This window comes from Mus pahari, chromosome 17 (assembly GCF_900095145.1).
Source record: "Mus pahari chromosome 17, PAHARI_EIJ_v1.1, whole genome shotgun sequence".
Taxonomy (NCBI): domain Eukaryota; kingdom Metazoa; phylum Chordata; class Mammalia; order Rodentia; family Muridae; genus Mus; species Mus pahari.
Window position 1 is genome coordinate 24,197,298 of NC_034606.1, and position 70,222 is coordinate 24,267,519.

Below are 70,222 nucleotides of genomic sequence, written 5' to 3' on the forward strand. Positions count from 1 at the left end.
TTCAAAGTTTACAGCGGTATGTTTTGACCTGGCTAAGCCCAGGGAGATGATTACTACAGTAAACCAGCTAATACATCCAGAGTCTCACATGACCATTCACTGAGTGTGGTTAGAGCTCCTGAAGTCGACTCCTAGCAAGCTTTCCAGAGGATGAGACGGTAGTATTTACTCCCGTTCTCGAGCTGGACATCAATTAGGTCCCTAGGATTCTTCATATTACATAACTATGACTTTGTAACCTTTGTCCTACATCTCTTATCTCTCTGCTCTCTTGAACTTAATAACGAGAGTTCTATTCTTTGTTTCTGCTGTGTAGCCAATGGTTTGATTTTTTTTTTTTTAAAGATTCTATAAGCTAGAGAACATGAGATATGAGCTTGGATATTTAGAACCCATGTGAAAACTGGGCGTGGCAGTGGGTGCCTATAGCTCCAGCACTGGGGGTGAGGTAGAGACAGGTAGATCCCTGCAGCTCACGGCCCTCCAGTGGAGATAAGTTGGAGAGCTCCAGGATAGGCAGAAGAACACGGTTTTAAACAAAACAAAACAAACAAACAAACAAATAACACGGTTTTAAATAAATAAATAAATAAATAAATAAGGCAGAGATCAACTGAGGAAGACATTCAACCATGATGGTCTCTCATCTACAGCACACACACACACAAACACACACGCGCGCACGCGCACGCGCACACACGCGCACACAGACACAGACACACACACACACACACACACAAGTGAGATCATGTTGTGCTTCTCTTCCACGTCAGGCTTATTTCACGTAGAGAAATCTTCACTTCCATGTTCACAGTATCTAAGGCAGGGAAGCAACCTCAGTACTTGCCAATGTCTTAATGGAAAGAAATTTACACTCGCACACATACATCTATAAACATCTATTGTTGATATTTGGCCTTGCTGTCTATTGTAATGCGAAGTGCAGGCCCCAAGACTTGGAGCCTGCATGTAGACCTGTGATCCTGCCCCTAAGTTATCTCTGATTAGTAAATAAAGATGCTCACAGCCAATTGATGGGCAGAAGAGACATGGGTGGGGTTTAGGTTTCCTGGGCTTGCGGTCAGAAAAGAAAGAGGAGGAAGAGGAGGAGGAGGAGGAGGAGGAGGAGGAGGAGGAGGAGGAGGAGGAAAGAGAAGAGCCGCCATGGGTTAGGTCAGCCATAAAAACATGGCCCTGAGGGCTGGGCGGTTGGAGTTAAGAGCAGCCCAGATGAAACATAGTAAGTAATAAGTAACAACTCGGAGTTATCATAGGACAGTAGATTCTAGCAGCATAGAGGGGTAGGGATCTGCCCAGCTCTTGTGCTGTTTAAGGCTCGTTGTAAATATAAACGGTGTGTGTGCCTTTTATCTGGGAACTAAATGGTCGAAGGTAGAAACCCTAGGATGGATTAAATATTTCTACATCTATAGTCCAGTGCCATTCAAACTCAAAAAACAAGCAAGGGTGCCTTGCTGTTTACAGCACCACTATGACCCTCTGGGCCCTTTTCTATACAGTTTTATTTATTGCTGACTTGCCTCCATTGCAGAAGGTTATGGTGGCAAGATCCACTGAAAATGAACTGGGCAGCAGAGAGACCGTTAAAAGAAATCACTTTGATTGAAGAGATGGGTGAAAACCTTCTTGTAAAAATTCAAGTGCTCAGTATAAGCCAGCCAGCCAGCAGCATCCCAGATGCCTACGTTTAAGTATTCCACACACATGCTGAGCGTTTCACTTGAGGCCGTTTTGTCTACACCACTTATCCAGAGCGAGGCTGCCCTGTGACTCTTCCTGAGAAGCCCAGGAAGGGTTGGGATGTAGCCGGGCCATTGGGGTTGGTAAAAGTATGGCATTGCTCTGAAGGCTGGGGTTCGTGCTTTAAAGTTGCCAACGCCCATCTCTGCATGTCAGGCCCCTTAACAGCTGTCATTCCTTGACTGTCCACTGAACTATAAGGATCGTCTACCTCCCTCCTACCCTCCTCCGTGCTGGGCGCTAGATGATGTCACATGTGTCAGTGATGGAGATGTCTCCATCATCCACTCACTGATAATGGTGGAACCAGCCCTTCTGCCATGGGCCATGGTGGTGCTGTGGTAGAGGCAGCCCGTGCACACCAGGAAACTCATCTGGACAAAGAACGTTAGTATCTCAGTATCAAATTTTGACCAATAAGTGGTTGAGGGCAGGAAAGACCCAATAGACGCCTTCCTCCTTATGGTAACCGTTTTTTTTTTTTTGTTTTTTGTTTTAATATTTATTTATTTATTATATGTGAGTACACTGTAGCTGTCTTCAGACACTCCAGAAGAGGGCGTCAGATCTTGTTACGGATGGTTATGAGCCACCATGTGGTTGCTGGGATTTGAACTCCGGACCTTTGGAAGAACAGTCAGGTGCTCTTACCCACTGAGCCATCTCACCAGCCCCATGGTAACCGTTTTTGAGGTATAGTGGCTTCACAGTCCTCTGAGAGATGTCACCCAAGACCAAGGAGCTGATCTTTCCTGAGAAGCTATTGCCTTCTCAGTAACATAACATTTGCTCTCTATCCTTCTCTGTCTCACATTCCTCCTCTTTGTTCTTGCTGTCCTGGGAGTGTACACGCCTTCCTCCCACCCTCCCTTCCCACCAAGGTCGCATGTAAATTTATCCATCTGTTTTTTAGAAGACTAAGGCTATGGGACTGTTTTTATTAAGTGGTTGGATTTTTACCCCTGGGTGCAATTTACCTAACCTAACGAGGACGTGTTATGAAGTGGGCAGAATAGGCGGGGGTGGGGGATAGGCAAGAAGAGGAGACCTTATAGTAGGATCTAGAAGTTGGGCTTTAGTCCGACGAAACAGTGTTGATAACAGATGAAACAACGGAGGGTTAGAGAGATGGCTCAGTGGTTAAGGATGCTTGCTTGTGGCTTCTGCAGAGGACCCAGCTTGGATTCCAGCCCGGATGATGACTAATAATCACTCATACCCTCACTTCCAGGAGAGCCGATGCCCTCTTCTGATCTCTAGGGGCACATGTGATGCGCATACTTACATGAAGGCAAAACACTTGAGCATGTAGAAATAAGTTTTTTAAAAAAATGTAAAGGTTGAAACAATATAAGCAAAAATATTGAACTGCAGTAGTATGCTGTGATCAGGGACTACAGCTGTCTTTTGAAAACCTAGCAGAAGAGGGTGTCTTGAAGTCTGATTACTGTCACATGGGGGCTGACAGAGGCTGCTCTATCCTCTCCCCGAAACCCGGCAGAAGGGGTAAGCAAAAGGACAGTTGAAGATGCTGGAGTTTGTGCAGGGGCGGTGGCTCAGTTACCTGCTTACCTTGAAGTCATAGCAACCCTTCCTCCTTATGGTAACCACAGCTCAGGCTTTACAAAGTTGGACACGCACACGCGGTATGTGCTTGAAAGCTTAACACGAGAGAGGTAAGCAAGAGTGTCTGGGGGCTCACTGGCAAGCCAGCCGAGCCTCCTTGGTGGGTTCCGAGTCTCAGTGAGAGACTGTCTCCAAAGCTAAGGTGGAGGGCTACAGCGGTGGTTCAACTATTAATCACACGCAGTGCTCTTGCAGAGAACTTGGCATTGCCATCACCTTAGATACATTTGTTTAAATGTCACACCAACCTTTTGAGATAGATACCTGCGCCATTCCCATTTTGCATAGGAGGAATCGGAGGCCTCATGTTGAATGTCGCCTGCCCCAGCATGTTTCCTGTCAACATGAGAATAGGAATTGAAGCCATAACTCTCCAAGCTGCACGGCCAGGTGGACATGGCTTCCTAGGAGAAGACTGACCTCACAGCTTCAGGACTGATTTTTGGATCAGGGTCAAAGTTTGGGGTGCTCAGTTTCGTGCCAGTCATTGCTTTATTCTTTACAGCAGGACTCTTCCTTGGCACGATTGAGGGCCAGAAAATTTGTTTGGAGAGCTGTCCTGCAAGTTGTAGGTCGGCATCTACTAAAGACCAATATCACCTTGTTCATTATTTGTTTCAGATACTGTCTCACGTAGCTCAGGCTGAACCTGAATTTGCCGTAGTCAGGTAGGAGCATGAACGCGTGGCCCTGCTAACTCTGTCTCCCAGGCGCTGAGGTTTGAGATGAGAGCCGTCAAGACAGACTTATGTTCTCTGTTTCAACTCTAGGACATCTTCAGACACTGTGGAATATGCCCTAGGAACAAATCTGCCACCCGTGAAGAAATACAGATCTAGAGAACACCGTGGTCTCTGAGGATCCCACTGACAATTGTCACCATGATGAAGTGTCATGACCAACCAGCTCAGGGATGTTTCCTTGGGTATATTCCCACAGGATCATGTCATTATTTGCTCATAGTAGGTGTGTCTAGTTTCTCCTATCAGTAATAAATAGACCGTGCCAGCTTGTACCAGCTACTAGGTTTTCAGGCAATATGCAGTAAATCTTTAACTTGGTGGCTTACTAATAAACTGAACAACCAGCTTCTTATTGCTCTAGAATCCAGGGGCCACACCAGAAGCAAGATTATTTGGCAATTACAACCTGTGAAGAAACTTAAAGTGTCATCAATTGCTGTAAATAGTTAAGGCAGTGTGTTTCTTCCCTGACTTGGTATGTGGACATATCAAGGCTCTGTTGCTGTTAGTTCCATGTAAACCTAGGACAGATTATAAAATAGGTTCTCACTCATAGGTTTTTAAAGGAAAACAACCTCTCTCTCTCTCTCTCTCTCTCTCTCTCTCTCTCTCTCTCTCTCTCTGTGTGTGTGTGTGTGTGTATGTGCATACAGTTGAATTGCTAAAGGAATCGGACAATCTTAGTATGCTTATTCTTATTCCTGAATTTGAGGTTTGGAGGCAGAAGGATCAGTTGTTCGAAGCTGGCCTCGATAATGGGAGGCTCTGTCAAAAACAAGTCACCAGGGCCTGGCAAACACAGAAGTGGATGCTCACAGCCATCCATTGGATGGAACACAGGGCCCCCAATGGAGGAGCTAGAGAAAGGACCCAAGGAGCTGAAGGGGTCTGCAGCCCCATAGGAGAAACAACAATGTGAACCAACCAGTACCCTCAGAGCTTTTTTGTCTCTAGCTGCATATGTAGCAGAGGATGGCCTAGTCCGTCATCAATGGGAGGAGAGGCCCTTGGTCCTGTGAAGGTTCTATGCCCCAGTATAAGGGACTGCCAGGAAGCAGGAGTGGGTGGGTTGGTGAGTGGGGGCGGGGGGAAGGGATAGGGATAGGGAGTTTTCAGAGGGGAACTAGGAAAGGGGATAACATTTGAAATGTAAATAAAGAAAATATCTAATAAAAAATAAAATAAAATAAAATCACAAATTAACTCTCAGTTGGGCTTCTGTTCTAAAAGTACTGAATTGAGTCAGCATTCGCTTCTCTCTCTGTCTGTCTGTTTTTGTTCAAACCCATAATTCTTCTGGTGCAGCCTCTTAAGTTGTGTGGTTACAGGCATGCACTGCCACATGTGGCTATTTTTCAGTTTGTTTGTTTGTTTGTTTGTTTTTCATGTGCTATTGCCTTTCGTGGTATCCGGTATAATTCCCTGGCAGCAAAATCCCCTTTCATCCGTGGTTCCGATCTATCCCGGCATTAACGTTCAGCAGCAAAAGCAACTTCTCCCAGGAGTCCTCAATGAGATTGATTACCCTGCTCTAGCATCTAGTATCCACTCCTACATTATACTCTACAGCCTATTAAGTCACGTACCTAGAATCCCCATCCTACTTGCTCCATGCCCTACCTAAATGTTTAACACAGCACTTGGCACATTCAAACTATTTGGTCCACATTTGCTGAATTGTCTGTGTCTATTCATTAAGTTGATAGTTCTTAGCTGAATTTCATTTCTAGACTCAGGAGTCAGTATATGCCAGCAAAGGAGACTCTGTTTTTAATATTCTTTCTATTGCCAGTCTGTGAGGCTTGGGGGTTAGCATACAAGTCTGATCTAGAGCCTTTTGTTATCTTTCCCCGATTTATAGAATGAGATATTTCCCTTTATTCATAAATATAATAAATGTGCGTCATTTACATTGGAAGTTAACCATGTGTCTCACGTTAATCTCACCAATGAGGTCTTTGAAATGGCCTTGATCCTTAGCCTCCTCACAGGGTGGGTCGGACTTATGTGCCTGAAGGAGCCACATACACGCTTTAGATTTAGAAATTCAAAGTCTTGTCACATAGAAGTCACACTTGGGGTCCTCTGAGTCATTACTCCTTCTGAGTGTCCATGGAAACCTTCCTTGTTCAACCTTGACATGCCCGGATGTCCCTGAGGTCTTGTCCTGTCATACTGATGTCTCAGAACACAGATAGTGAAGGGCTGGCTGTCACTTCAATTCAGTCTCACCTCTTATCTCCTGTGCAGGAAACGGCTTAGTTCAGATTAAACCAGCCCATCATTTGGGTTTAATCATCGCTTGATGATGATGGTCGCTCATGACTATTTTCATACACAAGAAAATAAATCTGCTATTGCATCTTCTGGGGCTGACATAATTTTCCTTGTGCCCTTATCCCACAGAATAATAGGGGTGAGTGCACATGAGTGTGTGTGCATGCATGAGTGTGTGCATGCTCATGTGCTAGTGTGTGTGTGTGTGTGTGTGTGCATCTGTGTGTGTGTGTGTGTGTGTGTGTGTGTGTGTGTGTGTGTGTGTAAGTGTGTGACTTAATTCCGCTAACCGAGAGACTGGACTTGGCCTCTCTGTGTTCACACGCTGCCATCTCTCTGGGACAGTGACTTCTGCTGGGAAGTTTTGGGATGTTGTGAAGGCTTCGTGGTCTTCCCTGCTTCCTCTCAAGATCCGGCACGGGAGCTCAGAGAATTCTGAAAGCCCCCTTGTTAGCCAAGCTCAGCTTTCAACATGAGTAGTTGGCTGAAACTCAAAAACTCTATTTCATGTTCCAATGTTGAACCTTGGATTTCTTTATAATAACTTGTATTTTCTCAAGGAAATATAGGTATCTCTGGAGTTTTAAATTAATTCTAACTGATATTTTTGCCTCCCTGAACACATTTTTACTAGGTGTATGATTCAAAAGACTTGCCATATTTTAAAAAAATGAAGTAAAAGAAAAGAATAAAAAATTAGTGTATACTATGGTTTTATAGTTTCTTAAAAGACGCAGTCATTTGTTAAACCTCCAGGAAAGACAATTTTACATTTCTGTGAACTGAGGAGCAAATACTTCCACAGCCACTGACGTTTTCCCAGAATCAGCGGTAGCCGTAGCCAATAACGTCCCCTATCTGTCACTCAGATCTCATTTGGAGAGGTTATAGGAGCAGCCTGCTCTCCCACACCTTGATCCCTGATCACAGTGTGCACTAGCGGACAATCTGGTATTTCTTGTCCAGTGGTGCAGAGTTCCTTGTTGCTAACCATGTAAACAGGGAATGACGTAATGTAGAAGGAAACAACAAAATCCATTCCAGCCAAGTCCTAGGCTGTGACCGAGCATCCTAATAAGGTAGAAGGACCAAAGCAGACCAGTTCGCAAGTAAAACCCAATCTCAGGTGGTCTCCATGTCAGGTGGTCTCAGAAGTGTATGCTTTTTTGACTTATGAGTCTCCTGATTGCTGTCAAAGGGTGGGAAAAAGTATTTCCTTGGTCTTCAGAGCGTGTTGAAGCTATTATTCATTTCTTATTCTAGGAGACCCAGATTGGGCTGATTGTCCTGCACATGCGAATAAAATGTTATATTTGCCCAAGCATAATATTTTCAGTTGCTATATATTATGTAATAGATTTGATTATTGTATCTGATCAACAGAATCATTGGCTTAGAGAATTAGAATTAGATATTATTGATCCTTGTCCAATCTCACTTTAGAAATTCACGTAACGGATGCTTATTGAGTACCGGAGGCTTAAAGATTTTTGTAAGTAGTTGTCAGCCCTTCCTACACATCAGAATTCCTGGAGACACTTTATAAACCGGCAGCACCTGTTCTCCCACTGAAAACAGGGATTCTGACATATTCCCTCTGATGTGAAGTCTGATCGATCTGGTGTGAGATCTGAATTCTAGTATTTAAAAACAAAGCAAGACAAAACAAACTTCTCGAGTGCTTCCGGTGTTACCGGGACGATGTCTCCATTTAAGAATAGTATTGACACTTTAAAATTCTGTGTCTCCTTCCCTCAACATTCTCTACATATTTAAATTAGCTAGTTGGCTGGAGGAATGGGGACAAATTAGAGGAACTTTCCAGAGACCTCTTGGTCATGGTTTTCAACATTTTGTCTCTTCTGTCTCCATTTTTCCAAGCCTACTGGTATGGTGGCTTACACCCACAACCTCAGCACTTGACAGACTGAGGCAGGAGGATTGCTACAAGTTCAAAGCCAGCCCTGGAACACAGAACCAAAAGAAGGCTAAAACAAACAAGCAAAAACTTCTAAATATTGATTCATCTTCAGACAGACTTTGCCTTTCATCATAGATACTGTGAAATATATGTTCAATTAATAATAGCTTGAGCTTTACAGCTGGCTGTCCTTGTCCTGTGGTCCTGTGGACCAGGAGCTACTTAAAGATGTGAATGGGGTCCTTGAGACCAAACTGACTTTAGCTGGATCACTGCCCAGTGAACCCAAGTGACACGCTTTTGAAAGCACAATCAACAGTATTTGGTGTTATTGACCACTGAAGATGATTTCGGATAGGAGTGTCAAAGACTGACAGGCCCATGAGAATGATAAGAGGCAATAGGCAGAAGACACAAGATTGTTTTTAGATGTAGAAATGTTGTGTGATATCAGCCCCTGGTGGCCACCGTCAGTACTACAATTGTCCCGCTTTTGGGTGGAGGCCTTTTGGGTCTTCCTTTCTACATCTGAAAAGGTGACTGTTTGGAACACAAAGTGACTTCAGATGATAGACATAGATTATTCTATATTCACACATAGATATGGAGTACTGGAGTTTTTAGAAGGCCGTATGGCAGAGCGCCTGTCTGCTTCTCTGTAAAATAAAGCTGTAGCTCTTCACTTGCTTGCCATTTGCAAAGGAAACAGCCCAGAAACTGCTTTGCTTTATCTTTTTGAGACAGGGTCTCCTCGTTAGCTCCGCCTTGCCTTGAACCCATTATGTTGCTCAAGCTGGCCTAGAGTATTCAGCAATCCTCTGACTCAACCCGAGTGCTGGAATTACAATGTGAATCACAGTGTGCCCACTATTCACAGAAACTCCATGATGCAAAAGGAGCGCCCTGTATCACTCTTTCCACCCTCTCCAATGTCTATTTGGTTTCTTTAGAATTTCACTCAGGGGGCTGGAGAGATGGCTCAGCGGTAAAGAACACTGGCTGTTCTTCCAGAGGTCCCGAGTTCAATTCCCAGCAACCACATGGTGGCTCACAACCATCTGTAATGGGATCTCAAGTCCTCTTCTGGTGTGTCTGAAGATAGTAACAATGTAGTCACATGAAATAAATAAATAGTTTAAAAAAAACTCCATTCAGTGCCAGTATGCAAAATTTTCCAGGTAGAGGACTAGAGATGAGCATTTTATACCCCAAATCCCTAAGGGAGTAAGCGGTAAGACAAGTAAAAGGAGTTATAACTGGGTTACTATTTCTGAAGAGGGTACCCAGGGGAGGGTGGCAGGCTGGGGTGATCTGCCTAGATGATATGTTCTGCGCTTTTGATAAAGACACTGGCTGAAGCATTTCTCCACTTCAGCATAGGGTGCTGATGATTTCCACCATGAGCAACCACCATAGCAGAAGGTAGGAGGAAGTGGGCCGGGGGCTCTGGCCCATGTAGCCTAGAATGGTAGCCTTGCCCAGCTCCATGGGCTGGTGTGGGAGATGCGGAGAGCTTTCCAAAGTTTCAAGAGAGTCCTCTGGCTTTTCATGAGAATTCTGCTCTGTGTTTCCATTCACCCAGTGTTTGTTGAGTGCCTGAGCTAATGTAAGCTTGACCAGCAAGCAGATTAGAGTCCCTGACTTTGGGAAGCTTCTGCTCTAACAAATAGGATGATTTAAAACAATAAAATCACTTACTGACCACATTAGATGGCAATACGTCCCTGTCCCCGTCTACAGAGAAAAATTATGCAGTGTGTTGGGTGGCAGAGGGCTGGAGATGTGCTATAATTCTGAACAAGATGTCAGACAAGGCTCAGCTGTGACATAGCTTCATTCGGTCAATGCATGTACTATTAAACACTTATGCAGGAAGCCTAACTGAAGAGAGACTTTGGAATGAAACAAGTCCTTCCCTCTAGGGTGAGACAGATGACACAGAGACACCAAATGGCTGGCCAGTGATTCCCCGCAACGAAGAACACAAACTAAGGCAATTTGTAAGGGACACAGAGTCTCCTGCTCCAGGTATGGGAAGGCGGCAGAGAAATTAGCCAGGACAAAAGCTTAGCAGTGTGATCAACCGAATCCTATTGTGTGAGGTGATGAACTAGTCCTTGGACCAGAGCCGACCCTGTCTGAATTAAACCCATGGCCAAGGACAGACCCAGAAAAAAAGCGTGAAACTCAAGATGCAGTTTCCTTCTCTTTGTTTTAGAAACTATTTTCTGACCCCATTTAATGTCTGAGCATTTCAATCTCTGAGCATTTTTTTTTCTTTCAAATTACTCTCTGAAGAGGATAACTTGTTTGTTCCTAACATACTAATGCTAAGAAAGGATTATTTCCCCAAAGGGTATTTGCCTTTGGAGCTGGAAGAATGTAATTATATAAATTTATACATCACTTGTTTGGGTATGGGAATATTTTGTTGGGGGAGTATAGTAATCTCTTATTGCTCTTGTGACAAATCACCATGTTAAAAGCTCGATATTAAGAATTTATTATCTTACAGTCAAGGAAATCAGAAATTCAAATGTCTTGGCAGGAGTGTTTCTTGAGGTTTAGGGAGGGATCCATTTCCCTTTTCAGCTCCTAGGAGCTTTCCACAGCCTTGGCTGTGATCCCAAACCACTGACGTCAGTCTCCACCGTCATCCTTGTTTCCCTGGTTAAGGACCATATGATTACCCTATGCCATTTAGATAGCCCTAGATAATGTCCCTATCTCAAGGGCATCTTAATCACACTGCCCTGAAGGAAGCACTTCTAGGTTCTGGCCACGGGAATCATTGTGAGCCGGAATTCTTCTCGTCCTAGGGCATGCTAATCTGGGCTCTGTGAGTGGGGCTATCCAACAGCTCCTTAGTTAAAAGTTGCTGCTTCTCATTATCTCCGTTGAAATTTTGGGGATGAATCGTTTGATAGTTTTTCTGAGAGTGTCACTTGCCTGTAATCCTAATACTGGGGCGATAAAGTTGGAAGGATCAGAAGTTCAGCAATGAACTTCTCACCTACATAGTGAGTTCAAGGCCAGCCTGAGCTACATGACATCATCATTACATTTTAAGAACAAGCTCAGGTTGCTCAAGCCAGCTGGGTATTTTCTCTAATCTGATCCAGTATGGTTGGCAGAGAAGGCGGCACATGGCATTTGCATGTCTGAAGCTATTGCTTACTCAGAAGGTGTCTTTGGAAGTTTGCCCGTGAGGTGGGGCCCTGCAACATCACTGTAGTTTTTTGATCTCTCTAGAATGTGATAGGCAGAGACCAGAGTCAGGAATGTAAAAGAGTGGGATTTATTGTTTTCAGAAATGTCTCAATGAGGTCACCGGTGCTGCCCAGGGAATCCACGTGGTAGTTCTTTCCTCCTTTCTGATGCCCAGGGAACTATATTGTTCCTGGAGTTTCCACACAGCAGGCCCTGCACCTTGTGGGTCAGTTGATGAATGAATGACCAGAATCGCTTTGCTTCCTAGCCACCTTGAGGGAAACGGAGGCAGTTCAGGCCTTCCACAAGCATCTTGTATTCTTATAAATCGATCTGATACACTCTGAAGGAATTGCTATCTGTCTTCTTCCTGTCCACATAGCTTTGATCTAATGTTATCTCCTTTAAAAACCTGCTCTTGGGGGCTGCATACTGAGGGCCTTTATAATTCACCATGGTGGGATTTTTTTTTTCTTTCAAATGTCTGTACTTTACTGATTTGACAGGCATCCATTCACCATTACTAGCTTCTGCTGAGTTCAAATTAGACTTATTATTTGAAATACAGAAAGGATGAATAGGTTCATGCCCGGTTAATTGCTTTCAGCAGTTGAAATAAAGATCTGTAGGGATTTCAAACTGAAGATGTTTTTTTCTTGTTACTTACATTATACTAGATAAAAAAGATTTTTGAAGAATACTGTTTGTTTTATGTACAGAATTATAAAAGATGTAGGGGGGAGGTTTATTTCACTAACTCTAAGTGAACTTCCCTAAATTTGTAGGAGACAGAATATTTCTATGAAGGTTGTTCCTGAGGAATTCAAAGGATGGTTCTAATAAACAGCCTTGGGCTGGGCCTGGTCTCAGCAGCCAAGGGCAGTTGCTGCTTTTCTTTAGCAAAAAATCTGAAATCCAACTTCTGGGCACCTGATATCTGCTGCCCTCTTCTGGCCTCTGGAGGCACAAGGCACACTTGTGGTGCACACACATACATGCAGGCAAAACACTCATACATAAAATAATAAATAGTAAAAATCAGTGGGCTCTGTCATTCTGATGATCTCCTAACCCTGCCAACCTCACTTTCTTCTTCTGACAGGCCTAGTAGCTATGGCAACGTTTCACTAAATGTCGAAACGATAAGAATCTATTGCAAGGCAAGGGAATGATAGATACACAGTAGACAGATCATACTTTCGAATACTGTCACATTACTGGAGTTCAGAACATTTTAGCTATGTTGAGGAGGGTCTCAGCAGGATACGAAGCTACTGCAATCAGATAACCAGACCAACACACCTATGTAAGAGCAGTGTGTACCATAATAGTTTCAAATAATTAGATATAACGGTATATTCCTCAGATTTGCCAGTTGTTGAGGTATGTATTAAGCGTTTTAAATGTTTTCAGTTCGTATCAGTAGTGTATAACAAAACATGACTTAAAAAACATTGCTTTAAAATGAAATAATAGACAAAGAAACACTGAAGTCTTGCAGTTAAAAGAGCTTGCTTAGGAAATAAAATATACTCTGGAAGAAACGGTTCCCACAGACTTCAGGAGAGCTGTAGGGATAGTTCCGCGTTGAAAAAGGCGATCGAAGCGAGTTAAAAAATTTCTGCACCTCAAATCCCTACATTTTAAGAATTTGGATCTTGGAAGGAGTCCAACGTTCTACATCCCCAGGATACAGCCAATGCTTGGAAGGGATGACGCTGCTGCTAGCGACTCTAGGCCAATGGGTGGGGGCCCAGGCATACTCGGTGTTCTCTTGCTCGGCAGGGTGGCGAGAGTGGTTCTTCCATTAGCAGCGCTTCTGCTCAGACAACCGCCAGAGCCACCGGAGCCACACATTTCGGGAAACTGAGTCACACAAGCCCAGCGCTGCAGACCGGGGAGCCTCTGTCACCCCAGGGCGCAGGCGCGGCTGGCCGGGCTCCCGAGGGTCTCTGAGTCCCGCCTTCCTCGCGCCGCTCCACCACGTGCGGGGGGTGGGGTGTGGGCGGAGCTCCACGCTCGGCCCTAGGCCAGTGAGCGGAAGTGACGTCGGCACAGAGCCATTTCCGGCAGGCCGAAACTAGGAAGAAACTTGAGAGCCGCGGAGGCGCGGGTNGTAGTTGGCGCTCCGGTCCGTGCCCCGTGGCCCGCGCCGCGCGGACCTGTGGAGGCCTGGCCATGGGGCGGCGCCGTGCTCGTGCGGCCTAGGCGTGCGGGCTCCGCTGTCGGACCGGGCGCTCGCGGGCGGCAGGCGGCGTGGCAGCCGCGGTCGCCGCGGGCCTGGGCTCCGNCATCATGAACATCGACGTTGAGTTCCACATCCGGCACAATTATCCTTGGAGCAAGTTGCCAACCAACGTGAAGCAGGTATGGCTCCGCCCCGCTTCTCTGTCGCCTGACCTGCGGGCCGTCGCGGGGGATCGGGGTTGGGAGGGAAACTGGGCGTGCGCTGTCTCCCAAGAAGGCTGGAAGGGTGTCCCCCGGACTCGCCTGCTGGTACCTCGGCCCGCAGACTCTGTAAGCCAGGCGCCTGCAATCTAAAAGAAAGTCCCCAGGCCCCCCAAACTTGGGAGTGGCGGGAGAAGGGAGTGCAAAGCGACAGATCACACGTACCTCCTCTGGAGCGTATCTGGGGGTTAGGTTGCCTGCCTGGAGTTGCATGTGTAACTGAACGCGTTTAAAGTTGGCCCTGGAAGACCACTAAAAGTTACTAAGATGAGGAACGAAGGCCCTCCAGCCTCGGGAAGAGTACGTCTCCGGAGCTGTGAACAATCACCAGAGTTCGGAGCCGTGTTCCGATCCACTTGGAAATGTTGGCTGGATGCGTGAGGGTGATAGCTGCTGAGGCTGGCAGGGGCCTCCGTGTGTGGTCTGTGTTGTCGGACTTGGTCCTTTACACAGCCCGGGTTTATAAAGGATGTGTCAACGGGAGCATGACCTGATGGGGTTTGTTTTTTGGTTTTTAATCGAATGCTTACGATGAATGGTAGTTTTACTCAGTAGCGGTTTCTGAGCACTAGTTGTTGTGCCTGGGTTTGGATGCAGGTACTTTACAGCTCTTTAAGATCCTGTCTCCACGGAGAGTCTGTTTTGTCGGAGACAGTAAATGGACTGGTGAAAAATAAAGAACGGATAGCCTTGATGTGTGTGCTACACGTATGTGTACCACATGCAAGGCAGGGGTTCGCTGCCCACTGTTTCTAAGTTCCTCTGATTTCAGTTTTTTTCTTGGTGATGGTCAGCAGGTATACTTTTGGAATGTATGGAATGGTGCTGGTAATGGTTTTATGATTCTTGTGATTTACTTTTAGTCCTAAGTTCTAGGGAACGAGTTAAGGGTCTGGTGGGCATCACGTGACAAAATACTTGTAAGACACCAGAACCCAGCATTATAGCAAGGTGTGTTTCTGGGACAAAGGTCTATAGGTTGTCAAAGATGTCAAGTTTCAGTTTCTGAAACTTGAAAAAAGTACGAGTCTAAATCTTTGGGAATAAGTTCCTTTTAAATTTGAATGAGTTTGGCAGATAGTTTTGTTCTTTAGATACATATGTTCTGAGACGTATTTGAAGACAAGTAAATAGTTCTTTATTTCCTTTTTTAAATAACTTATACCCATTATTGATTCTTTTGATTGATTCTATTAGGATTGACAAAAGTCTTCCCAAACTTAATTATTATTATTAAATACAATCATAGGACAGTGCTAAAACTTAAGTTCAAATATAAACTGATTAGTTTTTGCGTGTGAAACCACGGAAAGGGCCGGGTCTGAGTCAGGCTAAGTGTGGCCTTTGTTTCTGCAGATCTTTTGCAGCCTTCCCCTAGTGTCCTGAAGCTAAGTTCTACTTTAGATGACATCACCCTTCTGTCTGCTTCCTTATCTTAAGCACAGGACCTTCTCATTCTCTCCACACTACTCTGCCCTCAGCCGTGTTGTCCCTGCGCTGTCACCCCTCACACATCACAACCATCACCCCACTACGCTGCCTTTTCTGCTTAGATTCTGAGTTAGGTTTTGCGCCCTACGCATCTGTGTACATTGTTGATTTTAGTAGCTGTTTGTCAGAGGTAACGAGGCATTGGTTTGAGATGACTCCTAAAATGCTATAAAAAATCACAGCTGTATTAGGAATGGGGATTTCTTTATGGTAAGGGAAGGATGTTTTCAGGATTTTTCTGTAATTTCCTAATATTAAGCAGTCATTGTTTGACATGTGTAGGAATAATATGTCTTTTGGTATTGTAAATACTAAGTATGTCTATATAACTTCCAGTAAGTTTTTGTGGGCTTAATTCGGAACTGACTCATTTCCCCATTCTGAAAAGCTGGAGGAAGGAGACTTGGATTAAAAAAAAAAAAAATCTTATGAGCTACTAGCTCCCCCTCCCACCCACCCCAGTGTGGATGAGCTGAGGAAAAGACTTGTTTTGTTCTATGGGTTGCACCAGCCTCTAGAAGGCACATTAAAAAGCTGTAGATGGGGGCTGAGCATGTATAGGGCCTTCCATACCTAGCATGGGAAGAAAAAAAATGTAGGTAAGACCATTGTTTTTAGGAATTTTCTATAGTTTACTATCAGGCATTCATTGTTTAACACATGTATTTAAAGTGAAATTCTATGGTGGATCAATTATTAAGATGTGGTTATTTTTATTTGCCTATTTATATATTTATTTTGTAGACAAGTACCTGTGAGGATGTCTACACTGGGGCTCGTAGGTGCCTTGGGGCTCGTAGGAAGTTTGCTTTCAGGGTTATCAGCTGCACAGGGAGTGCTCTGCAAGTTAGTGCTCTTTCCCATCTTGCCTGTTCTAGTTCCTCTTCTGTGAAGCCCAGCTCCGTCTAGCAGGCCTTCCCTGTGCAGCCCACAGCGTCCTGGTGAAGTGGCTGGCTTCCCTGTTATCTGGGTCTGTAGTGGTAATAGTGGTTTAAAATGATGGGATTTGTAGAAGGGTAGAGAGTCAAGCAGTTGCTCAATAGATACTTTATTTTATATATTTCATGAGGAAAAAATTAAACATTCACTGTGGTTTTAGGGATTTGTGAGTCCTAACATATCCACTGATGGGGCCACTCACATGCTCCACACCTGGTCCTGGAGCACACATTATAGAGCTCACATTCTTCAGTGAGGCATACCAATAAATAATGTGAACTTAAAGGACTTACTTTGAACCAGAAGAACAAAGCCTCAAGTTTGGAACGTGTTGTGATTGTAGCGGGATGACATGATTGTGTACAATGCATGTGTGTTTCCTGAAAAGGAGACTCTGACATGATAGCACAGCTGTGGGAGCCTTGACAGATGTGTTGACATTCCGAAGCCCTCAGTGACCTTGGGTACTGACAGGAGCCTTGCTGCTGTACAGAGGATGTTGGGGTGGTGTCTCCACAGTGCACGCTGCTCTAGAACTTGGGACGTTACAGGTGGAGATAGCTTGTGCACATCCATCCTGGTTGAGCATGGCCGTCCCTGCAGCCTGTCCAGCTACAGGACAGGTTCTTTAGTTAGGTGTTTCATTTATCTGATTGCAAAACATAGGTATGTGGCTTTAGCTTTTAAAAACCTATAAGAGATATAACCAACTGCATCTTCTAATTATTTTGTCATTAAAAATGGTGTCCCAGAAAGGAAAAAAACATAAAACAAACAAAAAACCACTGTACATAGTAATTAGAAGCAAGACAACGTTTTGATACTATACTAACTTTGTGGTCACACATGAATGTCATGTTGACTATGATCAAGCATATTTATTCTGTTTTTATAGTCCCAACTTTGAACTTAAAATACTATGTTTACAGCGAGAAAGAAATTTGTTTATTATGTACGTCTGTATATCTGTCTGTAGGACCATTGACTGAAAATATTGCCAAAAAAGGGTTTATTCTGAATGTACACAGACTTATTTCTAGCTTTATTCCATAGATAATATAGTCTAACAGTGTGTTAGTAGCTATTAGAAGTAATCTTCAAGACAATTTAAAAATATGCAGGAAAATACAGGGTGTGTGCAGATTATACTTAGCACATGTGATGCTGTTTTCTGTAAGGGACTGGAGCATGACTGGGTTTTGGTGTCCTGGGGGTCCTGGCACCAGTGCTCCGTGGAGCCCATGTAGGGCTCTATGGGAGAATGGCAGCACTGTCCATATGTTTCCAAAGCAGCAGTGAGGGATGGCATTACAGAAGCAGTCCTAGCACATCTGAAATGTCTGCTCTGTAGGAATGTTAATCTCTGCTAATCACAGCTCAGTCCAGAATGTCTGGGTTGTCGGTCTGTCCTTCCTTAGTTGTATTCTTAAATTTATATAAGGGTGGGTGTGAGAAGCCACCTACCATCCACCCACTCATACACCCAACTCATCTCATCCACTCAACCATCCACCCACCCATCTATACATCCATCTATCCACTTCACTTAAATATGGGATATTCTGGAAGGAAATTTTTATTACCAATCTTGTTAACAAGTAAAGTTACATTCTTATATTGGTTTTTTATTTTGTGTAAATATTTTGTGTAAATATTTATATGTGTAAAAATTTAAGTAAATCATTGTGGAAAGTCAAACTGCAGAGAAACATGTGGGATCTTGTTTTAATATCATAGTAATAAAGTTAACATAATAAAACTTAAGAATATGTTACTTATTCAGTTCTGGGCATTAGAGATGCCAGGGTAAATAGGGGTCTTTTTTATTTTTTAATTTTATGGTAAAAAAAAAAAGTACCATCTGGAAACTGTAATGGCCCTGTGCACTTTCTTTTAGAGTCTTGGAAACTCACAGCGAGAATATGAAAAGCAGGTTGTTTTGTACAGTATTCGCAATCAGTTGCGCTACAGAAATAACCTAGGTAAGTGGAGACGTTTTTCTACGGAGATGGATATGACTCTTGTCTTTTCACTTTTGTAAATCTCCATTCGTTTTCAGTATGTTCTGCATAGATCTGAAGTTTCTCTATGTACGGACTTTAAGAACCTTCAGATTACTTCATTCCACCTAATAACAGTTCATATTGTGGATTTTTCTTTATAAGTGTGATGAAAATTCCTTTTTAGAATGCTTTTTATAGGTCCATTTTTCCTATAAAAAGCTTAACCTTATCTGCGTGAGATGTGCCAGAGAAGAAAAAGGACACGAGTTCTTGATCATTTTCAGACTTAACGTTTTATTTTGTCACCATGACTTTCCTGAATTCTGTAACTTCAATGAAAATTCTAGAAGACCTGGAATAAATCTTAAGTATAGTTAGTTCTGGTAGTATTTTTTTTCTCCCTCTGTTTAAAGTACTTATTTCTTTCTCAAACTAATTAGGTTATTTTCTGTCATGATATGTGTTACTTTTAAGCATTAACACTCTGGAGAGTTTCTATACAGGCATTTTCCATTGAATTCAGAAAGCTTTTTAAATTTAAAAAACACAATATGGTAAGTAGCAGGGAGATAGTTCAGTTTGGTAAAGTGCTTACCATGTGGGCACCTGAGTACAGTATTCAGTGCCTACATTAAAAAGGTAAATGTGGTAGCCGGCGTCTAGTTTTTACCCTGGGGTGGCAGAGAAAGCAGATCCTGGTGGCTCCCTGACTAGTGTGCTCAGCCTAAGTGAAGCCTAGATCTCAGTAAGAAGTCCTGTCTGTCTGTGGAGGGTCTGTGAGGTGGATGAGCTCTGTGAGTGAGGAGTCCTGTCTGTCGGTGGAGGGTCTGCGAGGTGGATGAGCTCTGTGAGTGAGGAGTCCTGTCTGTTGGTGGAGGGTCTGCGAGGTGGATGAGCTCTGTGAGTGAGGAGTCCTGTCTGTTGGTGGAGGGTCTGCGAGGTGGATGAGCTCTGTGAGTGAGGACAGTTGTTGCTGGGCCTCACTACCTGAGTTCAATCCCTAGCAGCTACACGGTAAAGAGAGAAAACTAGTCTCTCAGGTTATTCTTTACTGCATATGCGTACACACATTTAACATGACCGCGGTGATTATGCTGAGGGGTGATGGAGGAGGAGGAAGCCGCCTGGCGGACGGACAGACAAATGAAGAAACCTGGTGGAATAGGCCTGTGATTTCAGCTGCTTGGGAGGCTGACTTGGGAGAATTGCAAGTTCAAAGCTGCCTAGCCTATAGAGTGAACTCACAGCTAGTTCTGTTATAGCTTAGTGGTGGACACATGCCCTGGCTTCAATCCATAGCACATAAAACAAAAGCAAAAACAAAATCAGAAAATGTTTTTAATAGCTTTCCTTGAAAATTAGTCTGGTCTGGCTATATTATGAAGTGATGTGATCAAGGGTGTAAGAGTTACATCTTATATATGTTGATTTTATACTGTCTCTTGTTTTAGTAAGAATTGTTTTCTCTATATGTCTTAATTACGTCTCACTTATACTATGAAGACTCACTTTTTTTGTGTGAGATAAAATTGTTGCTTTGTTCCAACAGTTGATTGTTCTTACCTAGTTTGTATACTGTTTCAAAAGTTAAAAGGTATGTATTTCATGCTATGTTTATAGTGAAGCTGTGAGAAACCTGAGAAAACGGGATGTTTTCCTATTCTTGCAGTTAAGCATGTCAAGAAAGATGAACGNAAATACTATGAGGAACTGCTGAAGTACAGTCGCGATCATCTCATGCTGTACCCTTACCACTTATCCGACATCATGGTGAAGGGCCTGAGGATAACCCCATTCTCATACTATGCTGGGATCATGGAGGTTAGTTCTAGTGTGAGGGAACCATTAACAGTGGGGTGGGACTCCAAGCCAGGAACACCTTTCGGCAAACCACCAGCCTACCCGCTTGGAGCTATCATTGATGTTGTCTATCCAGTTAATGTGTAAACGGAATGCTGGTCACAAGGTAGCTGAAGCACACTTGTGTGTGAGCTTGCCATTATTGATGCTTTTGTGTTGTAAAGGCAGCTGCTGTATTCTTTGTCCTTGAAGGTACCGTTTACCCTTTGTGCAGTTATGATACTGATCAGTTATTTATACCAGCAGTTACTACAGCTTGTAATATGTAAGATTGAAAATGTGGGTTTCAGGCTTCGACAGTAAGATCAGGGAGACTAGTGTATTTAACTGTTCACCCTGTATAAAAAAACAATGACATACACCCAGTGTTGTATAGTATACATCTCAAGAAGGAGACACACAAGAGCATCCATTGTCCTGGCTGTTAGTTGTTGTAATTAACTTTTAACTTTATTCCAAAGCTAGTTTGTATTTGGTTCTTGTTGAATAACTTATAGTAATAGTAACAATAGTAATTTTATACTGTTCTGTTAAGTAAACTTTCTATAAAAATTGACATTAATATCTAGTATTTATTCACTGTTTATATTCGAGTCCTGCTATCTTGGGCTCTCTAGACACTGAAAGAGCAGAGAAAAGCATGTACTCAAGAAAGCTAAGCACCCGAGGTAGTAGGGGACTAGCACACTGTGTGCTGTGTGCCCAGGGCCCTTGACTTCAAGCTCCCGTCTTTAGCTCTGGAAGCCACTTTCCTGTGGGCACTTGGTAGTTTGTGTTCCTGAAGTGCTCTGTGTGCAGCTGATAGTTGCAGGTAGCTGATGAGGAAACGGGGTGGCGGGACGAGGTGGAGCTGCTCAACTCCTTCCTCTTGTCTCGGATTCTTTTTCCACAGGGTTAGGGGATATATAATTTTTACTTTTTTTTTTTTTTTTTAAATATTTGCTAGCTTTCATTACAATTATATTCATATGCTCACTGTTCTGCAGGTTTTGTTTTTAAATGATTGTGGATGGGTCTTATCCAACAATAAATAGTATTATTGGAGAAGATTGGTGTTGAAAAAGCCAGATCCTAAGTTTGATCTGACACTGAGCTAGGAGCAAGGGCTTGGAAGTATAAGAGTCACGGTTGGTAGTGTGTATTTCGGATCCATACCAAGGGAGTCGACAGACTACTGCCCTTCTCTCAGGGACGGGACGGAGGACTGCCTATGAAGTGTTGAAGACCCAGAACTCTGCACTCTAATGGAGACAACTTACAGGGCAACTGTCTGGGACTCAGGGAGTTCTGAGAAACCCAGACCCCAAGTTTACTCTTCCTTTACTAGGTTGTTGCCATGGCTTCGTACCACAGTGGTGCATGCACATCTAGGGTGTCAGCTATGATCCACTGTTTCCCAAAATGATAACAAATATTCCGTTTGGCGGTAGTAATGTATACATACACTCTTTTTTCATCTAAGGAAAGTTTCATTTCAAATTTTGTATTCTTTCTTTTTCAAAGGACATCATGAACAGTGAGAAAAGTTATGATTCATTGCCTAATTTTACTGCTGCTGACTGTGAGTATCCAGTTGTGCAGGAGTAACATTTAGATTTTTGTCTTTGTGTATGAATATATTAGAAATGTGTCTTTGTGACCTGAAATATGTATCAATGAGTATTTTATTGCATAATAAAAATCAGATGTGAGATTGGGAAGAAGTGAAGTCAGAAATTTAGGCCTAACCTTTTATTCTAGAGCAGCAAATCTCAACCCATGGGTTGTAACCCATTTGGGATCAGATATTTACATTATGATTCATAATACTAGCAAAATTACAGTTATAAAGTAGAAACAAAATAATTATATAGTTGGGGGTCCCACACCTGAGTGGCCTTATTAAAGGGTCACAGCTCTTGGAAGGTTGAGAATCACTGCTCTAGCTACTGAAGTTCTGGCTGTTGTCTGGGCTGTGTCTGCTGATGGGAGGAGGGTAGCCTGTGTACAGGATTCTTACCTCACAGTAGCATGAGGACTGCCACAAACATGGTCTGCTGTGTTTCACTGTGCTTATCTAAGTGAAGTCTATAGTCAGCATGCCATGGAGTTCTGTGTCTAAGAAGCTTCTGCTAAAAAGCAGTTTTACTTCTCAAAACCCGGAGGACTTCTGCCTTTTCAACATGACCTCTTTAGCATTGTCCAAAGTGGCAAGTTCAGTTCATCTCTTCCAAAGTTGAGGTTTCATCAGCATTGTGAAATGAATTCTTTTTAATTTGATATTGATGGGCCACATTAGTCAGTTATTAAAAGAATATAAACGAATTTTTTTCCTAATGTCATTGAGCATAGCATACTCACATTTCAAGATGTATTAAAGGAAAGACTTGCTTTCAGGTCTGCGACTTCTTGGCATAGGAAGAAACCAGTACATTGACCTGATGAATCAGTGTAGATCTTCAAAAGTAAGTTGTTCCCTTTCACTCGACGGCCTCTTTGTCAGAACTGGATTTTAACCAGAGTTTGATTTAGAGTTCTAGGAATAACACTCTAACAGGAACCAGTTAATGTGCGTATCACAGGAGTAGCGAACAGATCTTCAGTGTTCACCAGGTTATGGCTTAAGTGATTAGTGAGTTATATAGCTTATAATATTTATTTTTAGAAGTTAACTTTTCTTTGCTTGTCTTTTTATTTGGATTATTTAGCCCCAGAATTTACTTAATGAGTGAAATAAGTTTACATTTTCAAGAACAGGTTTTTAACCTTTTGGGTTTTAATTGAACTGTTTCTGGATTAACGTCTGTGTTTAGTAATTTATTTTAAAATAAGTTAAGAAAGAATGATTCTACACTATATAACTAGTTAGCATTCTAAATACGAAAATTTGAGAAGATGTAGCCTGTCGTAATGTCTTCTGTGATGATAGAAGACAGTGGTAATCTGGGTCGGCTGCAGATCCTTAAGTCTTATATTATTGCAGAAATTCTTCAGAAGGAAAACTGCCCGTGACCTTCTACCAATGAAGCCAGTGGAGATTGCCATCGAGGCGTGGTGGGTGGTGCAGGCTGGATATATCACAGAAGATGACATCAAGGTAGAGATCCTTATAGGCCAAAACCGAGGAAAACGAAAAATTAAAACCAGAATTTCTGTTTTTTTTAACTTAAAGTTTTTAATTATATTACATAATGTTTTCAAAAGTAACTGTTGCATGTAGTTTTGTCTGCACTGCTCTGTGTTCCTGACAGGACGCATTTACATACCCACCCAGGAGCTATCTTGGATCCACGGATGAAACACACACACACATACTAGCTTATTTTTTAGTATGCTCAATAGCCCGCCCAGCATTTGTAAGCCTCCCATGGCTAATGCCCTTACTCCACTCCCAGCTCAGCACCTCTAAGTCTGCCCTCAGCTTAGTTGCTCACTTACCTTCTCTGAAGCCTGTTGGTCTTGCCACCCAAGTTGCTTTGGGCCCCTTTCCCTTTCTGCCTACATTTTGGACGAGCTCCAGCTCCCTTTAGCTCTGAGTAGTCTGTCTCCCAGGTATCTCTCTTCTCTTCCTCTCTCCTAGCCTTCCGGAGCCTGGAAGTCCTGCCTCTCTCTTTCCTCCCAGTCATTGGCCACTGGCATCATTGTTGATAGATCAAAAGCCAGGGGGGCGAGGACCTTCAGTGTCAGTAAACAGATTCCTGATCAAAGCATCAGAATCACTTCCCTACAAGTAACATTTGATTTTCCTGGAGAAAATCAAGCTAATTAAAATGATCTTAATAGCTTAGTAGGTGGAATTTACAAGTCCCTTTTAATGGTGCAGGAGACATGATTTGGTTTATGTATAGTAATCTGGGGTCTTAGTGGTCTCAGTGTACAGTGATAAGATGTCACACTTAGTAGCCATAATATGTGTGTAACATTCTATAAATATGGCTAACATTTCTGAGCACTGACTGTGTGTACGTGTGCCATGCACTAACATAGCTACGTTAAGACTCATGACAACCTTTGCACCCAGTTCACAGATAAGGAAAGTGAGCACACACACACTAGCTTATTAACTACATATCTCAGGTTAGAATGAAAGGTCCAAGAACGATAGATACTCAGGCAGTTGTTTTGGACTCTGTAGTCCAGTCACTGTTGAATTACACTGAATTAGGGGAGGTGCCCTGATGGGGACAGTCACGATCAAGAGCAGTGGGGTCTCCAGAGGTTGATCCACACCACACTTACTTTAAAAGGATGGTGACTGAAGAAAGGGTAGGGTGCTCTGTGTGCCTAGAGACCAAGCCATATCTGTATGTGGTTGAAGGGATGTGAGGCCTTTCCATCTTCTGATTATTTAGTTTTGTCTGTATTTCTTCTGGAGGGCATTTTAAAGTAGGAAGCCTTAGAAATTTGCTTCACTCTAAGCTGTTCCTTAGGGTGCTGCCAGACTGTCGTAATTTCACCATTGTGCATGTGGAGTTTTTCTCAATAGACTTTTGATAAGAGTGATTTGGATTTATGTATCTGATTGCATTGCATTGGTGTTTATCAGTGGGCATCACTGCTAGCCAACAGATGTTGATAGTTATGGTGGTTTTGCTATCTAAACTGTTGGCATTATGATTTGGCAGTTGAGGTGATAGTTATGTGCATGGTCTTATTGTCTAAATTCTAAGGTAATAAATGGCAAGAGTAAGTAAGGTTCATTCCATGTGTATTTTCAGTTATGGATTCCAATGTGAATACATCTTAGGAGACTTACAAATTGGTTAATTAGGACCGACTTAATTGAACATATTTTCTCTTTCTTAGATATGTACTTTTCCTGAGAAAGGCGCAATTGATAAGATCATCGACTCGGGTCCTCAGCTCTCAGGGTCACTAGATTACAATGTCGTGCACAGTAAGTGCTTAGTACATATGGTCACAGGCATTCAAAAACTTGTTTTAAACAGTTGATAATTAATATTAATTACTTTACTGACCCCAATTGAGTCGATTTCTTAAGTCATGTTACTTGAAATGTGATCTTAGTCTTTCATTTTTTGGTGTAGATGTAATTACAAACCTACACAACTTGTTGCTAAGAGATTTGTAGTTGTGAAAATACCTAGGAAATCAAGATTTAGAAAATGGCTTTCTTACATGGTTTTCTTTTCTTTGTGTAGCATTTAGTTGTCAGGCTGTTAGAAGAAACCGTCTGTCCTATGGAGTTCCATCTAACCGGGTGCTTTTGTCTTTGTAGGTCTGTATAACAAAGGCTTTATTTATCTGGATGTGCCCATATCAGATGACAGTTGTATAGCTGGTAAGTCTGCATCGACAGTTCACACTGTATTTTGAATGACTGCTTGAAGTTGAATGCTATGTACCAGCCTAATAAAGTTGACACAAATCTTTCTGTAATTTTAGATATTAAGATTTTATTAAAGAAAACATTTCCATTTTTACACTTAACTTATTTTTATTATTATTTATTACTATTTCATTTTCTATGTTATTTGATATATATGCTATATTAAAATAGTAGAACTTCAGGATAAATTTCCTACAATTACAAATGAAATCACTTTTTTAATTTTTAAATTTTGTAAAAGTACTAACTTACAGTTAGTTGTTTATAGTATCTTTTCTGGTGTTATTTAGCTACTGTAGTTATTTATGATTTTAAAAATCATAATGAAACAGCATGTGTGAGAAAGAGTATGAAGGGTCAAATTCCCAGGAATGACTAGATGTTGAGAAACAGGTAGTAGTTGGCTGGTTCCAGAAATGCTTCCTCTTGTCAGTGGTGTTTCTTGACAGGTCTTGGTGCTGTAGCAAGTCTCCACTTTTCCTTGAGTAGCATATGTTAGTGAGATTTGTCCCTAACCCAGTAATCCATTGTGGGCCATGTGCTTCCGTGAACTCTGCTTTGAGTTTAGACAGACAGTTAAAAAGGAAGCGAAACACTCACTTACCTAATCTAGGTGTGAAGTTGGTGGTGTAACAAGTAGAACAATAGGTTTAAGTTTGCAGACTATTAACAGGAAATGAGTCCTTGGAGACAGGAATCGTGGTAGTGGTTCCTTCACCTTTGGGAATTTGCAAGATTCACTCTCGCCCCTATTCTTACCTGACAAGCTGACTTAGCTCATTTGAAACTCACTCAGAAGTTGGATTAGATCGGATTTCTTCATTTCAGTCTGTTCTAGCTGCTATTTGAGCACCTCTTTGTTTTGAGGTTCGAATGTAGCCCAAGATCACCAATCTTTCCCTCCTCGCCTTTTTTGTTTCAAAAAGAAGACCCTGTCTCATAGCAGATGTCCTGGTCTTTTGGCTCTTATAGTTTTTTTTCTACATGTCTGTTTTACTGCTCCAGTGTCTATATTTTTCTATATTTCTTTTTAAAAGTACTTAAAGATTATCATTGGAGAATTATATAATATATATACACACAAAATTCTAAATAATTTGTCAAATCTGTAGTCTGTCAGAAACATTTTTATATTTGAGATGAAATAATGCTTTTATTGTATTTGGTTGACCAGTATCTTTTATTTCAGAAAGTATTTTTATTATTATGTATTTACATGTACATGTGTGTGTACTACAGTATACATGCCTAGAGCTGGAGTTGCAAGAACAACACATGTTCTCAACCACTGAGCCATCTCTCTAGCCCAGTGACCAGTGTCTTAGAAGAACAAATGCATAGCTGGATTCTGACCCGTAGCTTAAGCTGGATTTTAGTTCATACTTTACGTTAATTTAATACATACTAGACACTGATTTTATATTTCTGTAAGGAGTTTTCTCATGTTATCTTCCAAATATAAATTATATGTTGAAATGTCTAACTTCTTAGGACCTTAGTATCACCAAGGAAGGGATAATTGTAATACTGTACAATTTTTAGGGCTAAAAGATGAAGTGGTGAATGCATTGTACTTGGCAGGTGTTCAGCACCTAGCAAGTATTTATTCAGGAAATGCATGAACACAGCAGTACTATAGCATAAGAATTAATTTGTTAGGTAGGGCATCACTAAAACATTTCTTTTTTTTTTTTAAGATGTATTTATTTATTTTATGTATGTGAATATACTGTAGCTGTCTTCAGACACTCCAGAAGAGGGCGTCAGATCTCATTATGGGTGGTTTGTGAGCCACCATGTGGTTGCTGGGAATTGAACTCAGGACCTCTGGAAGAGCAGTCAGTGCTCTTAACTGCTGAGCCATCTCTCCAGCCCCTACTAAACATTTCTAAAAAGGAACCATTAGTTTTTATTACTGGGAAAAATGCAGTGGCCTGTGCACTCCACTTTTCCGTGAGATTTCGTTTTTTTCTATTTTCCTTTGTGTATATGAGTGCATATGTCACGTGTACATGTTGTGTTCGTGTGAAAGGAAGTCAAGGCACCTTTCAGGAGTGACTGAGTGTGGGTTGTTGGGCTTGCAGTCCATCCAGTGCTGTTTTGCTGGCTCTTTCCCAGGATGTTTTGAAGGGATGTATACACATGGAAGAATGTGAACAAAAGCACACTCCTTCTTTACTGTCTACTAGGCAGAGCTTGCTGCTAAATCAGATGAAAGCATTTGGACAAGAGCGAGCGAGCGAGCTTGAATATGAATGGACACTCTTACCACGGTGGCTGCTTGTGTGCTGGTCTTGACCTTTGGCCCCTTAGTGACCTCTGCGGACTCATTTCTTCTCAGGGTGGACTAGAGATTGGGGAGAGAGCCAACTTTCCTCCACTTGTTCCCAAGAAGTCTTAACTCTTTCCAACAGTCTTTCTTCTACCGCACATTTTCTTGGCCTCTAGGCATCAAAAGCACAGATATCTCAACCGTCTGAGGCTCAGCCCCGCTCTCATGTCTTTTCACTAAGGCTATACTGTCTAGTATTCCCTTTGCCTCAGTAATTGAGAGTTCCTTGTGAACCTTTAGATAGCTCTGTGTCAATGATGTGTGCGTGCCTTAATTGTGGGAACTTCTGAAAGGTTGCTATGGAGTGAATGAAATGCATAAAAACTGTATTCAATCTCTGAATGATTTCTCTTTTTGCACAGGCATTTGAGTTACACTTTGTTGTTTTATGAAACCCAGTGCTGAGAAAAGTCTGTTTTGTTTATTTCAGTCCCGCCTCTGGAAGGTTTTGTAATGAATCGGGTACAAGGTGATTATTTTGAAACCCTACTCTATAAGATATTTGTGTCAATAGATGAACACACTAATGTTGCAGAGGTAAGTGTGGCAAAAACATTCTTGAGAGGACATACTGATAATTCTGAGATGGAACGGTAATTTTCACTTTTGTTTTCTAGCTTGCAAATGTCCTTGAGATAGACTTATCGCTGGTAAAGGTAGGCTTTTTTTAACCCATTGTAATGTGAGTACTGGGTGGATTTTGCTAGTTGGTTTTTATCTTGATACATTATTTACTGATCCTTACTGGCTGCTGGAGGGAGTCTGCATGGTAGAGGGATGGCTGCAGAGAGAGAAAGGGCAAAATGGAAGCCCTGAGTCTGTTGGCCACCAGGTAGGATGCAGTAGAGCACTCACATGAGTGTGGGCAGTGAGAAGCAGCCTTGTCAGTAGCTTGTTATAGCTGCAACTCTAGCCTCATTAGAAGAGGAAGGCACAGGAGCGCTGGCACGTCCCCAGAGGCTTAGATTTGGAAGGTAATTTTTTCCTTCAAATAATCTGATGTCTGTTTGAATGCTAATTATCCTTCCATTCCTTTCAGAATGCTGTTTCAATGTATTGCCGATTGGGCTTTGCCCATAAGAAGGGACAAGTAATAAATTTGGATCAACTTCATTCGTCATGGAAGAATGTTCCATCTGTGAACAGACTAAAGTAATTCATTCATCCTGTATGACAGTTTCCTTTTGAAAAGAATTTTTACATGCAGAAAGTTTTTTTTGTTTTGTTTTCTTTTTTATTAATTCACTCTGCCGACTGAGGTCAGTCCTGTGTACTAGTGTCTCAGTGATCTGGGTGTGGTGGGTCTTCTGTAGAATCTGATGGGAAGCAAGAACGCTTTGTTTAGGAGCAAAGCACAGACACTATTTTATAAATTTTAATACTGAGAAGAACGTGTGCCCGAGTTTTAGTCACAGTGCTCGGTATGGGCAGAGCAGATTGAGAACTTGTCTCAGTCTCAGATGTGTGCCTTGGCTTATGTTCGGGTGCATTGTTCATAGTTGTAAGTACCAACTTCAGTAGCTGTGTTCACGTGAGATCATTTATGTGCTTTTAAAAACATGAATGTATTTTTCATTAATAGGAGCACGTTAGACCCACAAAAGATGCTCTTATCATGGGATGGCGGGGAAAGTAGGAGTCCTGTGCAAGAAGCTTCTTCTGCTACTGACACAGACACAAATAGTCAAGAAGATCCAGGTCAGCAGCCACTCAGTGGGATTTAGGCTCTGTCTGTCGGTGCGCCCTGTGTCCAGACACATCCCTGCATCTCCTTTATAGCTCTGCTTTAGGCTTCCTATGTGGTGTTCAGTCTGAGTCCTTACCAATATTGTGAACACTGAAGGTGTAGGATAAATAAGAACATGGCATTTACTGTCAGGAACTTAAGTTGAGGGAGGAAGGGACGGAGTATAGCCCCCAAAACATAAATAGTTGTGTCTGGGGCTGCAAAAATATAAAAAAATCCCAACCTTTGGCTTCAGGAATAGGATGTGTTCAGAGCGACTGTGAATTCGCTGGTCACAGAGGAAAGGCCATGTTAGCCAGAGAGAGAGTGCGAGCTGAGCCCAAAGGGAGATGCTGAGGGTACTCAGAACCTGGGGTGGCCTTTACCTGATGTGCCTGTCACCTGGGCCACACACTCACGGACATAAGCCTGTTGGAAGTGCTTATTGATCTGATGGTTACCAAGGATGTTTATTTATGGATTTCAAGGAAATTAACTGTGCTTGTTGGCTTTTCTGTTGCTCTGATAAAACACTAAGACCAAAAGCAACTTGAGGAGGAAAAGGGTTTATTTGAGCTTACAGCTCACAGCCCATTGTGAAGGGAAGCCATGGCAGAAACAAGCAGGAGTTCAGGCAAAGACCCTTGAGGAGCGCTGCTTACTGGTTCTCTCCCCAGGCTCCTGCTCCTTTCTCAAACTTCCCAGGACCATCTGCACAGAGATGGTGTGGCCACCGTGAGCTGGGCCCTCCCGCATTCATCAGGAGTCAAGAAAATGCCCCACTTACGTGCCTTCAGACTAGTGTCTCAGAGACATTTTCTCAATTAAGGTTCTCCCTTCTTCAGTGATCCTGGCTTGTATCAGGTTGATTTGACAAACTAGCACATCAACACAAATCTAAATGTCTTAAAATTAAAAAAAAAAAAAAAAAAAAGAACGGAACATACCTGTAATCTTTGTACCAGGGAGCTAGATGCAGGGGGATTGGAATTCAAGTCAGCCCTTGCTACATAGTGAGACCCTGATGCAGAATACTTGACTATCTTAAGACTATGGAATTGGTTATATTTAATTAAGTTTGTTTGGCTATTCAGATAAAGCTGAAGCAAAAACTTCAGAAGATAAGCAAAGAAGGCTTTCATTGATTTGATTCCATATTCCGTTTTTTTCTTTCAGCTGACACGGCGAGCGTGAGCAGTTTGAGTCTGTCCACTGGGTACACAAAGCGAATTGCATTCCTGTTTGACTCCACTCTTACTGCATTCTTAATGATGGGAAACCTTTCACCGGTGAGTCAAATGCTGTGGGTGTAATGATGTTTAAGTAAAGCTAAGATATAAAGTCATTTGCTGCTGTGCAGATGTCTTTACGTTTAGAACAGGTCCTGAAAGCAGCCAGCTGTGTTACATCCTGTGAACAGCATGAGTCTCCAGGAGGAGCAAAGCAGACGCTCACGTTGCCCGGCTTTCAGCTTTAATGTAGTAGAAAGCATAGTAAATGTTCTTAGCATAAAAAAAAGGAAAAGCAGAGTTTAATAATGTGCTTCTTTTTGCAGAACTTGAAAAGCCACGCAGTCACCATGTTTGAAGTGGGCAAACTCTCAGATGAGTCTCTGGACAGCTTCCTTATAGAACTGGAGAAGGTGAGTGCCCTGGGCTGCACGTCCGGGACCTTTCCTACTGCACGCCACGGCAGCTCTCCGATGTACATGCTCCTTGTCCTGGGGCTTGGGATATTCCTGCTTCTTCCTGTCTCTACCCCATCTTCTCCTGTGGTGCTATTTAGACATCAGTGCAGTGAAGGAGTGAACGAGTTCGGTTATTTGTAAGGTGGTATGATGGTCTATGTACCATCATTAATCTTTTCTAACCTTTTATTCTTTTTAATTTAATAGGACTGAGGTAAGGTCTGAGGCCGTTTTATTTAAGTTTTTGTTTCTGTTATGTTTAATGTGGAGCAGTGTTCTGAGTATCATATCTATGCCTGCTGTAACTCTTCCTGTAGCATCTTGATGACGTGAGCCGTTTTTGCTTCCCTGTGAGTGAGCCCAGTCCCTCATGCTGCTGCTGCTTTTCACTGCGTTTCATCCTGTCCTCTGTGCTTTGTGTTCTGTTTGTCAGACCTGCAACCTGGCTAATAGTTTAGGTAGGTTTTTGTGGTTTAGTTAGAAATTTTATATACATATAAGCCTTTAATGCATTAGAGCTAGGTATATATTTAAACTACCAAAATCCCCTTCCTCACTAATAATGCTGAGTTATAACTTGCCATGTTCCATGTGGGCAGCTCTTAACCTCAATTGGCCAGTGCTCATGGTGGTGTGTTCATGACTCACCTGTCTCATGGCATCTTCTCTCTCCACCTTCTCTCTTCTTGCCCACCTCATGGTTCTCTTCAGACCCCAAGCCTGGGAACGCAAACTCGGCCTCCCTTTCTTCTTCTCAGTGATAGGCTTAGGCATCTTTATTCAGTCAGTAGTTCTAAATTAAGAAGGAATGTCACATAGCATCACTTGTTGTACAGCTGGATTCTCTTGTCCCTGGGCAACCCTTGGGCCAGTATGTAGTGTTACAGTAAAGAGCAACAGACCCAACCTCAGCATAATACCTATCAATTGGTTTTGTGTTTGTAATCACCATTCCTTATTCTTCCCGATGTTTTGTTAGTTATGGTTCTTCTGTCTTACTCTACACTTCATGTTCTGATATGATTATTTTTGTATGCTCTTTTGTTTGAATGAAGCAGAACTGGGTTTGGAATTTTCCCTCTTTGACTCATACAGAGGACACAAAGCTTATAAAATGTGCTACTCAGCAGTTTATTCAGTTGTTAGCATTGCTGTACTTGGAGGCCTCCCAGTCATCCTTTAGATGATGGAACTTACTTAGAGTTGGTTAAGGTGATTGGCTTCTGTATTTCCTGGGCAAATTTTTGAATTACCGTTTTCTTTTTGATTGTTGTTGTTATTGTTTTTAATATCTTTATACCTGTGTTAGTTACATGATTATTAGGGTGAATAGCATGAGAGTGGTATTTAAAGAAAATCTGTTTTCTCTTGGTTTAGGTTCAGAGCACTGGCGAAGGAGAAGCACAGAGATACTTTGACCATGCACTTACTCTGAGGAACACTATCCTCTTCCTGCGTCACAATAAGGATCTGGTGGCTCAAACCTCTCAGCCAGACCAGCCCAACTATGGTACGGAAGGAGACATGGTTGTGTGACCATCTTTCCATGTCCCTCATTTCGTCAGACACGGTTTCAGACATGCTGTCGCTGGCACACAGGACCTGAAGCTGGAAGCCTGCTCTCTGAGTGCCTTTTCAGCTGTTTCTCTCCTTTTACTCTATTCCTCTCTTCTCCTGTACTAACATTTCTTAAATCTGCTTAAGACATACAGAAGGGCTATAGAAATAGTCATTCCTGAAGCTGCCAGACTTTACAGCTCAGTAGATGGCCAGCACAAAATGAACTCAGTGGACACTTCATAGTCCTTTGTCTGGACATCCTTTGTAGGAACATGATTTTTATTTATTTATTTTTCCCCTCACATGTCATTTGTGTATGTATTATAGTGTCTGGTGTTGAATTTTTATGGGTTTCCTGTATGTGTGAACATGTGTTTTTCTGTCTGTATATGTTTCTTACACTTTTGCTTCTTTTAATTTGTTTGTTTCATCCTATTCCAGTTTGATTGTATTTTATTTTATTATTATTTTAAGATGCCTGTTTGCATACTAATGAGATAGAGAAAGAAAGGATGTAGGGGTGGGTGGGTAGAGAGTTGGGGAGGCAGACTACTCAGAGTATATTGTATGAAAACAATCTGCTTTCAATAATAAAGAAGGACATCTTTCCATTATGATCAATGTAAGCCTGTAATTTGGTAGCTTAGACTTTGGAAAGATTCAGAAGCGAATCTACATTTATAGATGAGTAATCACAGTTGTAAAAGTCTTAGAAAGTATTCCAGTCACTGTGAACTTTAGATTTCATAGTTCCCTGTTCTAATATACATTAAGTGTATTTTATAGTTGACATTGATAGGCCTGACTTTTGCCTGAAGGTCAGGAAGCCCCTCATTCTTTTGTGTTTTAGAAAATGGCTTACTTTAAGGACAATTCTTTTTCCACACAGTTTTTCTCATGACATTTCTGTGTTCCCTCCCTGTTCATACCTGACAAAGCTGAAACAGATTCTCCTAGTTCTCTTTCTTTGCCTCATATATGATTGGTTAAATTTGCCTCTCATCTGATCATTCAGAATAAGATGCTTGTTAGTCAGGCTGTAGGAAGGAGTCTTTGATGACTCCAGGCTCCCAGAGTTCCCACTGAGTGACAACTTACAGTCGAGTGGTCTCCAGTCTGTTCTGCACCCTGTGTCATGCCACTTCCCACCTGGCTTGTTTCTGCCATGTCTCCTCTTCTCCATTGGAACTGTGTGCCCTGCCACCCAATCCTTTTCAGCAAAATCTCTTCTAATACTAAGATGCCGTTTTTATTAGGTTCTCTCATAAGTGTCTTTTGTACAGTTTCTCACTGTGCAGTGTAAGTTCTTTGGTCTTTATAATATAAGGGAGTCTGCTCCTTTCTCTCCTTTCCTACCTGTGGACCAGGTACTGTTCCTCCTATCAGTATACTGTGCCCCTCCACTAGATCACAGGCCATAGGCTCTAGAATAGGATTCTAAAACTTCAGAATAAAAAATAGTCTTTCAGCCCAGGATTTGGGAATCGGTTGTTTACCATGGCCTTATCAGGCTCATCAGAAATGCAGCTGCTCTGTCAGAACAGCTTCTGTCATGTCTGCCTGGCCTGTTGCTGGTCAGTAATGTTGATATCCTTCCCTCACACTGTGCCCTTTCCTCTTCAAGTGTGGACTCCAGCCTAGGAAAAGTATTATGTTTAATCGTGTTTCTTTTATCCTCTTTATTCTGTAGCACATTTATGTTTGTTTGGTTGCTTGTTTGTTTTTAATGCCATTCTTAGTTTTAAAAAGCACTATGACCCACTTTTGTTGGTTTGCATGGAATATTTCTCATCTTAGGGCTACATGCTGTTCCTTACAAATAGGCTTTGGCTTGATCCTGTCTAGGATACCACACAAGTGATGCTCTGTTTTCCTGAGATTTTGGTGTCTGGACCCATGTGCTGTTCATATTCCTCTTGCTGGTGATATTTGATTTGGTCAAACAGTTAATGTCTTTTCCAATTTCTTCATGATACCGCTATTTCTTTCTCCTTAGCTAAGAGGAAATCTGTGGGAGATACTTCAAGACCTTGCTCTGAGATTTAGCATCAGCAGTGGCTCTTCCTCAACTACAGTGGTTGCAAATTGGTCATCATGTTCTCTTCTCTAGCCTCGCCTCTGCATTATTAGCAGTCTCTTGAGTGACTTGTCATTTCCGTCTCAGTTGTCCCTGTGCTCTAGTTGTCTTTTCACCTTCAGATGCTCTCTGTCTCCTTGTGACTTGACTCCATTTTTCCCCAACAATACTTTATTTTGTGCTAAAACAGTACAACCTGACTTTAGCTTGTGCTTATTAAGCAGTCTCCTAGGAGTCGACTTTGTTTTTCTGGGCACTGTATGAGAGAGTACGATCCTGGTGCTAGCTATGCTGGGAGCATCTTACAGACCAATCGGATTTAAGTGTATGTGTGTGTGTGTGTGTGTGTGTGTGTGTGTGTGTGTGTGTGTGTGTGTGTCTTAATGTGTCAGTTGTACACATAGAGATCAGAGGACATTTTCCAGGAGTCAGTTCTATTCTTGCTTTCTGGGCTCTGGGGATCAGACTCAGGTGCTCAGCCTTGTACAACAGGAGGAGAGCAATAGGATGGGCTATTTTCCAGAGGTCTGAGGACAGCGTTGTTTAAAATGCGTGCTGAATCCTTGCTCTATAGACCAGCAGTTTAGGGCACAGATTTCTAGCTGAGGAATGCTTAGCTCTGTGCTAGAATCAGATCTGGGCTGTGATTTTTCTCTAGAGCCGTGGTTCTTAACCATCTAATGCTGTGTGACCCTTTAATACAGTGCCTCATGGTGTGGTGACCCCCCAACCATAAGATTATGTTTGTTGCGACTTGATAACTGTAATTTTGCTACTGTTATGAATCCTAATGTAAATCTCTGTTTTCCAGGGTCTTAGGTGACCCTGTGAAAGGTCATTCATCCCCGAAGGGTTTTTGACCCACAGGTTGAGAACCACTGATCGGAGACTGCTGTCTTGGGGAGAGGAGGACACCTTTCCTCAATACTTTGGTTGTCAGAATGTGCTGCAGAATGGCTTTGTGTGGAAATGGAATGAACAAGCGGGGTTCCTTAACGAGTCTGAAGAAGCTGCTCCTCAAGAGCACAGCTTTTAGTCTAGACCCCAAACTTCAGCTTTTAATCTTAAAAATGCCTTGGTGATCTTGTTGGAAATATAGTACTCCTTAGTAGTTATTGAGAAATAGTAAGTCTTGATACAGCATGCGCAGGGCCTGTGCATGACTGCATAGGTCCTCTGCATGATACATATGGCTTCCATATGTATTAGTGTTTTTATGGGATCGCTGAGTGTGCAAATGAGAGGATTTCTGATTCTTGTGCCTTCTCTTGGGCTCTTTTCCTTCTTTTTTTTTTTTTTTTTTTTTTTTTTGTCTTAATTCAGAGCCTATTTTCTAACAGAAAGTGAGTGAATGCAGATGGGAGAAGGGTGGGGAGGAGCGTGAGGAAGAGCAGGGATAGAGCCTGTGCTATTATGTGAGAGAATCTGTTTATAATTAAAGACAAGAATAATGAGTCTTAAGACAGTGGCCAACAGCTCATCTTCAACGTCCTGTGTGGTTTATTATAACTCAGGTTTCCCCCTGGATCTCTTACGCTGTGAGAGCCTTCTAGGTTTGGACCCAGCAACTTGCAGCAGAGTTCTAAACAAAAACTACACACTGCTTGTTTCCATGGCGCCTCTTACCAATGAGATCCGGCCAGTCAGCAGCTGCACCCCGCAGGTAGGAACTCGCCGAGGCTCCAGGTGGGATGTGCTCATTTCATTGAGGAAACAGGTCTATTCTCTCTTGAAAGATGCTGTCACATTCAAGTGTGATTGCTATATTTAGCTTGTGTATCATTAAGTGACTTGTGACACATTGGATTAAAAATATATTCATGTGAAATATTTTAAGAGAACATTTTGAATGTTTTAGAATGAAAGTTTAGATAAATTAGGAGAATAGCAGATATTTCAAAAAAGTACAGTAGTGATGCTAAGTTAGGTGAAAAGAAAAGATGGATTTTGTAAGCTTGATAGTTAACCATAGGATTTGTCAAAATGACTACTGATCTTTTGCTTTCGAAGAATAAATTAGAGATGTGTCTTTATATAACCAGCGAGGAAGATGTACTTGAACCATTTTCAGAGAATGGAGAATATACTGTGTGCAGTCTTTCATCCTGCCTGGATTCCTGAATGTGCAGGGTTTGGTGATTGAGAGGGGAGGAAGGGATTTAGGTACCAAATTTGTTATTGCTACCTGTGGGCTCAAGTTGCCTCGGATCATTCATCCCTTTGCCAGAATTCTAGTTTTGTGTTGACAGGAATGGTTGTAGATTGTCTTTTTAACAAACCTTTTGTACAACATGTTACGCCCCTTCCACCTAACTCAGTGCTTTTGCCCAGTGGAAATCATCTGTGAACTACCTGTACAACACATTGTAGTAATGACTGCTACTGCGTGTGGAAGTGATTAGCCAGGCACTACTTTCAACCCTTAAGTATCTTCATGTGGCACATCTCTCTCGTGCTTTTGTTGATGGAGCAAATGAGGCACAGAGTTTAAGAAATGTTGTTAAGGTTGATATGGTGGAAAGGAAGAAACCTAGACTCACACCTAAGGAGTCCACTTTAAAGTTTAGACTCTTAACAGTGCAGGCATGTATCTTAATCCCAGTGTGAAAACAAAACTATTTTACGGGATTAATTAGCATTTACCTTCATAAGGGTAACAGCAGTTTAAATATATATCAAGATTCACTATTTAGAAGATTATATTGGCCATTTATGAAATTTGACTAGATAAATATAGCTTTGTCTTACCTGTTTGTGGTTATAGCACATTGGACCAGCTATCCCAGAAGTCAGTTCTGTCTGGTTTAAATTGTATATTTACCATGTCACTGGGCAAGGACCACCATCTCTCTTACTGTCCAAAGGTACAAGACTTCGGAAACTGCCAGATATATTCCAGGTATGTGTGAGGCTTTCTCCTTTTGTGTTTGAGTCTGTTCTGTTAAGGATTGACCTCAGGGCCTCATGCATGTTGGGCAAACACTGTGAGCTATTTTGCGGGAAACAGAAATTGTTATGCAGAATTAGGTCACTTTCATAAATTTCCCCTTCTCTCAAAGTGCCATTTCATGTGTTATTCATCTTTCTAATAGGGTTATGATCGGTTACTTATAACCTCTTGGGGCCATGATCCTGGGGTCGTTCCTACTTCAAACGTGCTCACGATGCTGAACGATGCTTTAACACATTCTGCAGTGCTAATTCAGGTATGTTTTGTCTCTTTTGAAACAAATTAAACTTAGGTTTTCATCACTTACATCACATTGTCCAGATGCAACTGAGTACTTCAACATTGTGTCTCAGGGAGACTTGGGTCTCAGGGAGTAGTAGGACAAAGTGGACTGAATTTGGACCCACATTTGAGTAGAAGCCACACTGTTAACTGTGCAACATTTTGTTTTTGTTTTGTATAACAGCTTTTTTTGATCTGTAATTTATCACAGACCGATTGAGCAGTTTAAATTGTACAATGTAATGGTTTTTAGTTTACTTACAAACTTGTATAGCTGTCAGCATACCCTGCTTTAGAATATTTTTATCTCCTAAGCAGTGAACCCTGTACTGTTTAATGATGTTTTCTCCCCACACTTTCATTCCCCCTAAACCTCAATTACACTACTGTCTCTACGTTTGCATAGCGTATTCTGCACAGTATATTCTGCATATATATAGCCTAGAATGTGCTAGGTTTTGGACATGTTGGTTATCAAGTAGTAGAGAAGTAGTTGAAAATACCTTGAAATTCAAATGAGAGACTACAGAGGCGAGGTGACTGAAGCCTCTCTTTGAGAGAATTCAGTTAGTCAGGGACAATATATGGTACACAGTGATAGGAGGTGACAGGCATTGAATGTACTGGACACAGACTCACATCTTGGCTTCACTACTGATGGTTATCTTGGACAAGATAAGTGACCTCTTTGAATTTCAGTGTCTCTAGCTGTCAGTTGGAGATAAGAGAAACCCGCCTTGCTAAAGAGATTGGCTAAGATAGATAATTGGCATAAAATGCTCTGCACTGTGCCTGACCCTGGGGCAGGCTGTGAGGATGGCATGTGTGGTCCTGATGGGCTGAGAGAGCAGTGAGCACTGCTTCCTCTTGTTACGGTTGTGAATTGACCACTCACTCCTTTGAGTGATTGCCTTGGTCCATCTTACACATACTATTCAGTGAGTCAGGCAAATAATAGGCATTTCTGTTTTGGTATCATAAGATTTGCATAGGAAAAGAAAGAGGCGTTAGTTACTTTCCTCTTCGCTAAAGCAAAAGGCTGGCTGGAGCAGCTTATGGAAGAGGAGGTTTGGTTAGGCTCACAGCTTTAAGGGAAGTCCATTGGGGGGCGGGGGGCGGAGCAGGACTCTGCTGACCACATTGCTTGTAGCCAGGAAGTGGGAGCTGTGTGCTTGTTCTTGTGGGATGTGACTTCCCACAGTTAGGGTGAACCTTCCCAGCAGTTAAGCTAAGCTGTGTGATTCCTTACTGACAGGCTCAGAAGTTTGTCTCCTAAGTCCTGTCAAGCTGCTGATAGAAACCATCACATCACAGAAATCAGCGTGATGCCTTCTCTTGAGGTGTTTGTTCACAAGGTGTATTCTTGCTAGAAAAACACCTCCTTTGAGGAAAACTTTCCCTTGTTAGAATTTGAAAAATACTATAATTCAGATTTTTAATAAAACATTTTATTTATAACTACCTAGTACTAGATTAAATCATAAATATCTGGAGTAGAAGAGACATCTGTCAGAAATACTTTATAAACTGTCTTAAAGACTATGATTTCATGCTTAGTGTGCGTATTGAGTGTGACTTCTTAGATGTATCCATTCTCTTCTTCATCTCTGTAGGCTTTCCCTCCCCACTTTCCCCTCTCTTTGACTCTCTTTCTTTGTGAGTCATTTTGAGGCAGGGTCTTACTTACCCAGCCCAGGCTGGCCTTGAACTTGCCGTGAGCCTCTTTTCTATGCTGTGATTGCAGGTGTGTGCACTTGTTTTAGTTTGCTTTTCTGTTCCTGGATAAAACACACTGACCCAAAGCAGCGTCAGGAAGGCAAGAGTTGATTTGCTCTGCACTTCTCGGTCACAGTCGATTATTGAGGAAAGTCAGGGCAAGACCTTGAACAAGCACCATAGCGGAACACCGAGGACTGGCTTGCACACTCTCTTATACTCAGCAAATACTTGGCAAGCTCTCTTACACAGCCCAGCCACCCACAGTGGGCTAGGTCTGCCTATATCAATTAGCAATCAAGATAATGCCCCAGTCTGATGGAGGCAATCCTTCACTTGAGGCGTCCTCTTCCTAGGTGACTTTATGTTGTATCAAGTTGATAATAAAACTAACTGACATACCATACCTATCTGCATCAGTATTTCTTGAGTTTGAGTAACAGGTCTCCTTTAAAGGAAAAAAATGCATATATCCTCAATATTTACTTAAATTCTCCATTATGATAATACTGGTTATATGTGAACGTTAAATTATTTATGGTTTTTGTTCTTATACCACTGTAAGCTTAAACTATATTTGGGAACTAAAAATTTTGGAACAAGCAAATGTAAATGAATATTAATTGAATGTGATAAATGAATGCTTTGTAATGTGAAGGAATGAGGTTTTTTAAATAATACTTTTATCCTTTGAGACTCATACATTTTGGACATTTCAGGATCTCCTCCCCCAACTCCTCCTATATCCACCTTCCTACTCACCAAACTTTGTATCCATTCCTTCTCTTCTTTCTCTTGCTCTATTCTCCCTCAAACCCACTAAGTCCAGCTTGGGTTGCCTAACTACTCTCAGGCCTGGGGCCTGCTCTGGATTATGGTCAGTATACTAGGTGTCACACCATTAGAGAAAACTAGCTCTCCCTCCCTTAGCAGCCGTTAAATGCCAATAGCTTTTCAGCTAGGGGTGGCTCTTCTTACCCACTTTCCTTCATTCATGCTGGGATTTTGTCTTCCTAAAGTTTGATTAGGTCTTATGCCTGCTGTCACAACTGCTGTGACTTCATATGTGTGTGCAACTGCCCTGCTGTATCAGGAAACACTATTTTCTTGAAGTCATTCACCACCTCTAGCTCTTACTGAACGCGTCTCCATATAGGTCCCTGGGCCTTGAGGGGTGTAATATGTGTGTCCCATATAGAACAGAGCAATCCAAGTCTCTTATTTTCTCACACAGGCCAGTTGAGAGTCTATTGCAATGGAAGTTTCTCTGATGAGAAGCTATCTGTGCACTGATCTATCTGTAGCATAAGTCATTAGGAGTTGTTTTAATACTATATTCATTTAGCAGTTAGTAGTCTGGGATCTTCCTAGCCTCTTGGCTACATTAACAATGCCAAATATAGGCTCTGTTTCATGCAGCAGGCCTTAACTCCAATGAGAAAATGGTTGGCTACTCCTGAGTGTCTGGGACACTATTGCAACAGTGGGCATTTGTCAAGCAGGTTGGCGCTGTAGCTGATAGGGTTCACATCTAGGTGAGGGATGGGCGATTATTTTCAAATGTGTTGCATAGCTCTTTCTGGCACTGTGAAAGCTAGCCAATGGAGCTGAAGCTTCTAGGTTTGTGCCTACTTGCTTTCCCAATGTTCTGTGATTCAAGTAAGTGGTTTCTTCAGTAGTAGGTTCATTGCCAGTTTCTAGAGGGTAACATTGGCAGTAGCCTACTATGTTTGGAGGTCTATGGCATTAGCCAACAACTCAAAAAGAAGTAATTAATTTCTGGTTCTGGAGACGGGATGAGGGGGTGTGGTCAGGACACAAACAGTGCCCCAATGGAGGAAATGAGTTTTAAATTAATAGTACATTCACGTAGTACATTCAGAGGTAAAGCTGCTAAAGGATGTATAGGAGCAAGTCTCTTTCCTTTTAATTTTCTCTACCCAGTTGCCAACCCTTGTCTTTCAAATATGACATCCATTTCAGCTTCAGTTGTGTCCTTTCACAGAAGCAAGCTTGATGTTTGCTGTACTTTTTGTTAGTTGATTAGAGAGCCAATTGTGATTGAGAAAGGTCCTCTTCCTTTTTCTGCAGCTGAACTGAAAATATGTACCATAATTTATTAACCGTTCCTGCGTTGTGAGGCATTTTGATTGTTTCTGGTATATGTAATTATTAGCAAGTAACTTTGAAAGCATACCCTTTTGTTGCAGGAGTTTGAGTTTTGCATCCTAGTCAGGTTCTTTGCACTCCTTTTTCTCAGAACTATGGCTGAGCAATGATGTACTATATGTACTTCAGTCCTCATTTGGCCTAAACCTGTCTGGTGTGCCTATTAGTTAGTCTTCTTATTTTTTTTCTTTTCATATATTCAATTTGAAAAATATTGTCTACGAATTTAATAAACATTTGTCATACCTTGATGAAAAAGAAAAGCAAAATTGCCCAGGGCATTTGATGGAGTATGGTAGAGTGTGCCATGACGTGGCCCATCCTTACGTGGTGTTTTCAGTTACTGGAAGTGCTGTTTCTCACCGTTCCACTTGCATTTCTTCTGTTTGTAGGGACATGGTTTGCATGGGGTAGGAGAGACTGTCCATATACCCTTTCCATTTGATGAAGCAGAGCTGCAAGGAGGTACATTTGAATTCTATCCATTTGACTTTTATCCTTATTCCTATCAGTGATTGGTGGAAATGACAGGGAGTGAGCTCTTAACATTTTTAAATTCTGTGTTTTTACCATTTTACCATAAAAAGAGTTGGCTGAAGATAGTTTTCAGTTGTGTGATTTTTCTGCCAGTGAACTGTTAGACAACCAGTTCTATCCTTTTAAAGAATACTGGTATGCATTAGAGATGGAGAGAGTAAGTGCTTTTAGTAGTTTTCCTTGATTGGTGGTCTATTTGAAGAATGAGTGAAAAGAACAATTTATGCTTACAGAGTTTAACATTCTTTGTCGTAGCACGCAAAGCAAGGTTTGTGATGCATGTATTTGCTTGTGTGTACATGTGTGAGTGAAATAGCTTTGTTTTCTCCTTTAAATCTTTCTAAATGCTAAGGGCAAAACGTTTCTTCTCCTGAACATGGCAGAGACTGTCTTCAGGATCTTAAGTTTACAAAGTTTCAAGAACTGATGACTGAGAGCTTGTGTGGAGCTCCCCATAGAAAAGGAGCTGTCCTCTGACTTGTCTTCATTGGAATTGCTCTTTCTTAATCTGTAACAGTGCTTTAAAAATAGTGAAGTGTGCATTTGGTTTTGGTATTGTGTTATATGCTAAGACTGCATTAATATGGTGTTGGTTTGTTCCCAGAGTTTACCCGTGCCAGTATGGGCGTTCATAAAGCACTGCGGATTCTGCGGAGCAGAGTGGACTTGCAGCATTTCTGCGGCTATGTCACCATGTTGAATGCTTCTAGCCAGCTTGCCAGTAGAAAGCTCAGTGACGCGTCTGATGAGAGAGGTCAGTCACTGATTGGGTCTCTGTTTAGAATAGCTGGTCACCTTGGTTGTAATAGTGTGGCCCTGTGCAGAGCTGTGTTCACTCAGCATTTTACCATTACATCTATGCTCATAGGCTTCGAATCAAATTAGCTTCAGGGAGTATAATTTCAAAACCCTACATTTTTCTTACATTTTTCTTATGCACATGTACCTGGGTTCACTTTTTCTCTCTAGCCCCTCTTCTGTTTTAATTCTCATTTTAGTCTGGACTTTGATACCATTTCCTGTGTAGTCTTCCTTCGGCTTCTAGATTGCCCAGCATGTTCATAGATCAACTCTTACACAGTAACTGTTCTGCTCTGACAAGATGATGTATAGATAGCTTTGCTTATGGTGGTATCAACTCTCTTCCACTGATTCTGAAGGTGTCAAGTGTCTCTCATTGCTTGTACTCCATAGTTCTTTCTTTCAGCTTGAAATCCTGACAGTATGGTTAGTAGTCACTCAGTGGATTGGGTTGCCTTCCTTTCAGTTTTGGCTATACTACGCTTCACTTTTTTAAGTCATTTTATTTCACAAACCTTTAAACAGCAAATAACTGATTAAGTCCTAGAAGCAATTAAATGTTTAAGTCCAGTTTTAGTTCAAAGAGTAAAACCTCAGTAGGGAAGATAAGTGAATCTGCTTGCACTGTGCAGTTAAAAGGCTCAGAGGGGACAGTGGACTGCTTAGAGTAAACATGGGAAATAGAAGTCCTATCTTAACTAGGGGCCACAGGGAATGCCTCTTAAAGGAGGAGGCACAGTTGGAACTGAGCTTTGAAAAGTGAGAAGTTAGTTAAGGTGATTGCTTTCTCACTCATTCATTCATCCATTCATTCATTCGAAAAGGGAATTACAAAGCAGAAAATAGCCAAAAGGACGGAGTTATTGGTAAATAGATGAGTACAGAAGGTGACTAGGGATCTCATGTTGCTGAAAGATGGAAGGATTCAAAAAGAATTGTGAAGGATACTCAAAATTCCACCCTTATGGGGATGGCTTTCGGAATGATGGATGTGGAAGTCTAAACTTGTGTTCTGCCTCATGAGTTTGGAGTTTTTAGGTCATAGTTGATTTTGATTTTGCACACATGTGATACTTAGCATTGGTGGGCGTCAGCCATGCTCTCTCACATTCACAAACTGGTCTCTAGACAGGTCTCAGATGTCCGTTGCTTAAGCCAAAGATGAGCATTAGCATCTCTGCTGTGGTGAAAAGGGAGAGAGAGTACACAACGCAACCTATCTGTCCAGCGCTCTCTCTCGCTCTCTCTCGCTCTCTCTCGCTCTCTCTCTCTCTCTCTCTCTCTCTCTCTCTCTCTCTCTCTCTCTCTCTCCTGACTGAGAGCTGTTTGTATCTTTGACTGCCCATAGCAGATCTTTTTTTTCTTCTTTTAATTTTATTTTTTTATTGTTTGTTTTTTTTAAAAATGTTTTCCTTCATTATTATTGTTTCCTGAAGTCCTCTTTGTGCTAAGACTTAATTGATGGTTTCTGCTAAGTAGTAGAATCCTCATAGTGTTTTCTATCCTTTAAATTATCAGGCGAGCCAGATTTGGCTTCTAGTTCAGATGTAAATGGGAGTACAGAGTCGTTTGAAATGGTCATTGAGGAAGCAAGTACAGATTTGGTGACAAAACAAAACTCTGGTAAGATGTTAATTCTTTGCAACTTCATTAAATCCTTTCCGGAGCTTAACTTTTCTGTTAAGCTGTTTATATATTGCCTTATTATCTACAGTGAAGCTCTGTGTCAGTGTGAGTGTTCTAGGGAATGTGTTTATGTGCTTAAAATAACTCAAATATTATAAAGTTATAGCCAGAGTACAATGATTTTAGTTTCATGTTCATATGATAAACACCAGATTTATTTTATCATCTTGCAGATGTCTTGTTACATCCTTTTTGAGCAAATGATTATCTGCAACATTTTATGAAAAGCTCTCTTTTCTCCAGACTTATGTACATAATCAAAAGACATGCACTTCTATTTTGAGATTGATGACCCTGCTTCATTCTCTCCTTTGTTGAGTTTACTAGTGGGTGCCTTAGGGGTAGAGGAATCTAGGAACCTCAGATTGGAAGATCTTGCAGCTCATATAGAGTATGTAAGTATATGGTTTTCATGCTATCTGTGTCCTTTGTAGGGGCCACAGCAGAAGCAGATTGGGTTCCTCTTGAGCTGTGTTTTGGAATTCCTTTGTTCAGTTCCGAATTAAACCGGAAAGTTTGTCAGAAAATAGCTACACATGGCCTGTGCAGGAAAGAGAGGTGAGGCTTGTGTTCTTCATCTCAATTTTAAGCTGTTACTAGCATCGTTCTAGCTTGCTTTTTTGTTAAATAACATGTGAACATAGCAATTGCCCTATATATTGGTTGACTGAATAAAGAAAAAAGGTTTTAAGTTTAAGAGGGGTGTGTGTGTGTGCATGTATGTGTGAAATTAATTTTAATAGATTGGAAGTTACTGAAAAGTAAATATTTGCAGTTCAAGCTTCTGTAAGTTTGCTTGTCCGTCAGACATGATGAAAGTGGGGAAATGGGTATGCTTATGTAAATGATGAACATGTTTGATTTAAAAAAAAAAACCATAAATGTCACCTTTAATCTCAGCACCCCAGAGACAGGGGCAGGAAGTTCTCTTGAGAATTGGAGGCCAGCCAGGGGCACGTAGTTTACATAGTTCTAGGCCAGCCAGGGGCACGTAGTAAGACACTCAAAAAAAAAAAAAAAAAAAAAAAAAAAAGTCTAGAAAATTTCTCTATACAAGAGCACAATATACACGCGAATGTTTATCATGAGTTAAAGTTATGTTTTGGTGACTTTCCTCTTTGCATAGTTTGTGAAATGCATGTTTTGCTTTTCAGAGATGACAGGCAGGTTTGACCTCATGGCAGCTCCAGTCCTTTGGGGGTGGCTACAGAGAGGCAGGCGGGAAAGACTCACTGGGCCCAGTTGCTACAAAGGGGAGTTTGGAGGAGATATGCCCACAGATTCTTTCTTTTACACTTAGGAAAGCAAAGTTGGACAGCAGATAACATAAATTATTTGGCTTGATGAAGCTTGTATAGGAAAGAGTATTCAACTGATAGTCTCCGCAACCATTCTCTGGACTATGTATGACTGAAAGTATGAAGACTAGGTTAGGTCTGAGGCTCAGGTATTGCTTATTCTCTGCATCTGCTGCAGCCAGGACCCTTGGCCCGCACTACTTTTCCCTAGAAAGATGCTTCTGTGATTTTTAAGGCTAGGAGCAGCACATGTCTGTGGGTGAACACATAATGTTTAGAATATCTTGACACTGTGTCGGTTTGCTAAACAGTATTCACTGCTCCCTAAGGCCTATGCTTTCCACGGCCATGGGTTTTTGACCAGATTTAAAGCAACAGAGATGCTTTGAAGGTTCAGGGGATGTTGAAAAAGGGAGGCTGAATATAAAATGCCATCTGCTGGGCCAGACCCCACTATTGTAATCACAAATGATCGAGAGCAATGTGGATGCCTGTACTGTTTCTGCAGAAAGATGGGCCAGCCGGTCAGCACCCATGCATGGATAGGGGATGAGGGGCCACCCTTCACTTTGGACAGGGAGAAGGAACTGGTGACATCCTGCTACCACCCAGGACCCAGTGCAGAGTTAAAATCCAGTGGTGACACAGATGGCCTTAGCTAAATTAAATGGGTCACCAAAGCCATGAGCTTGGGAAAGAAACCAGAAGGGACAAGAGGGGGATGGGAAGGAGATGAGAGAGGTGTCAGTCGAGAATAATCAGAATGTTTTGTATATGTGTATGAAAATTTCCAGCAATAAGTGTTTTTATATTTGTATGTACTAAGAGTTTGTAAATGGAATTTTTTGGAAAAAAATAACTTCAATTTTAGTCATAGAAACTGTCCTCCCTGGTACCACCTTCTGTCTTGGCTGCTGCTCTGCTGCTGTGAAGAGACACCGTGACCAAGGCAGCTCTTATTTAAACAGGAAAGCATTTAATTGGGGCCTGCTTCCAGTATCAGAGGCTTAGTTTAGTCCATCATTCTCATGTCAGGGAGCATGGAAATAGCCTTAATGCAGAAAGGAGTTGAGAGGTACATCCTGATCTTCAAGGATTGTGGGGAGAGCACACCTGGGCATGGGTTGGGCTCATCCCCAGGGACACGGTGCTTCCTAATCCTTTTAATTCTTTCAAATAATGCCATACCTTAGTGATTACGCACTCAAATATATGAGCCCATGGAGGCCATTTGTATGCAAACTGCCACATAAACTTATATTTTAATTTGGATTTAAAGTATATTTTATTTGAAAAATGCCTCTTTCTTATATACAAGTTCCTGTTCAAAAGAGGACAAAATTTATTGATGCAAAGCATTTCAGTTACTTAAGAATTTTTTGTTTTATTAGGTTATATATTCATACATAAATTATTTAAATTGATAAGATTTAACTTGTAATAGTTTTACCTTTTACCATTATATTTGGTTAAAATTTGTTTTCTCTTCCCTTTTGTATTTCAGCCTTCAAAGTCTCTTACATTCCAGTAGAAAACTCTCCCTGCAAGTCCTTAACTTTGTTCATTCATTCCAGGTAACATAATCCAAAATAGTGCAAATGGTGCTTGTATAGCCCTTTATAACATGTGAAAGCGCTTCTTGACTGACTTCACATCTCCCAGTAGCCAGATACGTACTTAGCATGATTCAGGGTATTAACTGACTTGTACATGTTGCTGGTCAGGCCTTCCTAGACTCGGGCCTGGGCTCTGTGTTGTGTGCAAGGGTTCATTCAGCAGAATGGGCTTGACCATGAGTTGCTGTCATGTGTCCTGCATGCTAGTGCCGAGGCCAGGCTGTGGTGCTGATGCCCGCAGTGCTGCTTCACGGCCTGCCGGGTCAGTGGTGGGAGACAGAATGTTCTAGACTTTCTAGATTCATAAGTAAACTTTGAGAATAGAATATTTCTGTTCAGAATATCTAATTCAACATTATGAAGTCCATTTTAAGAGCTTTCATTCATTTATTCACTTTATTCGTTCATTCATTCAATAAATACGTGAGTCTACCCTTTACCAAGTGCCAAGGGAACTGATGTGGAAGCCACTAGCGGAGCATGTGACACTGTGTCACACATTAATGTTTGTAAGATTTCAACAACTGCTTTGAGGGAGCTGTGCTCCGGTGAGCTCTGAAGGAAGCCCCGAGTTAATTAAAAGACTGATACACAAACCGAAGCCTGTAGAATAGAACAGAAGCCTGTGGGATGGAGCAGAATATTGCACAGACAGACAGACAGACAGACAGACAGACAGGACATGCATTAGTATCAGGAAAGCACTGGGCACACAGGAGCAAAAGGTAGCCAACATGGTAGAAACATCCTGAAAAAAGGAAGTGACACCTGGTGAGGTTGAGAGTGAGTCTTCCTGGGCATGGGGAAGAACCTGTGTATGTGCCAAATGCCAGGAGACAAGGCTGAAGGCTGGAGAATGGGATGAAGTCCTTTAAATTGTGTGTTAGTGTTGGAGAAGCGTGGGCTAGGGGCAGGAGCAGGGACAGTCAGATGCCCTGGTAATTGCCTGGGGAAGACATGCTGTGACGGAGACTTTTCACTGGGAAGCAACTGAGGTGCGCATGGTGTAATATACAGATGAGTAACGGGGAAGTTCTGAAATTCTCAGTACTATACTCCACTTTGGGATCCACTAACCGTGGCTGTGGTGAATGTGGAACCGTTGAGATATATTCTGGAAATAGATGTGTGAAACTTGATGAATTAGTAACGAGGGAGTAGTAGGAGAAAGGCTGGATCCCATTCTTCTGTTTGCCCAGAGGAGTTGGATGGGGAGTGAGTGGGGACTGGGCATGGTGAGTCTGTAGTGCAGGGAAGACACTCTGTGGCCATGTCAGACACTTGGATGCTCGGGAACGTGGGTCTTAAAGCCTGGGCCTGCTGCCCGCCTTGTAGATGTGTATAATGTAGTGATGGGGCTTTCTGTGGCTTTCTCCTGTGGTATTTCGAGCTGGGTCCGGTTGCTGAGAGCTAGTCTTCTATCTCATAGACCATTTCTGATGGCTGTCAGCACACTTGTTGTAAGTGCTTGTCGGCTCACACCTGTTCCTCGGCCTCCCGTAGCACGCTGTGAGCATTCCCTGGGTAATCGGGTCCGTGGGTCTGTTTCTTAGCTGCAAGTCCATGTGAGACGGTTGTCTTGTTCTTGGCTTTTAGGAAGGTGCTGCTACTCTGGATCTTCACGCAGAGCCTGGCTTCTCGAGTGTGCTTTCACAGTCGTCCTGCGCTGACATGGGAGTTCNACTTCCGGCCAAAAACTTAATGTTTAAAGATGGTGTCTTATCGGAGTGGAGCGGACGCTCACCTTCCTCCCTGCTCATTGCTAGTCTCCATTTGTAGTAATTTGATTACAACATTCATTGCTCACACTTTCTGCCTTTTTTCTTTCTTATGCTGGCTTCACAATGTCAGCCACTAAGCTTCCAGCTGCCTTGGTGCAGGTCAAGCGTCACTGGTAGGAACCAAGCGCTCGGAATGTGCTCGTGTTTTCTGAAGCCCGAGGCCTGTTGTTACACATCTTACCGCAGCAAAGTACTTCTCAGCAGCCAGCACTGTACTTGAGACAATCTGCATTTCTTTTCTAAAACTAAGGACATACTTTATAGGCTATAGATGACTGTTCTGTTTATAAGCAGTCACTATGGATATTGCAGTGGTAGTTTTATATGTAAGTTTTCAGACATAAACCTGGTTAATTTTATATTTTGTTACCTACACTGAGGGGATCACGGGAGGAGATGGACTCTTCTTCCTCCAAAAGGCTTCTTGGTTCTTGAAGTAGTCACGCTAGAAGTGGCAAGCATCCAGCAGTGAGGGGTACGGACCAGGGCATTAAGGATTACTGTGGATGTCAGTAAATTATGTATGCCAAGTGAACGTGATTGAGGGTATGTCGATCAGCATAGTTATGTAAACCTAACCTTGATTNCTAAGGTCTTAACTGATGATCCTTTGACATCTCATGAGCGCTTTGGAGAACATTCTATTTTTAAATGATGTTTGTATGTGGACTCCCGTTGTCACTCGCCTTGGGCTTTATATTTTCATAGAGTCTTTATGGAAAAATAGAATTTATTTTCCACGTGTAGTTGAGGCTGTTGCACGTCTCATCTTGTCTTGTAGCTTTACCTAGGAANTGTTACGGTAATTGACCTTGATTTCAACTAGGATCGTGGTGGAAGTTGGGATCGCACGGCAGCAGCCTCAGGGCCGTGTCTTTGGACTCAGCTCCATGGTGAAACGATTCCTCAGACACAGCATCTAGACCTGAAACCGCACACAGCTCTGGGGAGTGGAGAAGCACTGATTGGCTTCCCCGTGCTGTAGGCATTGGGTCTTTTAGTGTCTCAAATGTCAGAATCTTTGGAACCACACTTAGGCTTTCCAGGTCCCCTTCCTTGGGCCTTTGTGTGCTTAGTTGAGCTCCCCTAACCCAACTGGGCAAGCGACATACCTGAAACACTCAAGCATTACACNGATTGAGAACATTTGAGCCTAACAGCTTTGCTGATGGCTTTTGTTATTTATACAAGTGATATTTGTGTAATTAACAGACTTCTGCAAGTATATGCCTTTCTTGAAACCGTTAAAGTAGCCATGCATTTAATACCATGGNCTATCTGTAGAATTTACTATTTTGGACCAGGTTACCTGTAGCACAGTCAGTGCTGTGTTTGGGTAAATGAAGTAATGTTTAGTTTTCTACTTTGTCTTGTATAAGGTAGAACTGTATGTATGTCATATTTGTCTGTAAAAGGAAAAGTACATAGTAATATTAAAATAATTTCTATGACTGTGAATTACTCATTTATTTTTCCAATTACTGATACTGTACATTCCTAGTGCTATTAGTTATNTGTGTATGTAACTTTTACAGTTTCAACTGAAAGTTGTCCGTATTTCTTTTGATCAGGGCTCTTTAATCTCATTTGCTTTGATTGAGTTAACTGTATTAGTAGTCGAATGCCAACTCTAATGACATGTACACTAATAAAGAATTGAACAGTTGTAGTTACAACAGTCCAGTTATTGCTGAGTTTATAGCTTAAAATATGGGAGTGATTTGCTGCTATAATTCCTTTGCAAAACACTGAAGAAGAAAGAGATGAGGCCTAACCGTGACCATGAACTTTCAGGACAGTACTTATTTAAAAACAGCACTTTCCATCTGGAGTTTTGTTTAGTAGGACGATTGAGACCATCAGAATCCCAGCCAAGTCCCTGTCCTCTGAGGGGCCCTTTGCATTTTAGAGAGGATGATGTGTGTGTGTGCTTTGCTCTATGACTGTCTGGTTCCTTCCACTCACGTTAGCTCTCACAGAGAGGCCGCTAGTAAGTTGATTAAAAAAATAATAATAATTATAGACTTTGTTCTTTGCCAAAGAAGATTGATAAAAGTTATGCTGAGTTATTTTGCAAGTGTTTAATTTCATCTGGCTTTGCACCGCTCCCTCCTCTCTCACCACTTACTATAGCTTGATCCATGACATTTAGAAACCAAAAAAAAAAAGAGCTACTAACTATCAAAAAGGGCATACAGTTTAGTAAAGGTCTAGTTTCACCTCACAAATGTATCTAAAGAAATGCAACTTTATATCACTTAAGAAGTTAGGGTCATCCAATTCCTTACAGCAGCCCTTCTCAACCTGTAGGTTGCAACCCCTTTGGGGGCTCAGATCATCCTTTCACAGGGTCATATATCAGATATCCTGCATATCAGATATTTGTTATGATCCATAACAGCAAAACAACAGTTACAAAGTAGTAAAAAAAATTGTGGTTGGGGATCACTGTAACATGAGGCACTGTATGGAAGGGTCACAGCATTAGGAAAGCTGAGAACCACTGCCTTAGAGCCTTTCTTGTTGAACATGTGTAGCCAGATGCTTTTGGATTTGTCTGAGGGATGTGATTTCCCTTTCTGGGTTGTTTGCTTTCTCTGCCATTCTCNTTTTTTATGTTCAGTGTTTCAAATACACTTTGTATTAAAGGATTTTAAAGTACCAAAACTGTTAACTCAGTACAATGGATTGTGTTCTGTTATGATGTTAATATTATCCAAGGAAATTGTATAAAGTGTTGTCAATTTGATTATTGACACAAATAACATGTTTACAAATAAACTGTGGTGTTGATCAAGTTACTGTGGAGAGTGTCTAATTTCCTGGGACTTCTGTTTTAATATTAAATATACCTGTGCTTTTCAAAAACCTGACTTTCCTGTGCTTTTTCAACAAACTTTAAAATTTGGTCCTAATACCAGATTTGCAGGAGATTTTCCAGGTTAGGCAAGGGATGTTCATTGTCTCTGCCCTGGCTAGTTTTCTGTCAGCTTGATACAAGCTACAGGAAAGGGAACCTCAGTTGAGAAAATGCCCCTATGAGATTGGCCTGTGGTGTGGGCAGGTCTGTGGGGCATTTTCTTAGTGACTGATGTGGGTACCAACACTCCTGGCCTAGTGTTCCTGGCTGCTGTATCATAACTCCAGCCACTGCCAGAAATCAGGGGAGGAACTCCAAGAAGGCAGGAACCTGGAGGCAAGAACTTACGCAGAGGCCAGAGGTGCAGCTTACTGGCTTGCTTGTAGCTTGTTCAGCCTGCTTTAGTATACCAAAGACCTGGGAAGATTTGGGAGAGAGAGTAGGGTTAAAACATGAAATTCTCAACTAAGAGAAATGTTCAAAATTTAAGAAGAAAAGGTTGCATATAGCATAGGCTCTCTGTCTTACTCCAGACTCTGGTGGTTTGACTGGAATATCCTGGCTAGATGGTGAAGTTGGTACTGCTTCTTAAAATGATCTTTTTTTTTTTTTTTTTTTTTTTCCTGCCTCCTCTCTGTAGAGCCATCTGCCAGTTCCAGGTCATCCGTTTCATCTGTGGTGTGGATTACAGTTTTTTCATGGGTTGTTTTTCATCTTGTGGTTTTAGTGGGTTCCTGCCCGTGAGCAAAAATTCAGTTTTCCATTCAGAACTCTTCCAGCCTCGTGTTTTATTAAGGAGTGTACAAGTGTATGTAACTGGAGAGTGGTTTAGTGTAGGAGTCTTGTGCCACCGTCTGATTTGACCATGGCCAGTGCTTAGCCCTTTGGGTTCATGTAGACAAAGTACATAGATGATTTATATGCTCATGCACACACAACTCCATCCCCTCTCTAAACTATCAGAGCCTGGAACTACACAATATACTATAATTTAGACTCGCTATTTACTAAATTAGTTCCCACAACTAGAAGTGGCACATGCACCTCACTAAACTACCACTGATGACATATAACAGTAGAATTAAAAGCAAGCAAAACCAGTCTCAAGCATCAAGAGGTAGTCGCTTTGGGGAGGGATGGGGTTTGAGGCAGGGTCTCGCTGTGTAGCCCTGGCTACACAGGAAAACTAGCTCTACAGGCCAGGCTAGCCTTGAACTCAGCCTTCCTCTGCCTCTGCAGTGCTGGGACTAAAGGTGTGGACCACAACTGCACAGCTGGTAGTCACATTTAAAGGGATGGGAACATTTAAAATAACATGTTTGTATACTAGGAAAATTCAAAGATACTGAAACAAGATTAGAAATAAAATACTAGGGAATGATTTACCTACAACCTTTTATCATGGATATGGGAAAGGAGTCTTATATTTATTTTTTAGACTTGACACGTAAAAACATATTAATGAAATTCTATTTAGTGAACAGGTTTCCCAATGTATAATTAATTAACATCAGTTCTTAGCATTCTGATAAACTTGGGTGACAGAGGCTGTACAGAGATGTTTTTAAAACATATTTTTAAATTTCTTTTGAGAATTTTATAATGCATACATATACATAATGTCTTTCACATCTATTAAGAGTTTATGAGTACAGTGGTCCTATATATCCAGAAGACAGTTTTGGCCCATTCTTCCCTGACCTCTGGCTCTTAGAAGCTTTTCATCACCTTCTTCCATAATGTCCTGTGAGGCGTGCACGTGTGTGCGTGCGTGTGTGTGTGTGTGTGTGTGTGTGTGTGTGTGTGTGTATGTGTGTGTTTCAAATGCTCTCCGTGTATGACTGAGCACTCCACAGACATTTATTTCTGCACTTTGACCAGTTGTAAGTGTCTGTGTTAATGACCATCATCTGTGCAGTGACTGATGAACACTGAGAGATACACCAGTCTATGGAACAGAGATACATATTTGGAAGATAGTTTGATACCATGTTCATTTAGCAAAATACTAGTAGATTCATTCCTGAGGCATATCGGTTCCCCAGCCCTAGGTTCTTGGTCAGATTTACAGCTATAACAGTTTGTTCCTGTGGAGTGGGCTTTAAACCCAATCACAAAATGGTTTATTATTCCCAGAACAGTCATTTAAAGCATTTCAATCATAGGAAATGGTTTTGAATTAAAGTTTGTTCTGACATTCCGTATAGACAACTCTTTCCCAGGGAGGAAAAAAAAGGAAGAAAATATTCCCTGCTCAGAGATAAACCAAGGGCTCTTCCTCGTGGGTTTCCCCACATTCTCCAGCCATGTTTTCAAACAGGTACCTCAGCACTCAGAACTGTAGTTTATGTGACCTTGGGGTCTTGCTGGTTTTCATTCCACAGAATTAAAGAAGTCAGTTCAAAAGACTTAAGTTTTTTTTTCTCATATATTTAATATGTGCTCTGAAAATGCACTTTTTATATCTGGGAAATTTAATCATTTTCCTGTGTAGTTGATGTCAGACAAATAAATTGTCTCAAAAGATGTTGATAGGGCTGAAGAGATGGCTCAGAGGCAAAGAGCACTGACTGCTCTTCCCAAGGTCCTGAGTTCAATTCCCAGCAACCATATGGTGGCTCACACCATCTGTAATGGGATCCGATGTCCTCTTCTGGTGTGTGTCTGAAGACAGCTGCAGTGTACTCATAAAAAGTAAATAAATCGCCGGGTGTGGTGGCATACACCTTTAATCCCAGCATTTGGGAGGCAGAGGCAGGCAAATTTCTGAGTTTGAGGCCAGCCGGGTCTACAGAGTGAGTTCCAGGACAGCCAGGGCTACACAGAGAAACCCTGTCTCAAAAAAAAAACACCAAAAAAATGAAAAATAAAAAAATCTTTTTAAAAAAATTCTTGATCAGTACCGTGTCACTGGTGGACTTTGTTAGACTTTGCTACTTTGTGGGTTCTTCTTTTTCCCAGCGTTTATCCATCCACCCTCTGTTTCACCCCCCATCACTAGATAGGAGAGAAAGGGCAGAGGGGAGAGAGAATATAGAGATCCCTGAATCTAATTTATTCTTTCTTTGAGCATGATACTAACAAAGCACAACCGACCCCCTCAATGGCCATCAACCACCAACCCCCTGCCTCTTGGCACCCCAGCATTTATATACCCTCTGAAAACTTCCCAGGATTCCAAATGTCATACTGTTGCAGAAACTATCTGCAGCTGGCAAAACCATGCTTCTGCTAAAGCACGAAGCAAATCATAGCTGCTGCTGATGTCCGAAGCAACTTCACATCCCCACACCTGGGATTAAAACGAAAACATTCTTATACTATGGTTTTTTTTTTTTTAGAAGCCAAAATTGTCCCTACACAACACCAGGCTAAAGTGGAAGTTACTTGTTGGAAATTTAATTTACGAGTAAATGGCTCATTTTCTCAGCCCAAACCACCAGATGAAGTGTGAGTTTTATTTATTTCTGAGACAAGGTCTTGCTATGTAGTCCAGGCTGGCCTTCTGCTTCAGGCTCTGGAATGTGAGAAAGACAGACTTTAAAAGAGACTAGAGAGACCTAACAATAAGACCAGACAATGAAGCCTATTGACCTAGTTTCCTTTCCATTGTTGTAATAAAACAATGTAACAAAAGCAACCCAGGGGAAGAAGGGCTTATTTTTAATGCATAGCTCCAGGTCCCAGTCCATCATAGCAGGGAAGTGAAAGCAGGAAGAACTTAAAACAACTAGTCACATCATACATAGAGTCTAGAACAGAGAGAGATGAACATGTGAATGCTTTCTACTCAACTGGCTTCCACTCTGACACATGCAGGATTCAAACGCAGGGAATGGGGCCACCCGCAGTGGGCTGGGTCTTCTGATATCAGTTAAAATGATCAAGACAGTCATCTACAGGGAATGGGGCCACCCGCAGTGGGCTGGGTCTTCTGATATCAGTTAAAACGATCAAGACAGTCATCCACAGATATTCCCGCACAGCAACCAGATGTAGACAATACTGCATTGAGATTCTCAAGTGATTTTAGATTGTATCGAGTTGACAGGTAAAACCAGCCAGCACACTCATGATTATTGTCTTAAGAGTGTGAAAAGATAAGGGCTTGTGATGGTTTGTATATGCCTTGGCCAGGGCATGGCACCATTAGGAGGTGTGGTCTTGTTGTAGTAGGTGTGTCACTGTGGGTATGAGCTTTAATACCCTCATCCTAGCTTCCTGGAAGCCAGTCTTCTCCTTGAAGCCTTCAGATGAAGATGTAGAACTCTCAGCTCCTGCACCATGCCTGCCTGGATGCTGCCATGCTCCCACCTTGATCATGATGGACTGAACCTCTGAACCTGTAAGCCAGCCCCAATTAAATGTTGTCCTTATAAGAGTTGCCTTGGTCATGGTGTCTGTTCACAGCACTAAAACCCAAACTAAGACAGGGCTCTCTGAAATTTCAGATGTTACTTCACATATTTTGTAACTTTTGTTTGTTTTGCCCATCAGAGAAACCATGAGTGATTTTCATTTTCCAAACAGGCATCTACTTAGCCCCAAGCAGAATCACCAGACAGCAGCATCTGTTTATGCAGTGTTTACTCTTGGTTCTTTGAACATCTCTGCAGTAAAACTACATGCCAGAGGGGCATGCTGACCCAGGGAAGTGTCTCTTCACTGCTCGCCCCATGATTTTTATAGCTAGTCTGTAAAAGGCCTTTGTTTATCTCCCTGGCATGGTGTTGCTGAGCCAGCGATGCACAGATGTGTCTGTTTGAAGTCCCATGTGCTGCTGTGAGCTTGGTGAGTTCTCCCAGGCTGTGGCTTCCGATGCAGTCTCTTCTTTCCCTGTGGGTGGCAGTGTTTCACTTCTCTATCCTTGTTTCTATTATTTTTTTTTGTTCACACCCCCCTCTTGTTAACTTTAGTGTACTCACTTGGAAAACCACTTTGAGACCATCAGGAGTTCATACCTGAGGCTGGTTCTGAAGACCTTTCTGGGAGTCAAGGTGGAGACAACACAGCCGTGTCAGAGGCCACTTAAGTGTGTTTGGGTGGCAGTAGTGGAGAAGGCTCATACTGTTGGGCCTCTCTTCCCCCAAGCAAAGCCTGCTTTCCTACAAGCTCCAGGGAAAATGTAAGTTTGGGTCTGTGTACCTGTAACTGTGGACAGAGTGATGGGGTTGATCTGATTGGTTATCCCAAGTCATGTGGCCCTGCAATTGACAGGTGTATCAGAACCAATGGAATCACTGAAGAATTAGAGTTTTTTAATAAAAAAAGAAGCCTTCTCCTACGTGTGTGTGTGTGTGTGTGTGTGTGTGTGTGTGTGTGTGTGTGTACAGAGCATATGTACAGGTCAGTCCAGCCTCTGCTATCAGGTCTTGCCTTCCACTGTTTGTGGCAGGGCCTCTCTTGTTCACTGCCGTACACATCAGGCTAACTGACCCTCAAGCCTCTAGTCATTGTCCTGTTTCCATCTCCCATCTTCCTATAGCAGCGCTGGGATTACAGATGTGTACACCACCACATCTGTTTTCTACGTCAGTTCTGGAGATCCAAACTCAAGTTGATGGGCTTGTAGGGTAAGTGGTTTCCTAATGCACCAACGCCCCCATCACCTGAAGAGTTCTAAGTGGGTCTTAGCTCTTTATTCTGCTACTGTAACACAATGCCTGACAAGAGTAACTTAAGGAAGGGTTGGTTTGTCCTAGTCACACTGTGAGGGGACAGTCTCACTATCTGTCCCTTAGACTGTAAGCCCCATGAGGCCAAAGATTTCTGTCTCTTTGTTCAATGCTGGAACAAAGTTCCTCTCTCCCTTCTAGACTGTCACGTGACAAACTTGGTAACTAACTGTGAATGAATGAATGAATGAATGAATGATTTATATGTGTCTGCTTTCTCTTTCGAGGATCCACTTTTTAAAAATTAATGTTATTTATTTATGCATGTGTGTGGTTGCGGGAAGGTATACGTGTGGTGGTGGGCAAGTCCATGTGCTTATGAGCCTATGCAGGCCAGACGATGGCACTATAGACCACAACTGGAGTTTCGGGTGTTTACAGGATGCCTGGTTTGCTATGTGGGCACTGGGATCCTGACTGAAGTCCTCATGACTGGGTCTCGAGCATTGATTGCTGAGCCATCTCTGCAGTCCCCACTGGCTTTTTCTGTGGTGTTATTGGAAGCAAAAGAAAGAAACTGAAGCCTCTGGAACTCAGGCCAGAGTCATTGAAACGGGAAAGGAGCTCGTTGGCTCAGCAGTGGGCTGTGCACCAGTATAGTTCACTCACTTGACGGCAGCCTTGGGAGGCAGTGAGGAGCTTGCCCTCTGTTGCCTGTGTGCACCTCAAGTTACAAAGCATAGCCAGGAAAGGAAGCCCAGAGACTACTCTCTCAGTGCTGGACCCGCAATGCTGGCCCCTCAAGTCTGGCCAGCTGCATGGTGCCACCTGCAGGGCTGGACAATGGGTATAGCAATGGCTTGAGATGTATTTGAAGGCTAAGACACATGGTTGCTTTGCAAGTGCTGACTAGAGGGCGGAAGGCAGCTGTACCACTTGGGTCTGGACTTTGAGAGCAGCAACTGCCTGTGATTGGTAGCTGGCATTAACCCAGTTACTGGCTGGATGCATGGACTTGGAAGCTAAGATGAGAGAACTCAGGATGCCATAGAAGGTACCTTGGGAACTCGAGCTCATGCTTCGAGGGACTATCTTTTAGAATCTAAAGACCGGGGACTTGTAGCCCAGCGAGCGAACATGGAACCGTGCAGAGCGGAAATAGGAAATGGAGGGGGAAGGAAGAGGGAGGGTGGGAAGGAAAGGGAAGAGAAAGAGAAGGACAGAAAAGGGGAATGGGAAAGAAGGGGAGAGGGACAGGGCAAGAGCAGAGAAGGGGGAGGTTGTATATCTGAGGTCCTGCCAATGCCTTTGCCTCAAGCATTTGTTTCTGAGGTCCCTGGATTACTGTCCCATCTCCTTTGTCTTAGTTCTCGAGACAGGCTGGCATTGTTCAATGAGGCTCCATTTGGGTTTAAGCTTTTGAAACGGATCTAAGTCTTTCATAACTGAGAGTCCAGGTAAATGTGTTTCAGATGTGGTCATGAAACAAACAAACAAAAGGGTTCTCTAGACCAGCAGACTCCATTCCTAGGCAGAACCTAATTCAGCATCCCTTCCTTTGAGCTCAGAGGCATTCTCATCAGAATCCTTCATGGGGATCCAGATGATTGGAGATGATGATCAACCTTGGATAAGGATTGCATTTATGTTAGCAAATCTTGTCTTTGCTACGACTCTGTTGAAATAGTTCATCTTCCCGGTCAACTTGATTAGATTTGACATCACCTAGGAGGGGCACCTCATAGGCCTGTTTGCATTTCCAGAGAGGTCTAGCTGAGGGAGAGAGACCTACCCTGAATGTGAGCAGCACCATCCCTTGGGCTGGGGGTCTCGGGCTGAATAAAAATGGAAAAAGAAGCAGTAGAATTCATTTTCCTTCTTCCTAACTGTGGATGCAGTAAGATCAGCTGCCTCATGTCCCTGTCACAATGCTCCCCCACTCCCACCCCCATGACCTACCCTCAGGATAGACAGCATCCTTAAACTGTGAGTGAAACCAAACCCTTCCGTAAGTTGTGTTAGCCAGATATTTTGTCACAGCAATGAGGAGAATGCTAACACATATGGGAAGAGGGACTTTGATGCCACAAACTGAAGACGAACATCCAAGCACATCAGTGGATTGCTCCAGGTGACTCAGCTGGCTCCTGGCTCAAGCTCAAGCCCCCTGCCTCATGACATCATGTGACGCATCATGAAGCTGGGGCTTCCAGCTGCAACTTTGGAGCTATGTCCGCTGTGGGCTCCATGTTCCTTTCAAGGAAATAGATTGCCCCGAGGGAAGAGTTCTGGAATTAAACTATCTACAAGTCCTAGTGTGGAGATGGCTGAGAAAGAAGATCTAGAGTTAAGCCAACAAGAGTAGCTGTGGCATAGGAACTTTGGTCCCCCAATACAATCTGCCTGCAAATAAGTCTGCCTGGAGAGTTAAAGAAAATGACTTCCCTGTAGGAACACCATGAGGTCCTTGTGAGCTGTCTGGGTCCAGGTGTTTGTTGTCTCATATATCCTTAACTACTTGATTATTATGTTATTTCTGTGGTTAAAATTTTGTTCCCCCTTGCCCCCAATAGAACTACCCTGTAAATGTTTTGTCAGGTGGCTGCATTTTGCTTGGGAAATGTAATCAAGCAAACTGAATGCACTCAACACAGCCATCATCCATTTTAAAGATCCAGTGAACATCCAAATCAGTGAACTTCTTCAAAGCAAAACTGACTTAAGAGGACTCAGTGTGTCTGGGGGAGTTCATCTTATGATGATTGATGCAGCACACCCCTGAGAGACTGGTGTTGAAAACTAAGCCGTGATGATGGAACCAACGTTGGTGTGATGGTTGGCATTCTGAGCAATGTTTAAAGACAAGTTTGCAAGCCATGTAGTTGTGCAGATTTCTACGTGAGAGTGGAGTGGAGGACCAGGGATTGAGCTTGCTTTTCTCTTTCTACCTCTTTGGTTATCAAAGGGTTAATTGACATACAGAAATGCAGAGGGAAGGAGAGGGAGAGAGATTGAGATAGATATAGAGTTAGAAAGGAGAGATGGAAGAGGGGAGGGGAGGGAAGGAAGGAGAGAGTGAGCATCCTTGAGCAAGCACAACCTGGCTGGTGACTCCATCAGTGCCCACTGATACCCCATTTATCCCTTTCTTTGTTTTAAGATAGAATATCTTTTATTATTTATTCATTGACAATTTCATCCATGAAAACAATGCATCTTGGTTGTATGCATGCCAGCTCCTCCCTGCCACTCCTAGGCATCTCAGTACCATTCTTCTTTCTGATGCATGGGCTGATGTTCTTCCCACCTCCCTGAGGTCAGACTTGACCATGGTTTGCTTCATCCTGAAGGATGTAGATACCAGTGATGACCTTATTTCCAGGGCACAGTCTCCTAGTGCCAGTGCAGTTTGCTCACTATCTGACCTCTGTCACTTTCACTGATGATGACATCATCATCCTGTGTCCCCTGGTATGGCCAATGTGGACTGTAATTCCTGCCATCCTGTGATGGATGGATGATGGATGAATGATGGATGGATGCATGGATAGATGTATGATGGGTGGATGGATGGATGGGTGATAGATGGATAGATGGATAGATGGATAGATGGATGATGAATGGATGGATGAATGGATAGATGATGGGTAGATGATGGATGGATGCATGGATGGATCAATGGATAGATGATGGGTAGATGATGGATGGATGCATGGATGGATCAATGATGGATGGATGGATGGATGGAAGTGACATGAGGGAGGACCCTTTGTTTTCTTAGCTACCAAGTTTTGATGTTTGCTTGCAATGTATTCCATATCATATCCTAACTGACTCATCATGTGACCTTAGGCAATGAACTTTAATCTGATACTTGACTGTTTCTCCTTTTCCCAAATGGCTACCTTGATGCATGTAGTTGGTTTTCAGAATGGCATAGGGTGACTGGCAAGGAGCTTATCCCATGTTGTGTGTCTTAGGGTTCTATCACTGTGAAGAGACACCATGACCATGGCAACTCTTATAAAGGGAAATATTTCATTGGAGCTGGCTTCAGTTCAGAGGTTTAATCTGTTATCATCATGGTGTGAAGCATGGAGGCGTGCAGGCAGACGTGGTGCTGGAGAAGGAGCAGAGAGTTCTACATCTGGATCATCCAAAGGCAGCAGGAAGAAAGTGAGACACTGGGCCTGGCTTGAGCATGTGAAACCTCAAAGCTCACCCCATGACACACTTTCTCCAACAAGGCCACATCTTCTAATAGTGCCACTTTCTGGTGACAAAGGATCCAAATATGAGTCTGTGGGGGCCATTCTTACTCAGACTACCTCAATGTAGATAGGTAGAAAGAATACATTTGTGTGTACAAACGCATTGTTCCATACAACAATAGAGGTGTTTGTGTTATGAATTAATGTGTGTCCCCGAGTCATGATTGACATCGGGTTGACAGCAAGGATGTGGAAGGGAACCCTTCTCACTGTTCATCTGTTTCTTGGATAGCTGTTTGGTGAGGTGGATGTGCCAAGAGTATGGATCTGAATCTCACAGAGCCAGGACCTGTTTGCGGGGTCCCGACCTCAATTTACCTGTGCTGTCTAATGTCCAGGCTGCCTCATTTCACCTTCCGCCACTGAGGCTTTCTGTCCCTGTTGATATGGAGAATTGGGGGGATTGATGTTATGAATCTATCTGGATTTTTTACATCTACAAAGAGTAGAGGCAAACCTAACGAACCCAAGTAGCAAAACCTGAGGACAGCGAGTCTCCAAAGCATTGCAGAGGTCACTGAGACCACAGGAAGGGAGAGCCGAACTTGGAGGCCACATGGTCAAGGGCTCATTCTGAATTGTGCTACAGTTCTTCCACACTACAAACTGACTCGCTGGCTCTGTCAGTGTCACTGCTGGGGTTCGTCACTATGTGCACTTTTATCACCACCCTTGGATCACGTGGTCCCTGTTTCTCTAGTCCAAGCAACAAGCCAGTCCATACAATGTCATTCTTTGAAGGGCTTTTTTAAGAAAACAGAATTTAGATGGCGACTTGGGGCTTCGGGTGGCTAACAGACAGTGACTTTCAGTGTGAGTTATGATGTCCCCATAGGGACGTGGACATACTGTTGAGGTTCATGAAAAATGAGAATCGACTCTGCTTTTGTTTTTGCTTTAGTGCCAATCAAAATTTATATCCAGCTGCTTTTGTTTTATAACCATCTATAGGAACATAACTTCAGCGGTAAGCCTGCTGACATCAACTACGGCTCTTTTAATTTGAGAGTGCAATTGGGCCGGGAACAGAAGCCCAGTGAACTCAGGACGATGTGTCCTCGGGCGGCAGCAGGTCATCTAGGCTCCAGGCTCTGCAGGAAGCTCCTGTGGAATCTGCTCATGATAAATGGCAGGGGGTGGGGGGTGGGGGTGGGGAAGTTGGGGAGAAGTGAGCTGTATGCAAAACCGAATGACCCCAGAATGGCAGGGCAGGGCCCCCTCTGGAGCGAGCAGGAGTGCATTCCCTGCACAGCACTGTTGCTTGGCACAGGAAATGAATGATGCTAAGAGCATTTTACGGTTTTACAGAGCTGCTGGTAGCCATTTAATATGTTGGTTCAAAAACTGTTGGAGGATTGTCAGCATGAGGATTCCATCATAAGACAAAATCAAGTAAATCTCATAACAGCAAATTTTTTTTTTAAAAAACCCACCTATATTAACATCAAGAATCCCAGCATCTTCTCCATTGAGAAGAGATATGGTCACAGCTTGAGTGTGCCAAGCTGTGAGCTCATGCAGACCCGAGGTAGGAATAGGAGGGACAGCTTAGAGGAGGGAAGAGCACATGGAAACCCTATGATGAGAAAGCGCTGTGAGGAAGCGGGTCACCACAGCAGGTACAGCCTTGGCTTCGGTTGAAAACACCACAGGTTCAATGAGAAGTGATTATGGAATGTAAGCACAAATCCTGTCTGGCACATAGTAGGTGTTTCACACTCACACAAGTCAATGAATGGATGCCTTCAGGAAGTTGGTGAGGTGTGCTATTGGACCTGTTTGACCTCACAAAGCCACTGACCAGTGAGGACTTGGTGACATTGGAACAATTACTAAGGTGACAAAATGAGAGAGTAAATTAATATGATTTGGATACCAAAAATTCTAAGTAGCTGTGGGGGCTGGGGTGAAGGTAGTGGATACAGTACATGTATTAGTCTGTTAGTGCTGTCATAACAAAAGAGCCCAGACTTCATCGCCTAAACAACATGGTGAAGGGACTGGCTCTCTTCCTGGCTTATAGAGGGTTATGTTATTAGTGCATCTACACAGGGCTGTTGAGATAGACATAGATATAGATAGATAGATAGATAGATAGAGGATAGATAGAGGATAGATAAATGGATACATAGATATAGGCAATACATAATAAGTAAATAGGTATAATCGATGATTGATAGATGATAGATAAATGAAAGTTAGATAATAGATAAATGGGTGATAGATCATAGATAGGTAGATAGATGTATTATAGATGATAGATAAATAATAGGTGATAGAAAGATAGGTAGATGACAGATAAAGATAAAAGATAGATAATGGATGGATGGTATCCAGACAGAGACATGATAGATGATCTAGATAGATATATGATAGATATATAGATGATAGATAGATAATGGGTAGATAATTGATGGGTAGATGATGGATAGATAGTGTCTGCCTATAGATATATGACACATACATGACAGATGGGAATCTGCTTCCCCCTCCTCTAAGGATACCCGTCCTATCACTGTGATGGGGGGACACCACCCCATCTCTTTGGTCCAACTCTGATTGTCTACCTCCCTGAAAGCGGTGTCTCCAAACAGTCACTTTAACATCAGGACCACGTTATGGGAGGTATTTTCCTTTGCTGGGTGCTTTGCCACATTTCAGAAGAAAACCAGATCCCTTTCTTTTTAGAAGCGTTCTGTATTTCCCATTCCCCAATGCTAGGGCTATTAGCTTTGGGTACTTATGGGTCAACCTCTAGTCAGTACAAAGGGAAGCAGGTTTGTTTTTGTTTGTTTGTTTGTTTTGTTTTTAGAACCACATTATATCCTAGTAAATTGAGCAAAATGAGCAAAATTAACAAGCAATCCCAAATATCTTTTGGGTTTATAAAAGTAATTGCAGATAACACGAAAGACACAGAAGCATAAAGCTGCCAGGAGAAAGCCCCCTTCAGTCCAGAACCCAGAGCCCATCCCTGTGTGTTGTGTGTTAATGGAGTCATGTGTCTGTTGTTTGCAGCAGCCTCTAGGGGGCCTCTGAGCCCTATCCTAGTTCCGGTCTCTAGACCCGGACAGCAATCCTGCAAAGCCTGCAGTTTTCCCACTTCAACAAAGGCTTTGCAGAAACCATTAATCGGCTGGGTGTGCAGAACTTTCGAGAGAAGAGAGTAACGTGAAAGCCGGGTACTTTGAGGTTGCAGCCAAAGGAGGCTTCCCCTTCGGTGCCGTTGAAAAATGTCTCAATCTTTAGTTCTCACAGTGACAGAATGCATGAAATAACCTTGGACACTGTCCCGTTCGATGTCTTGCAGGCTTTTTGCAGTAAACAGTAGCTTGTCTGCTTGACAATGTAACACCCATCAGCTGCTTCCTTATATAAATGAAGCTTAAAATGAAAACAAGAGATTTCTTTTTTAGCTATGTAAATCAAAATGTTCCCAAACCTAAAATTACAGTCATTTTCTAGCTAGAATTAACAACACCAGGCACCAATCTACCAATCAATCAGGTTGCCAATCAGTCTTGAGTAGTAGACATTGCTTTTGAAGTGGGGAGGGCTAACAATGGCAGGAAAGGGACAATTAACCCTCCAGTGTGTGGCAGCCTCTGTGCATTCATTTGGTCCCTAATCCCATCATCAGCTGGAGGCTCAGAAAACCTGGCAGAGCTTGCGGAATGTTCACTATCTCAGGTCCAACTGAGCAGCAGTCCTTCGTTACATATTTATGCAATGTCTGCGTGGAAACACATTCAACACAACTGGCTATTTGGGAAGCACAAATGAAACCCACTAGGAAAGGGCACTACACACTTTTTAGAATGCTTACACAAAAAATTAGAGACAATGCTAAATGCTGGAAAGGACGAAAAACAACCATTCCGATGTTACTGGTAGAAATTTAGGACAGCCACTTTGGAATGGTGAGTTTGCCAAAACTAAAGACACGGTTAACATGTGACCCAGCCCTGGCAGCCCTGGGTGTTTATTCTGGGGGAATGAAAGGTCATGCTCACACAAAACCTTCACACAATGATCTACTGCAGCCGTGATGTCTGATTTTAATTGTGAATTGGGTACAACATAGGGTCACTTCGGAAGAGAGCCTAGTGAGGAACTTAAGGTCGATACACCTACTGACACTCCTGTGGGGAAAACCCATTTTCCCTCTTCTACCAGGAATCAACTGCAAGGAGCTTCTTGGTTAGAGCTGAGACTCTGGACCTACTTTTCCTTCTCAGTGCTGGAATTTCGTCTGGTTTGAGCCTGTGTAGGTCTTGTACTCACTGTCAGAGTCTCTGAGTAGGGCGTCCCTTCCTCCCCGCCCCCCCCCCCAGCATTGATGATTGATGCAGGAGGGCCCAGCCCATTATAGATAGGTGGTCCTGGAGGGTACAAGAAAACGAACTGAGCAAGCCAGGATGAATGAGCAAGCCAGCAAGCAGCACTCCCCGTGGCCTCCGAATCAACTGCCTACAGTTTCCTGCCCTGTTTCAACTCCTGCTCTGACTTTCCTCAGTGATGGGAGTTTGACTTAAGACTTGTAAGCTGAAATAAATCTTTTCTGCCACAAGTTGACTTTGGTAAATGGTGCTGCAGGTGTTTTATCAGAGAAATAGTATCCCTAAGGAAGGCAATGCCATGAAAGTCGATGCAGTGAGCCTCAAACCTGTGCTTTCCTGCCTCCTGTTCCTCCCTGCCCCCACCCTGGCTCCTTCTTTCTTCTCATTTCCACGGATCTGGAAGGAGCCTACTGAACCCTAGGATCTTCAACAAGAATTAAGGATTTAGTTGTCACAGAGTCCCAGTACTCAGAACGGCCTTTGGCACACGGTAAATACATAATTGTCCCGGGTGACCAGCACTGGACAAGGTCCCAGAATCACAGTAGGTGCTGCAGAGGCAGACATGAAAGAAGACTCAAACTGTCTGAAATTACACAATTCACAAGCTCTAAAGATACTTCGGGAAGCGGCTCTATTAATAAGAAGTGTAGGTAGTATTTATTACATGGTTGCCATAGGCTTGCTTGGATGGAGCCGAATTACTTTTTAAAAATGCATGTGAACGTGTGCGTGTATAGACAGGCCGGAGCTTGATTTCAAGTGTCTTTCTCGACTGGCCTTATTTTCGGGGGGGTCTCTCCCTGTACCCGGAGCTCACTTATTGGAATGACTAGCTGGCCAGTGAGCTCAGGGCATCCCCCTGCCTCCAACTCCCCTGCACTTGGATTAAAAGATGCAACCCTGGGCCCAGCTTCTACTGAAATGATGATGATCTGAACTCAGGTCCTCATGCTTGTCCAGCAAGCACATAACACACAGACCAGTCCCCAGGCCCCCCACTTGACCAGCTTTGAGGATGAGTAGGAGGAAACACAGCCCTGGGGTCTTCACTGTATCGGGCACAGGCACGGCCTCTGCAGGGAGTCAGAAACCTCATACATCAACTATGACCTCCAGGCAGTCTGCGAGTGTGGGGGACGCATGGCATCCAAACCACTTAAGCGAGCGCTCATCCAGTGTATAGAAGAAAACAAAGCCACAAAACCAGCCCGCACACGTTGTTATTGTTTCCTGAAACACGTGTCCAAGTCAGTAAAGGACAGACATTTCTGACATGAGCTTAAGAATCCTGACCTGGCCAGGCGGTGGTGTCGCATGCCTTTGGTCCCAGCACTCGGGAGGCAGAGGCTGGAGGATTTCCGATCTACAGAGTGAGTTCCAGGACAGCCAGGGCTACACAGAGAAACCCTGTCTCGAAAAACAAAAACAAAAAAACAAAAAAACAAACAAAAAAAAAAGAATCCTGACCTGTTCTAACAGCCCTGTATCAGCTGACAGGCGTGAGGCTCAGTGAAGTCTTCAGTTGTCTGTCTAGAGCGAGGAGCATTTTGAGACGGCCTCAAACAAAACCAAAGGAAAGGAAACCAAACTAAATGGAACCAAACCCACCCCACCCCACCCAACCTCTCTGTTTATGGAAAGGATCAACCTGTACCTGATGGAGGACTTTGCTCCTTGGCCTTGAACAAGGAAGGCTGTGTTTGTGCTAGGGGCAATGCACCTCCTGCAGAAATGGTGCACCCACTGTTACTGATACTTCCAGACGGGAGCCTGGAAAAAGGTGGTCCTTGGGAACATTCCCTGCTGAGTGTGGCTCCAGGCTTCTCTATCCCTGGCCCGTACCTGCTCTTTACCCACATAGCAAAACCCGCCACCTGTCTGCCCGCCACCCTTCCTTGCTTATTTGCTGTGATCACAACGCTGTGATGGTTTTCTGACTGTTGAACTATCGTGAGCTTGGATAAAAGATTCATGATGTTATCTAGTAATGAACAGGGCAGGAGAGGCGAAAGGGCTCAGTGCTCTGGTGTGACAGAAGAGACGTCGGCGCTGACAGGCCTGTCTTATGGACAGGAGGTGCTGACGTTCAAATGAGCTCTTGATCGATCTCCATGGTCTTGTCTCCTAAATATTCTCAGGATAAACTTGGATTTAAATAAGCCGTGTGTGTGTGTGTGTGTGTGTGTAATTTTTTGGTTTTTGTTATATAATCCTACAAAGGAAGGAGCAGTTGCTTGGATAGGGTGGGTGTACTAGAATCACCTTGGATGAGACATAAATGTTCTTCCCAGACCTCACCCTAGAGAGAGAGAATTAGGGTTTTCAGGATTAGGTTCCTAGGAGAGTCTTTGAACATCCAGGGTTGAAAGCTGCAAACTGGGTTCTCGGTTAAGACTATTCAAACGTTTGAGTTCTCTCTCTCTCTCTCTCTCTCTCTCTCTCTCTCTCTCTCTCTCTCTTTCTCTCTCTTTCTTTTTTTTTAAAAAAGATTTATTTATCTTTTATGTATATGAGTGCGCTGTAGCTGCACAGCTGGTTGTGAGTCTTCATGTGGTTGTTGGGAACTGTATTTAGGACCAATTAACCCACTAGCACTGTGCTTGCTCTGGTCAACTCCGCTCGCTCAGTCCCTGCTTGCTCCGGCCCAAAGATGTATTTATTATTATACATAGGTACACTGTAGCTGTCTTCAGACACACTAGAAGAGGGCGTCATATCTCATTACAAGTGGTTGTGAGCCACCATGTGGTTGCTGGGATTTGAACTCAGGACCTTTGGAAGAACAGTCAGTGCTCTTACCCGCTGAGCCATCTCGCCAGCCCTTGAGTTCTCTTTCACAAAGAAGGGAGAATGAAAACTTAACATAGTGACATTTTTCTGCTCAGTGTGCTGTTTCCTTTTCTCTCTGGCTTAAACTGCTTTCACAATCATATATAAAATCAAGAATTACCTTCTGAATTTTAAAACCATTAACAGTTCTCTGCATGGTGTGTGTGAAGTATAGATAGACCAATGAACAAAAAGCCAAGTTGATTATCATTTATCTATCTATCTATCTATCTATCTATCTATCTATCTATCTATCTATCTATCTATCTAAATTTTTATTTATCTGTTGCTCTGCCATCTAGCCATATTCATCCTTCAGCTAGAACTCAGGGGCTTATGTATAATGAGCACTCTACCAGAGCCTAGCTAGAGTAGTTAGCTTCTCCTTCTCCTTCTCCTTCTCCTTCTCCTTCTCCTTCTCCTTCTCCTTCTCCTTCTCCTTCTCCTTCTCCTTCTCCTTCTCCTTCTCCTTCTCCTT

At 42.6% G+C, this 70,222-nt stretch overlaps 1 protein-coding gene across 1 annotated transcript; it reads left to right on the top strand.

Moving 5' to 3' along the window:
- The first annotated feature begins 13,594 nt into the window (after window positions 1-13,594).
- On the top strand, window positions 13,595-52,624 carry Fam91a1 (family with sequence similarity 91 member A1). The gene is made up of 24 exons (XM_021216785.1): window positions 13,595-13,905; window positions 18,314-18,398; window positions 20,089-20,240; window positions 21,783-21,840; window positions 22,656-22,723; window positions 23,242-23,355; window positions 25,065-25,155; window positions 25,498-25,560; window positions 28,371-28,477; window positions 28,558-28,596; window positions 28,980-29,092; window positions 29,523-29,638; window positions 30,843-30,955; window positions 31,222-31,308; window positions 32,731-32,863; window positions 36,505-36,653; window positions 37,755-37,889; window positions 38,083-38,196; window positions 42,500-42,572; window positions 43,249-43,398; window positions 44,964-45,068; window positions 45,566-45,689; window positions 47,934-48,003; window positions 49,642-52,624. The coding sequence occupies exons 1-24, from the start codon at window positions 13,834-13,836 to the stop codon at window positions 49,822-49,824; spliced, it is 2,514 nt and encodes an 837-aa protein (XP_021072444.1). The 5' UTR covers window positions 13,595-13,833; the 3' UTR covers window positions 49,825-52,624.
- Window positions 52,625-70,222: the final 17,598 nt, after the last annotated feature.